Source organism: Tinamus guttatus, unplaced genomic scaffold (genome assembly GCF_059628265.1).
Source record: "Tinamus guttatus ecotype Peru unplaced genomic scaffold, ASM5962826v1 Tinamus_guttatus_pri_ptg000202l, whole genome shotgun sequence".
In the NCBI taxonomy this organism is placed as follows: Eukaryota; Metazoa; Chordata; class Aves; order Tinamiformes; family Tinamidae; genus Tinamus; species Tinamus guttatus.
In genome coordinates, this window is record NW_028288736.1 from 4306234 (window position 1) to 4378322 (window position 72089).

Genomic DNA, 72089 nt, shown 5'->3' on the forward strand with positions numbered 1-72089 from the left:
TAATTGACTATAAACCACTTTACAGGATTTTAGAGTTAAGATGATAAGGAGCAAATGTGAGTAGAATTGAAATTTATCAAGCGCTGCTCAAGTCAGCTTCCCTAAATTAATGGTACTGAATTGGTTCTCTGGTTTCTTTTGGGGATTTCTTTCATCTGACCTTCATTAGTAACTCCTGGAGCTTTTTTATTTTCTTTCTTATTTTTATGTCTAGCTGCTTCAGGAAAAATTCTCTGCCAAAATTATTCGCTTTCCAGAAATAAAACTTATTTTCATGACAGTTTAGTTCTTGATTAAGAGTACAAGTATTCATAGCAAGTTTATGAATGTACAACGCTGTCATGAATGGCATGTATATATGACACACTCTTGATACTGTTGGTCTTGCTAAAGAATGCTAAAAAATATCTTTTAAATCATCTTAATGCACGTCGTTACTTGCCTGCAGTTAGACACAAAAAATATGCTTTGAGAATAAATTCAAGATGTCATTAAAACAGAGATGTTTTCTCTAGGCAAATATTATCCCTGAAGCGATTGCAGTAAGATTTACTAATGACTGAAAATCTTGTCTGATTTCATGTCTGAAATTTTAACGGTTTGGTCATTTGGGGATATTAGCTGACTGTAGAAAGCATCATAGTTTAAACTATGTTCTGATATATAAGTGTGAATATAAGCTTGGCATGGTGACAGCATTTACTTAAGAATTCATGTATGGCTGGAATACTGTCTTTAAAATTTAAAAAAAAAATCTTAATGTTGAGTGTATAGAAACCTAGAAGGCAGATAGGGCCTGATTCTGTATGAAATAAAACTGCATCCCAAACTAATGAAGTTGTTTAAACTGAAGCTGCAGTTTTCTTTTGAAATGTCTTCTACCTGCTTTCCCTTCTCTCCTCTCTTGCAAAGTACCAAGTGTTTAAAAATTAAGCTGGGTTCAGTACACATTTGCCAGTCCCAAAGCACCTATTTTGAAGTTTTGACATGATTTGCAAACTAGGTGCTATGTTCAGGTTTTCACTTAACTCAAGCATATTTAGCAGCTGTACTTGAAAGGCATGAAGGAAAACACAAGTGTATTGAAGGCTACTGATCTAGAGAAGTGTCCAGGAAAAATATTTCTTGGCCTACTGGTAGAGAGAGCTGGGTAACACAGATTCATCTTCAAAAATTCTGTTTCATCCTATTGGATTATGAGGGGGGAAAAAAAAGACCCTGACTCTTCTTCGAACTGGTTTAGCATTGCTTTCTTGAAGGGTTCATCTTGATCCCTGCAAGAACCAGCCTGTAAAATGCGCCAGCATGTTGCATCTCAGACATCCTGCTGACTTTTCTATGCTTATCTAATCATACCAATATTGACATATGACTGCTTCTCCTTTATGCTAACCCTTGTTCTTTAGTTGCATACAATTCAGTGCAGATATGTTATTATAATCTGGGGTTGTAGCTTTTAGTCATGTACTACTGCCCTTCTGGGACCCACCTGTACACTTCAAACTCATCATTGGGTGAAACAAGTCACTACTAGACATGTTCATGTAAAACATGTATTCTCTTATGTTGGTGATTCTGAGACTTGAAGGTTGGTTTTGATACATTTTTAGAACAATTAGAAATTTAAATTCTGATATGCCTTTAAAGACCTAGGGAAAATAGCCGAATTATTTCAGGTAGAATTTTGTAAGTGTAAGAGTACATTTTGATAATGCTACAGTTCAAAATAAGGCTACCTTGAAAGAGAACTCCAAACTTTTAACCCCCTCTCCTCTTCTTTAAACAAAATGAGGTTTCTCTGATATGCATGTGTATTTTTTCTTGTTTTTAAACAAATATTCTTTTAAGTATTGCTAAAGACCTATATTTTTTTCCAGAAGGTAACTGTTCTAGCAAAGACCACTTGAGCCAGTGTAAGGCATCTTTCTTAACAGTAAATACTGTTTTCTTTCAAAAAAGATTATTTTTATCTCTGTATTCTGCACACTTATCTTGCATACCCTGAGTCACAGCTGCTGTAGGATGGCTCAGTTCTCTGAGGGCTATCTTGCTTCATACTATCCAAAGCTGTAGCCTAACAGCTACAGCATTTGCAAGAAAGAAGCCAACTGAAAAGTAGAGATGGGCCTACCTTGAAACTTCAGATGAGAAAAAATTTCAGATTAGAAACAGCTTCAAGTTTTGACCCTAGAAATATTATCTAAATAGTCTTGGCCCTACATAAACAAGGTGGGAGCAGATAGTGTATGTAGGCTGTTAGTGTTTTTTTTGTGTGTAGTTGTGTTTTCTAACAAGCAGCTTTGAACAGAAGATCCGTTCTTCTGCATATCTTCATTTTAAAAATAACTCTCATTTGTTGCTATTATGAGAGACCCTTAAGTGTTTCAGTGTACTGGTTCTTGGGGGAAAAAAATAGGGAGGATTTTCATCTGCATATGTTAGCATGTGTTTTTTTTTTTTTTTTAATACAGGCTTAAAATATGTAATTCTAAGTAGCAAATAGATAGCGTATCTCTTGCCATAAACAAGATATTCTACAGTTTCACAAAGATCTTGTGAACCAGCTAGTGGAGAGTTGTGGAACAGGTAATACTTTGTTGGATGAAACTTATTGCACAATGTTAATCTCTTACATGAGCTAAGTTTCCTAGGATAATAAACAATATGCAAACATTACTGACAGCGCAGCCTCAGAAAATGAGCAATTTAGAGCTGTTTCACCATAGCAATACCACCTCAAAAACTGGTTATAAATAGCGAATATAAATGCGTATTTTAGTTTGCAAGAGTGCAAAATTCAGGGCAGTCACATGCTTCCTAAGGTGGCAGTAATGAAAAAGTTATGAGCACCTGCCTCAATATACTATTAATCTATTGTTATATTTGATTGTGAAGCATTGGAGCTTAGTGTAGTGAGGCTGTGAATGTTGGAAAGGGAAAGTGCAAAAAGAAGAATGTTAGAGGTGTCACCCCAAAGTTTTTACATATCTAGATAGTTCCACTAAAATCCATAGCTAAGGATCTTTACATTCATAGATGATTCATTAAAGGATGTTGTCTTTTATTATCCCACTCGACCAATCTAACCAAGAATTGAAAGAAAAAGAACAGGAATGTTAATACACACATCTTTCCCTTGTATCTCACCTGCCAAACTACACAATGTGACTACTTTTTTATTTTCAAATAGTCCATTTCAATTGGACTGAATTAAAGCAAACAAAGGTTCTTCTAGCCTTAAGACCTGCAAATAACAAATAAGATTAGAAACCATGTTGGCTTTGATCTAGCTACAGCTTCCCTGCATTTTCGAAGACAAACCCACTTCAGAGAGGATTTGGCCCTTTAGGAGATTGGAAGAACTGATTACCTGTCTTGTTGCTCCCTACTGGTCACCATCTGGCATGCTGGCACTTGATAGTGATTTATATGTGACAGTCACGTTACACAGGTGTAAATAACAAAGCAGGGAGCAGAACAATAGTGAATCAGGACCATGAAGTACTGTTGGGAAATGTTTGGTTTACAGTGTACGAACAGGTTGTTATTTCAGTTTAAGAAAGAGAAATTGGCTTTGGCAGAGTGTGAACAAAAATCCGCCTTTCTGTTTGGATAGAATATACGCAATTCTGAAGTACTCCTTCACGTGCTAAATGTAGTTTGAAAAGTACCTGATCTCTCGGGGCTTATGTTAATATGCCATTCTGACCTTTTCTAGTAATGTTCAATTTTGAAATGTCTTCTATTATTATTTATTTATTTTCTTTTTTAAACTAACAGATTGTGAACGCATCGCTCCCTGAAGAAAAATGTTGGCCATTTCTTAAAAACAGAGCACGATTTTCATTCTGTAGTGGACTAGCAACTAGTAAAGAATTCTTAGTGGAATTATCTAGCAGTTCCTTGAAGTTGTCAGCATTATGCAGATGCTGAAAAGTCAAATTAATGAAAATATAGGACTGTTTAATTAAACTAATTTAAATAATCCTTTAAATTTCCATTACTGATAAAAAGAAACCTATGAAATAATTTTGCCGTTAATCCTATGGCCTTGCTTTATACAGCACTGGCAAAACTTTCTGATGCATCAGCAGCATGCTCTGGTTTACCTGTTTAAGCCACTTAGCAGTTGTTTGCCATTTATCTACTACTTACAAAGCAGTTTCCAAATACAAAAGACTCTTCAAATTTCAAAGTGCTTTCAATAATCACCTGTTAGTTCTTTTCTTAGAAACAGACACTGAAGAGGAAAGTACGGGAGGCCCTGATTCACCAATGTACAGTGTAGCCGCCTTCTGAAAGGGTACCTTGTGATTCCCTTGGTGGCCAAAAATGCCTCAAAAATGTGTCTGTAAAAACATCGCTGTAGTGGGCAGTATCAAGCAATTTGGAGACAGAACAAGAAATTTTGTAAGAGGTAGTTGCAGAGTGCTGTGGTAGCAGCAGACATTTCTCGTGAGCTGGAGCTTTTGGCATTTGGCCTGCGTCCTGAAGCAGGAGGGTTTCTTACCCTAAACCACTTGAGTGATAGACCTAGGACTATGCCTGTGCCCAAGTGCGAATTTCCTGGGGGTTGCTGGTTGCTAAAAAGGCTACTTATTGTTTAATGTGGATTACAGGTTCCTGAAAGAGCCGGTGGATGCAAAGCTGTGCCGGAGCCCGGCGAGGGAGGGGGCCCGCCCCGCTTGCCCATTACGCCCCCCGCGGAGGCGAGGGGAGGGGCCGGCCTGGGCGCCCTTCCCGCCCCGCGGAGCCCCAGGCGCGGGGCAGAGGTGGCGGCCGCGCGGAGGTGCTGCGCGGTGCTGCGCGCCCGGCGATCCTCGCCGCGTCCCGCGGGGCCGGAGATGCCGCCGCCCGCGGCGGCCGCCGCTTTCGCCGACGACGTGCTGCGCGTGTTCGGGGCCAACGAGAGCCTGTCAGGCGCGCAGCTCTCCGCGCTGCTGCGCCGGCTGGGCGCCGCGCCGGCGCTGGGCGCCGCGCTGCCACTGCCCGCCCTGCACCACAACCAGGTAGCGCGGCGGGAGCCGGGTTTGCCCGCGCGGAGAGGGCCGGGCTGGAGAGCGCGGCCAGGCGCGGAGGCGCCGGGGCGGGCGCGCAGCTGCCGTGCCTGAAGTGGGAGGCACGGAGAGAGCAAAGGTCCGCGCGGCTCTGGCCCGCGGTTCGGGCAAAGGTGCTAGTCCCGTGGGAGCCGTCTGCAGCGAGCCGGGGAGCGATCGGCAACCGTCATTGCGCGGCTCGCACCATCAGCCGCCCGGAGCGCTGCCCGGCCCCCAGCTCGGCACTGGGGTAAACAGCATCTGGGCGACCCCGAGCGCGTGTGGGCATCCGCTAGCTTTTCTGCACGGGAGTAACGAGCACAACTCGGAGACGTTTAACAAAACAAAATTGCCACGTGGTGGTGACCGCTTGATTATAGAGAGCTCTCCTTGTATAAAGAAACTTTTCCAGACATTTTAACATCTTCAAGATGAGCACGAATTGCATGCTCATAAATACACACATTACAAGCTGTTTAAAATGTTTACTGGTTGAATATTTGTGGAATAACTATCACTTTCCAGGAAAACACTCTGTTTAGTGACTTAATTAAAAAAACTGCAGACTTCATTTTAAAGTCTTCAATAACTTAATATTTATCTTCCAGCTTAGAATAGCATGAAACAGTAAAGGGAAATCTTGAGGCTGGTGGAGCTTTCTTTATATTAAGTCCATCGTGAAGATGAAGGGGAAAACAAGGATGCCTTCTTTTGATTATTGTTGATTTTTAACTCCTTAATATGCAGCAGAAGTATGCCACCTCTAGAGACCTTGGAAGGACTTCTGTACATTTGGGTCTTGGGTCTTTTTTTTTTTTTTTTTTTGTCTTTTTGAATCTGTAATGTAGACAAACTCTGGAAAGTCTGCAGCCTTCATTTGTCTTAGAGCATAATTCTGATGTCTTTACTTGGAGTTAATGCTACTAAGATCAACATAACATTCACTATAAGCATGTCAATATTTGCTAGTCAGTACTTCTATTCCACATTTCGCAAATTGAACACTGTTATACTGTTAAAACACACACGGTGTGTTGTTTTTTTTCTCTTCTTTTTTTCCTTAAAAAAATATAAACATTCCCAGCCACATGCGCTAAATGCAGGTTTGCAATGTTGAATATGGTTATGAAAAGCAGCTTTCTTTAAAAGGGTGTGGAAAGGACAGGAATCCTCAGTCATTTGGGTTTTAGCTCTGCAAAAACACGTAGCCCTCGTACACAGGCTTTGGCATAGGCTACAGGAAAAAAAAATGTGATGCCTCTTTTTTACTACTATGGATGCATGTTCCTTATAAGTCATTCGAGGTTTAACTGAAATGCTTAAATGTTTTTACAGATATGTTCTATTTATCCTTTTTGAAGACTATCTGAGGTACCAAACTGAAAAGTGTATTCTTCTTCACTGAGAAGTTTAATTGCTTAAAAATTGGTCTAATGATCTCTCAGTTAATACTGTTTAGGCGCTCACTAACTGCTCTTGGATATTGACCTCTCGTATATAGCATACCAGTGATTTTGGGCAAATGCTGTCTTCAAATGCATACTTGCATCAAAAATCTCAGGCATTTGCTTATGGTACATGTTATCACTTAAAACACTGTAGATCTTTGTGCATGTAAGTTGTAGTTCAGAGCATTTTCTGTTTGTGATAGAAGATATGAAACTTGCAGAGGCTAAAGTGGCCTAACCCAACTTGGAGTGTTGTAAGGCACTGGAGGCCTAAACTCTACCGATACTCTAGGAAGGAAAATAAATGCCTCTGGAGAGTGATTCAGGTCTTCCTCAGGTACACTGAATCATCCACATGCTTACTGTGTAAGTATCTGACTGTAGGAGGAGAGAAGGACTATCTTAGATTTTCAGTTGGTAGCTACTGTGTCTAGAGCTAGTGGGATGACTCCCGCCCTTTTTCCAACCAAGATAATACACTCCAGCTCTGTTAAAAGATACCTTGATTTCTCTTCCATGTTGATAACAGGTTGACTGGAAAGGGCAGAAGAAAAAGTGCTTTAATATGTGGGTGATAGTTTCTGAACATACACTTGGGTGAAATTTTGTAAGCAGTTATGTTAACTTACATAATAAGAGTGTCCATGAGCCTTCTTTGTTTCCAAAGACTTCAAAATTCATTTTGCATATATTTCATGCAGTTTGGAAAATTTTAACTATCTCCATTTTCTACTGTTTTTGCTGTCCTTTCCTTTTATTGTTTATTTTTATAATGTAATTTATCGCATTCTCCTTTTTTTTTTTGTATTTGAATTTCCATTATCCATTTTAATTATCATCTTAATATATAAACTAAGGCTTACTTACTTAAACTAATTACTTACTCACAGGAGTAAGTAATAACTAAGCAGAGTCAAATACCCTTCACTGTATTTTTTTCACATTTTACCACTAAATTCCTACATATTTTTTCCTACTATTAGGAATAAAAATAGACATTCCAGTTTAATAGTGGTGTGTTTACTCACTAAATGTTTTAACAAGATGTAAAGCCACAGAACTACATGTGACCTTATTCATTGCATTTGTTGAGGTATGCATATGCTATACATGTATATGCTAGAGGATAAAACTATTACGTTTAACAGTTTTTGTCAAACAATACTTGGAAGGTAAGTAGCATTAGAAATAAAGCTTGTAAGTGACACCTTTAGGCTTTGGAATAATCAATTGCTGCTAGTGTCATACTCTGATTTCTTTTTCTGACTTTTCTAAGAAAGCTATATACGTTGTTCTCTTGTATTATGTTCTCTTGTATTATTTCTTTAATATACTTTATTTTTAAACAAAATATTTGGACAAAATGCAATTAAAATCTATAAGAATATTGTGGGTCAGATATCCTTAGAGACTACTTTCCACCCAGTGATGAGTCAAAACTGTAACTGCTGGTTTGGACAGAACAGAACTAGAGTAGTACCCGCTTTGATTCTGCTTTCTGTAGCCTTTCCCTAACTCTAACTCTTGCTCCTTAAAAGAAGGGTAAAGGACTTGACAGAGTGCCAAAGGTATTGTCTCAATCTGAAACCATGCTGACAAGTTGCCTGACCAGTAAGAAGATAAATAGACTCTTGTGCTCTCTTTTATTCTTATTTCTAGAATATCTCTGCGAATGTCAGTGTTTATGAATAGCTTTCAGCTGCCAGCATCAACAGCTTGCACTTGTCAGCATGTGAGCAATATCGCCAATGTACATAAATGTGCTCAGGCAGCTGCATTTGGTTTGGGACTCTTTCTCCACCAGGAGGACTGTTATTGAAGGTTTCTGTGCGGGTGTCTCCCAGTTCTCACCTGTGCTGAGTCACCTTGTCAGCATTAGATGCTTTAGTTTGTTACTATTAAGTTTTGGAAGACCTCCTACTCACTTGCATCTATTCTGCTGTATCTAGTCTCAGTTTAAGTTAAAAACAGGATTCAGACAGGTATGCACTGCTTTGCTATTCTGTGTCCTACAGCTCTATTCAGCCTTTCTGTGGACTAGGTTAGTATTGAATCTGGTAACATCTAGACACTGCAGTGCTGCTAGGAGCAGCTTGTAGGACAAGGTCTTAACACTTCACATCTGGAGCACTACAGATAAACCAAAGGTGGAACAAATATAAGAATATGAAAGAAGATCAGAAAGAGGAATGAAACATTTACAGGACACAAAATGTATTTGTTTGGTATTTTAGCAGATTTTCTTGTTTTCCTGTCAGAAATATCTTTGTCTTGCTGTTGTCTGAACAATTACTCCATCATTTCTTTGAATGTGGTGAGATGAAGTATGCTTTTAATTTATAAACATGCACACATATATATAATGTGCATGTAAAGAGGTCAAAGAGTTGAGTATCACTTTATTTCACTTACCTTCTTAAAAATCTCATGCTAATCAATCATTTTTGGCAGTAACTCACCGGGAAGAAAGTGAACATCTGATTATGAGTAACCTAGTTCTTGTTTATTTTGTGTGTGTGTGTCTTAATCTGAGCGCTGTTTAACTGTAAATTCAGATGATTGAAGGCTCCCCACTTCCAGTCTTTTTATGAAATGACTTTTACACAATTCAGGGACATGATCAGTTACATCACATCTTTGCAAATGTGCATTAGCTGCCAGGGGAGACCCCTGTTAGAGGCAGTCCCTTCACCTGAGTGCTGTGACAAGGCTAACCAAATAGCAGGCATGATGGGAGATTTGTTGACCCAGGAGGTCCATCTCAGTCCCCTGCTCCATGAAGCTAAATGGCCTTTCTGCTGAGATCAGCTGTCTGCCCTGCAAAATAAACAGCTTATGTTTTTATAGCAGTGTGGTTGTCATAATATATTTATTGCCCAAAGATAAATATCGAGTTTTGCAGGGTGTGACACGGGTTGCTCCAATCCAAGGTTCCAATAGATTTAATCTTTTAATTAATCCTTTAATTGTGCAAATGAACCCATGCAAGCTTGTTTTAGCTCATGGAAGCATGTAGGAGTTACTGAGAAGATTAAATGACTGTCCCTGATCAAAATAATAGTAGGAATTAAATAAAATGCTGTTTCTTGTCCCCACATAAAAGAGCTTTTGTTCAATGGTATTTCTTGCCTATTTGTTTGCTTGTATCCAAAGTTACAACCCTCAAGTTTACTTAATACATACTGTGGCTCATTAATATTTTATATGCGTAATCTGGTCTTGTACTTATTACATAGTGTTCTCGCGTTTCAAAAAATTATCAAAATTTGCTAACTTGCATTTTCCCGTTACAAACCCACTAGATTATATAGGGTGTCATAATCACATTTTTGTGAAATATTAATCCTAATATAATAGCATAGAAGACCTGTGGAATCTGATAATAGCAGATTGAAAAGAGCAGAGAGTGACTATTCGTTTACATTTTGTTAAGGTTTCCAGTGCTCTACTCTTTACTCTGTTGGAACAACGCTGAGGTTTACTATAGGGAATGTTATATGTTAGCTTAAGGTCTTGTATAGGAGGGGACTGAGAACGTGTTTTTTTTTTTTTTTTTTTTTTTGCAGTCAGCTAGACAGAACAATTCTGTTTCTCCCCCATAAAGAGAACTATTCTCTTTTTGGTCACCATAGGATGTGAATAAGCGGGAAGCATTGGAGAAAAGCCTTAAGATTGTTAATGTGGAATATTTCATATAAAAATGTGAGATATATATGTACCTCCACATATAGTTTGTCTATTATCTTTTTGAATGACAATAACTAAGAACAACCAGTCCTGCCTTGGTGTGGCATGTATCTTTATCCTTGACTGTAAGTACCATTGTGTGAAAATGAAGATGCAAATTAAGAGTGTGTCTCTTTGGAGTGTGTAATGGTTTTACAAAGTAATGTTTGCAGTTAGCTGTTATTGCTATGAAGTTAATTAAAAACACTGGACGTAGGTAACATTCGGACCATTCTGGAACAACTAATTTGAGGAGATAAATATGAAGCAGAGGTGTAAAGTAAAGCAGTCACATGAATAAATAGTTACTGAATTTCCAATCATTTTCCTTCATACTTTGTCACTGAGATTTTGAATGTAACTACCCTCTTATAATTAATTATTTTGTGATTACATGTGACTTAATTGTGAAGCTGTTTTTCTAAATATATCATGAGGTTTGACTGGCCTCCTTTGTATGGTATAAGATTCTCAAACGTCAATTAAAACATGTTTTACTGATTTATGAACTTATCTTAAGATACTTTTGAATTCCTTTCACTTTGAATTCCTTTCACTTCGCATTATGCAAGCATGGTACTCTCAGGCCCACCATATAAACTGTGTGTGTGCTTCCTTGAAGTTACTGAGTTATTTAAAATAGGAGTTAACTGATATTAAGACTTTGGAGCTGGGGTTGTTTGTTTGTTTGTTTGTTGTTGGATTTCTTTGTATTGATGTATTAAGCTGACAAAATACATTTTTGTTCCAGTGTTTGACTGGTGAGGAAATATTTTCTCTGCATGGGATACCGAACAACAGCCTAATATCAAATTCAAGTTTCTCCACAATATGTCCTGCTGTTTTGCAACAGCTAATTTTTCACCCGTGTGATCATCAGGAAGACTTTGTGGATACATCTAAACCACAATCTTTTCAAGGTTAGTTAATATCATTTCATTAATATTTGGGCTAGAATGGGATTTCCTTGGATGAACTATGAGCATTTATCTACAGATAACAGAAATTCTTTTGTTTAGGATAGTAAACAAAAATTGTAAAGTGGGGGCTTAAAATTATTGGGGCTTTTCAGATGAATGGACTGTCTAATCATATATCCTGCTTTTTGACAATGATCTATTCGAAACACTTTAGAGAACAACAAAAGAACCCTCCAGTAGGATGTCATGGAATAATTTGACATTAGAAGGAAGAGTCTTTCTGACCTGGTTTGTCGGATAATGGTTTGTGCCTTGAGGCATAAAGACACTCACTAATAGCTGGTTAATAGAACAAAGGATGGAAGTAGGTAAGGGAAGTCTGTGCAAGTGGTTTGCAGAGAAAAATCAGCCTTAGCAGGATGTGCTTGCATCTGAGCATTTCAAACTAAAATTACCAGAGACTACATTAGAGTGGAATTATTTGCAGATGGTATTCAGGAAAACAAGGGAGACAGTGAACTGTTTTACTGAGGAAAATACGTTTCTTCCAAACTCCTGCCTTTGCCTTCATGTCATCTTCTATGCTTCACCATCTGCATGGAACAATTCTGTATGGCTAAGCAGCCTCTTTAACTTAACCTTCTTTTCTGCTGTTTTTCTCATGATTATTTCTGTATTTACTTTGCATAGAAATGTGTAGTAAAATCCCTTGCTGTGGATGTGCAATAGCCTGCCTGCTTGACTTTGTTTTTTAAATTAATTCATGGTTCCCAGGGACTGTTTCAAAACCCTTCCTCTTATCCTTTGTACTCTCAATGCCCCAAATTTCTGCTGATATCAAAAAAAGTTGTATATGAACGGGGTTCTGTATCAGACTGCTGATAGCGTTTATTGGGAGAGCTACAGCTGTGTTGTAATGCAATAACAAAATGATCAATACAATTTATTAAGAACTGAGGCTTCCTAAAACCTGGATATGGCTGTAAATTTCAATTATACTTGATCACTGTATCCAAGGCATCAATTTACCATGATTGTTTTTGGCTGCTTACAAAATGTGAGGACACAAATGGTCAAGAAGGCCAGAAGACCCAAACGTCTGCACAGAAGTGTAGGATCTGCCTTTTTTTTTTTATTATTAAGTAGGTGGTTCATGGAAAGTCTGACATATAGTTGACCTCTTAAGCTCTTTAGACCATCCCTCCTATTTTTTTTTTTAATCCTTCCAGCTCAGAAACAATGTCCAGTAGCCAGATAAGCAAGGCAGCCTTCTCCCTGCCCCTCCTTTGGTGCACAGTGGTGCACCATAGGGTAACCATAGGGTTTAAAATAAGAGTCTATGATATGTAGTGGGACCTAGTTTGAAGGGAAATCCACAGAAAGATCCTCTAATGGAGATATGCCTCTAGTGATCCTTCCTCACCCCTTCACAAACAAGTCTGTACTTTGGCAACATTGAGACCACCTGATTTCAATTATTGTCCCTATGATGCAAAATCATCTCTCCATGTTTCCAGTAGCTCTTATGTGAATTTTGTGCCCAGGGACTCCTGCACACTGAAGAATATCTTGACCTTGAAAATATGAATGATGAAGATATACAGAGCAAATCAATAGAGTAGGTTTTATAGAACAGCTACCTGCAATAATAATAAATAAATAAAATGTTGCAGAAGCAGAGTAAAAGTTAAAAGGCAGCATAGAACATGTCTATTTCCCTTGGTCTTGTAGATCTAATATCTAACCTTGCTGACCTTAGGGATATGCTCATGCCCTTTCCTTTCTTGCTTCTCTGAAAGAGAGCTTCTAAGGCCCAGTGATATTCCTTCTGTCCAAAGCAAACAGAAATGTTTTGACAACTGAAACTCCTCCTGAGCTTAGGATTATGCTCAAGAGGAGTCTGACTCAGGAAGGCCAGAGCAGTGGTTCTGTTCTGGTGGTTCTCTCAAGAAGGCCAAGAGCAGAGCATCTGGGAGATCTTCTTGTTGGGACCTCTTTTCTAGGGACAGAAAGAATAATAGTAGTTGGCTAAAGCTTTCTATGCCACCAGTCATTGTGGAAGAGGTTTGTTTGTCCTAAGACGATTACTCTGCTCTGATACATCAAGTCAGACTAACCACTCGAGAAGAATTTAATCTGGATGAGATCTGAGTAAATAAAACCATTTTTAAGAGAGTGGTGCATACATGACATAGTGCAGTATGTAATGGTGTAACTTTGGTACCATGAATATCTCATAGTTTTCTAACTTGTTTTGCAACTTACAATATTATTCTTGAAGTACTAGTTCCTGTAATTTTGTAATTATGGGATAACTTTTTTATTTATTCTTTTTCTTTGTTTATTCTTTGTAGTATGGAAGTCCAGATAACATTTCTAGATTTTCCATTCCTTTTGTCAGTGCATATTTATCTTAAACGGTGTATTTTAAGGTGTTGTTTTGTTTTGTGTTTTGTTTAACTAAAGTTTGATTTTAGGTAGGAAAACATTCTTTTTTTTTCATAATTCCATGAACTGTTAGTGAAAAAATCACAAGCATCCTGAAGTGGAGATTTTATTAAAATATTTGGTTTTGCTTGTTCATTCACAGTTTGGGGATTTGGGTTCCTGGCTGTGACTCTAATTAACCTGGCATCACTTCTGGGATTGATCTTAACTCCACTCCTAAAGAAGTCATATTTCCCCAAGATTCTAACCTACTTTGTGGGCTTGGCCATTGGTACTCTCTTTTCTAATGCCATTTTTCAGCTCATTCCAGAGGTAAGCATGAGAAATTATTATTTGTTTTTCATACTAATTTCTAAAGTGTTAGTTAGATGTATTCTGCAGTGCGGTTCTCAGTTTGGATGTAACAACCAGAGTTGCTGATAGCCTGCAGTGCAGTTGGCCCTCACTTTCCTTCTGGCTGGATGAGCTGAGTCATCGAGAACTGTATGTAGTTGTAACATGAAAAAGACTGAGAGTTATTCTGCCTCTAGGCAAGGAGAGATATGCTTTGGGTAAGATTCTAGTGGGCTTTAACGGGCAGTGGGTTAGACTTCCTTGTTTTGAAATTAATTAATAGCTTCTGCATGTAAAATTATACTATATTGAAAACATATTTGACACGGATTCAAAATTTAAAAATCTATGAGGGTCAGAACTTTTGATAATTTGGGGCCTATTGAAACTCTTGGGTGATAAGGATACAATCTGTATTTTAGAGTAGTGGGGAATTGTTTGTTTTTCCTTTAGGGTACTAAGATTGTTGACTAACATGCATTGTTTTTATCTTTGCTGATAGGCATTTGGGTTTGATCCCAAAGTAGATAACTACATTGAAAAAGCAGTTGCAGTGTTTGGCGGATTCTATATTCTCTTCTTTGTGGAAAGGATTCTTAAAGTGATATTGAAGATATATAATCAGGTAACAAAAGGTGTTACTAACTGTATGAGCCTCACCTTAAAGTAGCTATTATATTTTCTGAAATACTGGTAGCTTAATAAAATGGAGGGATTTTTCTTTGTTGTTGTATCTGAGGATTTCAGCTGTTCGGCTGAAAAAAATCAGTATGGAGAAGGGAAGCAATTTTCTTTTTCTTTTTTTTCTAAGGCACTTGCTAGCAGAACCAGGAATAGGATCCAGGTGTTGTGAGTGCAGTCTACTGTTGCTGATGTGATCTAGCTGTCTCAAGGACTAAGTCTTTATCCTTCTAGCTAAATATGTCAGGAAAAAGCAGAAAAGCAAAAAGTTGGAGAGAATGAAGTTTTGCTCCTCCTTAGGAGAAATCAGTGTGACACATACACTTTACAGACTGAATAAGATGGTGTAATTGGACTGTGCTGGCAATGCTTGAATCTCTCATTTGTCTCTGTGTTTCCCCCTGTGCTCTGGCACTCAAGCCTGCTTTACATCATGAATAACTAGAAAATGTTTGGTTAACTCATGGTCAGACTTTCAGTTAAAAGAATAAAAAAATATCCATATATATCTCTTTTAGTTAATCAGGATATAAGTTATGAAAATTTAGAGGTAAGTTAGGGAGTTAGATAAGCTTGGATTTCAGACTGTGTGGACTGTTTAAGCATTTACCAAGTGTGGAAAGCACATGAGTATGTCTGCTATGTCTACTTTTTTTTTCCCTTTATTTTCTTATGCACATTATCTTGCTTTTGTTTAATTAGCTGCCCATTTATGTTTTTTCCACTTAGACTGGTCACCATGACTTTGAAAATGGTGAACAGAATCGTCCTCAGGATAAGACTAGTCCACCCAAACCCCCAGCATCCATCAATGGCGTGATGTGTTATGCAAATTCAGCCGTCGTAGAGAGCAATGGAAATCTTGGTTTTGACAGCATTAGTGTGGTCTCAGCACAGGTATGAAAATAGTCGGCTTCTTTTTATTTATTGCTACTGATTATGTAAGTGTGCCCAAGGAGAGACTTAATGTCAATTTCTATTACTTTTGTTAGCTTTTGTAAACTTTTAGCTTGTAACTCATTTGAGCTGTGTGTGTGTGTGTGTGTGTGTGTTTTTTTTTTTTCCTGACAAAAGCTGATTTGCATAATCTTAACTCTTCTCTACAAAACTTTTAACAGAATTGCGTCCTGGTGTGTGGCTGAAAGACTTGCAGATGTACTGGATATAGCAATAGTAGCCTGATGAGATACCACGGGATAAAATAGGATAATACCAGTGTCTTTACTTCGTAAGGATGGGCCTTGCATTGGGGGAGGGGGGAGGGCAATATTTGTAAGGTAAATTTATTGTGATTCTGCCTTGTCTTGACATTAAGAATATGTTAGAGGCATTCATCTACTTCTGTGGAATCCATAATCTAATAAATTTCCTAACATAAACCTGGATTAGGAATGTCTTTGGACTTTACATAATTTACAAGAAGTTGAAATATTATCTAAAATAGATTACCAGCAAGAATTATTATACTTCAAAGCTAACCAGTTGCAGAGAGTAAGTAGCTTACAGAGGCTTCTCAGAATCATATTCCTAATTTCAAACCTACAGTTGTCTCTGCATTTTGAAAGATTGGATTAAAGAAGTAATTTTTAGAAGTAAATCTTTTCCTAAATTAATTGCAATGGTCATTACTTCAAAAATTCTCCAGACAAAGCAGTCCCAAATTCTGGACCTCAGATAATTTCTAGAGTTTATTCCATTTATGATCTATTCAACACCTAATTCTTAATAGCATATTTTTTCTTTTATAACTCAATTGTGAAGCTTCTTTGCCTGTATGAAGAGAATAATCACAGTTATTTATAAATCATATATTTCAACAAAAGCCACAGTCAAGGTCAGATTCTTCTTCGTCATACATATCCAATGCTCTGGAATTTCATTGGAGTTTTCCCTTTTGTAACTGGTACAAGAAAATAGCTCCTTTACTTACTTATGTGGATAAGTTAATTTATGCTTTACAGTTATCACAGAATTATAGAAATGCACAAGGTTCCCAAACAAAAACTATGCAGTGATAGGTATAAATATTAACACATATGTGCAAGTTATATTTCTGCACATTCTTATTTTTCAGTGTTTTCATTGTTACTTTAGGAATTTTCAGCCTAATAAAATCCTCTCATAACACTGTTTCTTTCACAGAGATGCTCGATATTTGGTGGGAGATTATTTTACCTTTGGTAACAAAGTTCTTACAGCACTAAACCACTACCACCACCAGCAGCTATCTGCTTTTTATGTGCAATAAAACTTGCTATTATGCCTTTTTAAAATACAGTGCCCTGAGTTTAATGCTGGTGCTTTATCAAAAAGTAGTTGTCATAGTTGTTTTTTATTGTTTCTATAAAGAACAAGGTTTGTTCTTGGTAGGTAATCATATGAATTATTCAAAATGAAAATCTGTGCATTGCCTCTAGCTTACTTTCCTTAGTGAAGCTTAAAGCATGCCCATGGTGATACTTTTAAGTGATACTAGGAAGTGATACTTTAATCAGTTCTTAGGCAGCTGGAAGGAGGGTTACCAGGTAACAGAACTTCAGCTCAAAAAGCTGGGGAAATAGATATAAGAGCTTGGCTGATTGTATTTGGGGTTTATCATAATGGTATTTCTTTTTTCATTCTAATAAATACATTTTCCGTGCCTTGATTTAAAACATTTCTTTCTTGAAATAAAATGAAGTTATCTCTGTGAATTGAGAGAGAGATGAGAAGTCATCTCAAACAGAATTAGCACAGGTAGAAATTACCTTTCACTCTCCACTGGAACCCCAAAACTGTTGTTACCTGTGTATTAGATGGGTTGTGAGAGTGAACCATCCAAAAACTGAAACATGAAAACATACATTACAATTGCAAAAAACCAATGTATCTAAGTCAGCAGGTATCTCTAAACTTTTGGATGCCATTTTGCTTTATAAAAGTATAATTTCAGCATTTTTAATTCTCAACAGGAGCTATAACTGTGCTTTATGGTGGTGACAGAACTGATCTATGAAGGTTTTATTAGCTGCTAGTTCCAGGTATAATGTTACATGGCTGATTCAGAAATCCCTGAGCTGAACTCTTGTCCTGTCCCAAGGCAGCTCCAGCACACATGAATATAGTATGTCAGATAAAAGCCTGGTTTGCAAAATGTCAGACCTTATTGCTGTGTAGTTAAAGATTTTGTAATCATTTACTATATATTTCCATTTGCTAAGCTCATAAAATTTAATTGATTTAGTTTTGCCATGCCAAATGTAAATGCTACCAGGCAATGTGAAATGTTCTTTTTTAATAATTAAGGAAAAATTATTGGAATAATATCCATGATCCTATCATAATCAAAGGAATTTATGTATCCATTTGCACAAAGGACTTCACTAGAAGAGAGGGAGAGGTGCTTAAACATGTGGATGTGCAGTCGCACAGATATATAAACTTATATTTCCCAGTTTTAAGCACTAGTTAATTCCTTATACGCAAAGCCAAATGCTATAATACTTACAATGTAGCTGCAGTATATGTGTGTATACAGAAATTAAAGAAATGATCAAAATGAATTCTCAGGATTTTTTTTTAAGGAGATTAGTTTGCACTCCCAACTAAAATGACGGTTCCTTCCTTCTATCTGCTTGAAGTTTTTTATTACTTCATGGCACCAGATGTATAAATTATTTCCACTACTGGGAGAAATTATTGAGAGGTCTGGTGTGCATGTACATTAAAGTTTTATAATAGCCTGTTGATTTTATGCTCTTGAGTCTTCAACTAACACAGTCAGAATTACCTACTGCAATTTCTATTAAACATTCACTTTGTAGAATGTGATTTGAATAGCTGACCTTGACAAGCACTGGCCAGAATTGGAAATAAAATTTATAATGCATCTAGGTGTGTGTCTAGAATCGTTTGTGGGTGGCTGTCACTGCAGTGTTTGAGTGTGTATCTGGGGGCATGAGGTACCAGCAGTAGCTGGTTGGTTGAGATCTTGTTTAGATAGGAAACATAGGTGTTGTCGGTCACTTGATCCAGACCCTTTCCACTATACAGGCTTAATAGAGCTGGCTGAGAAGGCTGTAGGGAGCTATATGGATCTTTGACATGCTCTGTAATCTGAGAGATTCAATCAGAGAGATGTTCAAACTGCCTATGATCTCAATGGTTTCCTGCGTCAACTGAAGGGGAATTGTTATGTGTAACTATGTGTTAACTTGACGAAACAAACACATTCGTTTTTGTTACCTGTGCCTTTCGCTTCTTGGATCAAGGATTTTGGTCTCTGTTAGTTGCTCTGTTTTATATGCTGCATTCATTTAAAGCCAAGGGAGTGCTCCTTGGCTTATTCCTAGTAGTTTAATGTTTTAGGTAATTGTCTGCTGTGTTATTTCTTCAGGAAGAAGAAAATCCAGGTGGCTTGTGTAAATGTCTCAAGGGGCGCCCCCTGTCAAAGATTGGAACCATTGCTTGGATGATAACTCTGAGTGATGCTGTGCATAATTTCATAGATGGTTTAGCTATTGGTGCTTCTTTCACTTTGTCCCTTTTTCAAGGACTTAGTACCTCCATAGCCATCTTATGTGAAGAGTTTCCTCATGAACTGGGTAAGGAGCTACATTCAGCATGTTAACTGTGAAAATAGCTGTTGCAGGTGTTTGTGGTTGCCAAAAGTTGGCATGAATTGTAAGAATGTTTATACAAATTAATGGAAAAATATTAATCAAAAACTTACTAAACACCAAAATGCACATCTAGCACAGGAAGTTTCTGAGGTGAATGGAAGAGCATGTGTTACCCTGTTTGTTGCTGTTGTTTTTTGTTTGTTTTTGACTTTACCTATTCTTAGTAACATCTTAGCATCATTGTGTATTATCTGCTTGTGTTAGAATATTTCAGTTAACTGAGTGTTGAGGGAAAATGCTCTTCGTTTGTTTGAATGAAGAAAAGTGGTTGTGGGTTGTAACTTGTATACAATCATATGTGTTTCTTGAGACATTCTTTGAAGTAAAAAAAAGTAATCAAAGTATCATCTGCTGTTTTTCCTTTTTTTAGGAGACTTTGTCATCTTGCTTAATGCAGGAATGAGTACTCGGCAAGCTCTGTTTTTCAACTTTCTGTCTGCGTGCTCCTGTTACATTGGAATGGCTTTTGGTATATTAGTAGGCAACAACTTTGCTCCTAACATCATCTTTGCTGTAGCTGGTGGAATGTTCCTGTACATCTCTCTGGCAGACATGGTGAGGAACAATTTCATTTTCAGCTGTAGGTTAGTTCTGCAAGAAAACAAAGGCTGCACTAGTAGTCTCTCCATTGGAATTTAGGAATTTGTTCCTTTCCTGTCAGTCTTCTACTGACTATTATTAGACGCAAAATTATCAATTATAACCCTAATGAAAGCCTTTGATTGCATGACTTGGGCAGGTCATATTAGTGTATTTTGAAGACATTTTGAAGGGAGACATGCTCAGTTTGACAGTTAAGAACTGTATACTGTTACCTAATAACTATTATACTACTTTGTATTATAGCCTGGGTGGTAATACAGAAGTAATCATCCATAATTCTTAAGTAATCTTTTTAGCATGAAATGAAAGCACACAAATAGTTTCCTTTACAACGAAACTGTTGCACTACCTTATTGCTAGTGCTTTTCAGTTATTTGCGCTCTTGTATTATGAATAGTAGTGCACTCAGAATACACAATGTGTAACACTCAGAGCATAAATTTAGAATGATTCCACTTAAAATGGTTGTTATTAAATCCTTTAAAATACATAACATTTTTTTTTCTTTGTATTCATTGTCCTGTGCTCTCTTTCTGTATCTCTGTCTCTGCCTCTCTTTTTATAGGATTTGGATTGTATCACTTCTCTGAAATTTCTCCCTCTGAAAATCTGAAATAGGTTATGCATTACTCTGTACAGAGATCTGTTTTTCTACTTTCTCTCATGATTTTAGCACACTCTGTACTGCCTGTCCAGAAGCAGGTAGGATTAACATTTCTGCTTTCCTTCTCTGCTTGGAGCCACAGGCACAGTCCAGCTTCTGGCAGTAAGAATGCTGCATGGTAAGGTTCTGAGCATGTGAGAATGTGTACGTTGAGGTGTGGAGCATAAATGAGCCTTGTTGTGTGGCATGAAGCTGATCTGGTTTGTTGTGCAAGAGGGTGATGGCATTCTGGGATGTCTTCTGAGAAAGTTTGGCCACTTCCGCACTAAACTTAGTCTGAGAATTGCATTGCTTTCAATAGCTGTTTTTGCCTTGTGAGATCAGATCCAGCTTCTGAGTCATGCTGCCTAAAGGTTTCTGAACCAACGCTGAAAATTTGCAGTCTCTGCTGTGTTCTGGTGATGTTACTCTCAGCACACCAGCAAGATAATTTAAAGCCTATTTGATTATGTTTGTCAACGTCAAATGCAGTTTTATACCCTTATCTGCAGAAAACATATCCTGGATCACCCTGTGATAATGGGTACCTTATCACCAGTGTTCATCTGTCACCCCTGCCTTTGTCTCTCTGAAGAAATATCTGTGCTTCAGCAGTTACAAGTAGATCATTCATTGCTACTGTGTTGCCCTTCAAGTGCATGTTGCTGAATGAAGATGGGATATATGTTACCATGAGTTTCACAGCAACCTTGTTATTTCTTCCTCACTTTACTGCTAATAGTTAGTCAACCAGACCTTCCCTTTGTAAAAGACTTCCTATTTCTGAAGCGTTTTCCTTGATTTCAGGTTCACTTTGTTTGTTTGCTGATAAAGCAGATGAATCCTAATCTTCCATATCCTTAAAGAGGATTTCTTTGTCAGTGAAGAAAACAACACAATATTGAGTGCAATATGGGCAACTGCTAGGAGTTAGATCCTAGAAGATTCCTGAAGTAAGAAAAGGGAAATTTGCATGAAAGCCAGCCAGGCAATATCACAACAGGAGAAATGAGCACTATTATTTCATTTTTCTGTCGTTTATGAAGTGGCTTTTCAGGGAAACTTGAGTGACCTAGTCCTGTGACTGCCTTTATCCTCCATTATATCTACACTTCAGTACAAAACAGCAGTATGCTTCAGTTCCTTATGCCCTTAACTTGTACATGTTGCCACAAGATGGCAATACTTACCTAAAAATACTGGTTTTGTTTTTTTTTTTTTCCTCTAGTTCCCAGAGATGAATGATATGCTGAGAGACAAAGTGACAGGAAGAAAGATGGATCTCACGTTCTTCCTTATACAGAATGCTGGTTTACTAACGGGATTTGCTGCTATCTTGATGATTACCTTGTATGCAGGAAATATTCAGCTGTAATAATGCAAGTGAAAATGAAATCAATACTGAAGACATCAAGTAAATTACAAATGGAAGACACTTGAAATCTATAAAGGGACGCTAATTTAATCTAGTCGGTTTTGAAACAATGACAAGTTTTCCCCCTACCCTTACAAATCAGGAAGATAATTTTTCCTTGGAACTTGCAGTCAATCCAAATAGTATGAGATGTCAACTTTTGTACTGTACCAAAGAATTGATTCACACACTTATATTTCTGCTTAAAATCATCAGATATGTGAACTGTGGTGGAGAAAAATTACCACTTGGCCAGTAGAATAATGCAATACATGCAACTGCTGTATGTGCATGTCATGCGAGGGAGACCAAATGAAAGCTGAGGTTTTCTAGGAATATACTTATTCAAAAAGAAGTAATGAAATCCATATTTTTTTTCTTTGTCTATTTTATTAAAAAAAAAAACTGTGATGAAAGCAACCATTTTCAAAACTGGTTAATTTTTGTGATTTCTCTTGCAGGGTTTGTCTGTATAACATCCGCTTCCCCCACAAAAAATTATCAAACTCTTTCAGAATAGGTACTAATGGAGCTAAGATTTATAATTGCTAATTAACACTGGAAGGAAAGATACCAGTTACTGCTTTTGATCTTCTTTTTCTTGATATGTGCACTAGGGGATTGTTGATTTACCTTCAGAACCACTTTTGTTTTTTAATTAGAAGGAACTTGTGTTAAATTTATGACAATTTACCTGCTCCATAATATTTTAGAAAGATTGAGTATTTAAAATTTTATAACTTTTTGTATTTTATGAAAAGTCTTGTTTTACTTTTAACTTCCATTGATATCCCTTTTAAAAATCAGTATTCCAGATTAAATTTTGAGAAGCTTTACTGTTTATGTTATATATCGGGTTTTAGATTAAAAAAAAAAAAAGTTAAAAAACTTGTTAAAGTCAGCATTCTAATAAACTATGTTGTAACTTGCATAATTTTCTGGTATGCAATTGGTTGAAAGTAAGTATTACAAAAATATGCAAACTTCTATCAGAATCTATTGCATCTTAAATTTCTAAAATCATGCTTATATGTATGAGTTCTTGTGAAATAAATAATTCAGCTATTCTGGTGTTCTGAGATGTATGTAAGGAAATTCATACAAATGTATTCAATTTCAGTGGCCCCTAAGCTTTGAAAGTAGTGTTACTATTTTCTTATCAAGTAACTATGTGTTCATTGATTCCAGACAGATTTTACAGTTTCTTGACCTATTTCTTACCAGTAGGAATAGGCAAATCTCTTTTTATTCACTATTACAATATGCTTTTTTATAAGTGACTTAAATAATGTCATGATAGATTAGATTCAAATAAAATATTAATATCTGATCTATAATGACATTAGAAAGGTAACTTTTAGGTGCTTGTTTATAAAAAGAAGGTTTTAAGGCAAACTGCACAGAAATTACTTACTTTTAAATTGTTATATGCATTAAAATGTATTTATGATAGCCTGTAATATTTGCTATATGGAAAAAAATTATTTATTAGTCAGCTAATGTTCTGAGTTTTTGTGGAGAAGACCTACCTGGTATTCCTTCCTTTAACCCTTTCTTTTGCTGATTCCTTGGATATAAACTGTTTGTACAGCTGACTGTTGTGTGTGACAAGAATGTATATATTATGTGTGACATGAACATTTTTTCACCCTTAAATCCAAGCATGTTGCAAGGGAAGCTTGATTTTTGTTATCTTCCTAAGGAAGAAAAACTGAAACAAGCAGATCATTGAAATAACCTACTCTAGGTCACAATGCAGACTAGAAATGAACCAAAGCCTGATTTTTCAGACTACTGCTTTAGTGTCAGAACCAAGTTGCTTTCTCTGGTAGCAGAATATTTAGCAGGTGAGAAAGCTGTTTGCTTTCTGTATGAGCTGGACTGTGTATAATCTTTGAATCTATTTCAATTTCAGAATGGTTAGCCATTTCCTAGGCTGTAACAGTGCATCCAGGGAGGAAGAAGCATGAGCAACAACTCAAAAAACTGCTGGTGTGTGGTAAATAAGAATGCAGTAAGTTGTTTCCTGAAAGTTTGGAAATTCGTTGAGGGAAAATTTTTATATCCTTTTCCACTTTAATTTCATCTGTAACTATTCATCTTACACACTGGCATCTCTTAAGCCCGCTTTCTAACAGATGTGGAAAAATCAATATATAAACTAATTCAGGTGGCCTTTTGTATAATTTTGTATTTATTATTTTCATAGTCAATTTATCTAACTTGGGAAAGTATTCTGTTTTAGAGATACTTAGATCACTGCCATAAACTTCTGTGTTTTTCATGATCTGGTTCATGATCCAGGATGCACTTCAATAAATTTCAGTGGAGTCAGTTGCAGGAAGAAAAAAAAAATCACCTATAAAAGGCCCTAAAAATGGAGGAAGAGTTGATTTTGGAGCAAACAGCATATAGAGGGGACATATATAACAGCACATATATGGACAAAGGATAAATCCTAAAGTGCTTCCGATTGTTTGAAGAAGGTATATACAGAAAAACAACCTAGTCTATAGGGAAACCTGTCAAAAGTGTGAGCTAAAGAATTCTTACAGAGCTGTCAAAATTGCAACTTAAACTCTTTGTGTGGCTTGTTTATTTTATTATTATTTTTTCAGTTAAGTACAAACTGCTTGGGTAGAAATTTAATTTTTAAAAGAGTAACTCATAACAAGAGATAGTTGCACTTTCTCTGTAACGGTTATGGGAGTTACTGTCACACCAGTTTCAGCTGTGTTTCAGTCTTTCAGCATAGTGATAGGTTTGATTAGGCACAGATGTGGTGAGGCTGTTTGCAAAAGGATTCCTCAATAGGAGTTGACTAAGTAAAAGGAAGAGAGAAAAGTTTTATCTAGTTTCATTTTCAAAATCAGAAATACATGTGAAATTCTGATTATCCTTTTGCAAACAATTAGCCTCTGTGGAATGGTAGGTTCCTGCAAATACTTTCTTGCATGCACATGCACCCAGTGAGTATTTTAGCTTTTAACTTTTATCCTGCTACACAGTAGCCCAAAGTTTCCAGGAATGCCACGGCTCTCTTATCAACTCTTACAATGCTTGACAAACAAGTTATCTCTGTAAGATTTTTTTTTTTTTTTTAAGAAGAAACTCCCCTTACCATATCTTGAAGTTCAACTTAAAAGGTACTAGTGTGACAAACTGACAAGCTTTGCTAAAGTGAAAACTGTAGAGAAAGCCTCATGTCTGTTAGTAGATACATCTGCCAAAGATAAGGTCCAATTGTATCATTATATGTCTAGGTTTTAATCCGAAATTCCTTTTTATTTGCATGTGTGTGCGCACACGCTCTGTCTCTCTTTAATAGTAACTTCAACAGTACTTAGAAAGAGATCGTAGTATCTTCTAAAAAAGTCCCCAATTTCTATACATTTTTTTCCATTTTAAAATTAAGTGCTAGAGAATTTAGGGTTTATGGGGAAAAGAGATACTCAGTGTCATAGGAACTGAACTGTAAGGGAGATGTAGTTTGAATTTATGGATGACGTGTGAATTCAGAAGATAATTTTCAATGATGTAATTCGATAATGTAACTACTGCTCTAGGTGAAAGCATTTCAAGGTAGAACCAAAGTTTGTTCTCTTTCAGAGAGATTTCAGTTAACTGATTCTATGAAAAATCAACTTTGATATGGATTATTACTTCAAGGTACAAGACTGAATGAAAAAGAGCGAACACAAAGCATGGGCAACTACAGCACCTACAGAGGTGTTCAGGTGTTTGTACCATGCTCAGAAAGCTGTTGTGTCTTGTGACCCTGTCATGAACAATCTTGGTTTTGTGCTTAACAAAAGAATTTGGGAGGATCATTGATGCAGATGAGTTAGGACACTCGTGGTGACACACCAGGCACCATGGTGCTCAGTATTCCACCTGCACTCTTTCTGCTTTCTGTAGAAGGAGGTTGGTAGCTCAATACATTTCCTGAAGGGGACTTTCAGCAAGAATATAAGGAGAATGTACCTAAAAACACAAATAGAAGTGAGGAGTTGGTAAAGATACCCCCAGGAAGTAGTTTTTCTATATAGAATTTCTACAAAGAAAGAATATAAAATTATTATTTTGTAATAGAAGTTGCTCGTACCAAAGCTACATAATATTCTTCTTGAAGAACTACTCCTTTAGACCAAGCTCCAGAATTTGGAAACTATATTCTCTAAACTTTTCATTCTTATTTTGTTTCTCTGAACCACAGACCAGGCTGTTTGTGATACGATTTCGTAAAAGGGGCTCTCTGTAAATACTATAGCTTGCAGGGTAGGGAAGTAAGTCCATAACTTGAAAAAACAATGAAACCCAACCCATCCTGAAATAGGCAAGAAGTGGAGGTAGGGGTAGAATACATTTTTTTTTGTCTTTACTTTTCTTAGCTACTTTTTAAGCCATTAGAGAAGATTAGTGGTATCCAAAAAGCTAATGTTATCTCCTTGCTTGCTTATCTTTTCAAAATTATGGGTTACAGTCCATCCATTGTCTTCTGTAACCTTAGTGCATATGCTGCTGTTATTGATGGCAACATGTTGGGAGCAACATGTCTATAAGTGAAGTTTAGCTCAAAGGGGGAAAAAATGTTTTTCTCCAGCAATAAAATCCAGACCTTACGTAAGTGGAAAAATGTAATGTTTGCAAATGGCTCTTGCCTGAGATCAGAGAGATACTGCCTTTCAGAAACTCTGAAGTCTGATTGCCTCAGTTCTGTTATCACTTGTTTTATTGTGGGTCTTCCCCTCATCACTCATAGCCAGTATTCCCTTATGGCAGTCACATACCATCTCAGTCTTATTTACTGCTTTTATCATCTTACCCAGTGCTGAGGAGGAGGAGCCAATCTTGATTTTGTTTGCTAAGACAATGCAGTCAGACTTAGGAAATTACAGAAATTAGCCATAGTATGTTTTTGGAGTTGCTCTCAGGAATGCCTGAGTTTTATATATATATTTTAAAAAACCCAACTAATAATAATAATTGCTACTAATCCCTTTCAATAACAGCTTTTGATTTTACCATATATTTTACTGTACTGAACAGTGGTAGTATAGACAGGCAAAGAGAAGCAGAAAATGTTTTTATTCAGTTGGAGAAAAAGCAGCCACCATCTCTGAATAGATTGGTTAGAAGAAATTATGCAAAGTGGCATTCTCCTACTGCTAAAAAGTGAGGAAAAACAATCTAATTAGAAGAAACATGAAACCAACTGATGTGAATCAAGTATATTTAGCTAGTTAGAAAAGATCAAATAGCTTTGATGTCACTGGCCTAAAAGATGAAGGAACAGCAACAAAGTCAGCTTTTTTAATTCGCTGGTGAAGGCTAATGGAGTTTGTCTCAGTAAATACAACAAAAGTACTGACTAGAGAAAGCTAAATTGTTTCCAGGTTGCTTCTGTAAATAAGACAAAAAGTTAATGCTACCTCCCTGGTACATATTTTTATTCTTGCAATGAATTGCAGGGAGCTGACATTATTGTGCTGAAAACCTTTTTTAGAGTGCCTCTTATGTTTGAGATAAGCATGCTTGTGTGCTGAGATTATGAAATTATCAGGTTTTCATTTACAAAAATTAATTGCCTTTAGTAAAGGTTGTCACAGAGCTTTTGCTGTCTCTTTTCCTCTAATTTTCTGTGTACTTCTTGCACTCTACAGTAAGCTCTTGATCGTTTTAATAAGCTATTAGCAAGATAACATAGATCCCCTTTTGGTTGTAAAAAATGTTGGTAGCAATTTGCAATAGGTGATTGTTCATTAGATGTGACTTATGGTGCAATTTGTTTGAAACTTCCTATTACAAACAGTAGACCTAGATGTAAAAAATAATTCTATTAATCATAATGTTCTCATATTAAAATAAATGGTATTTTGTGCCTACAGCAAAATTGTCCTCTGTTCATTAGAGTTTTATTAATTTTTCACCTCATGTATATTAGTGAAATCAAAGCTACAGATTCTTTGGGGTTGGTAAGTAATTATATAATGTTCCCTGACTATGTTTTTGTTTTTCAAAAGCTAGTCCATAGAAATTATTTCTCCCTTTTTGTACTTTTATCGCTCTTCCAGTTGGAGCTAAATTTGTGGTTGCTTGTCTTACCATAATGGAAAGTCCCTTAGCAGCTCAAAAGAAAGATATACAGTGATAACAACAAAAGAGCCTTGTTCATTGAAGTATTTTTAACAAAATTATTTTCTGATTCAGTGGGAACTTTGGGTTTGCAAGAGGCATAGAACTAATTTCTAAATACTGTATTTGCCATATTTCACCCTGAAAAATAAATCTGAAGATATCTTCTGTAAGATTGCTCTGTGAACTTAGAACCCATTCTGGAGCGATTTGCCTTGCACTGTGCATAAGTTCTTGCACGGTTTACTGGAAGGGTGTGTCCGTGCTGCATAGTGAAGAGTAGTGCTGAGATCTGCACTAGGTCAGGGAAACGGAGAAGTATGTACATGTAAGTAGTTCTGCCTGCCTTACCACCATGTCCTTTTCCTACATATATTGTCATGAAGCGAGAGCATCTCCTTATGTATTTGCATGGTAAGCATCAGACACAACATGTGCTCTCTTAAACATATATATCACTGAACTAAAAATTTGCTCTAATGTTGTATTCTGTCGTATCTGGAATAATAGCTGCCTGTAGGTTAATGTCGTCAGTCTTTAGTTCGATTGAGTGTACTCCCTTTTCTGTTTTCTTTCAGATTAGAATGTGTATGCAGCTATACATCGGTATAAAACTGTTCTGCCAAACAGTGAAAATAAGGCTGACATGAGGAGCTTCTGCTTTTTCACTGAGAGTGAAGCTCCTAACTTTTGAAAGGATAGAGATGGTCGCAGTAAAGCAGAATGTGCATTTCCTATTTACCTGAAAACTCAAACCTTCAATATTTTCAGCACCATAATGTAATACTGATTCAACATATGCTCTACGTCAACTTATGATTTACCAGCTCTTGAAGGCTTTTTAATCACTTACTGGATTGCTCACCACTTAGTTTGTCATATATCGGATGTGAGACACAGCAGAGATGCATACAAGCTAATATTCTCTTTCCTATCCTACTTAGCTGCACTGAGGAAAAAGCTCATACAGGAGCGTAACAGAGAGGTATCAATCTATTCATAAGGCAAGCATCAGCAGTGGAATTTAAGAGCATTTCTTAATAGACAGATGTGCATCCAGATGTATTTTGACTGCCTATTGAGCATGAGGCCCAGGTAAGTAACATCCTCCCTCCATCCCCCTTATCTTTTGTGTCTAGTGTGGTCTAGTTTCCATTGGATGGAGAGTGGCTTACCAGCAGGGATGTAGCCATAATTCTCTGATTTACGCAACTGGGGGACCGAAAACTGTGGCCTATTCTCCAGACCCTGGGAGGTTTTTTTTTTTTTTTTTTAATGTCCTGAGGTTTAGACAAAAACATATGTACCAAAGATAACTATAGATCAACAGTGGGAACTGTAACAGCATTTGGCTAGGAATTACTTGTGCAGCTGAAATATCTTTATTAATAGATTTTTTTTTTTTTTTTGCTGTGGCTTTGGGAAGGATCTGGCAAGTTCTCAGCATGTAGAGTTCATGGAATATGCTCTGTTTCAGAAACAATATCCTTTTGGATCGTCAAAGTGAAACCGTATCATAAATTGCAGTAATAGTTTGAAAGTACTGGTGTTGGTAGCAAATTTAGCCTATAACTAAATAATGAAACCCTTGAACCACATACCCTGCTTATCCCTAGCTATATCTACTGTGTCTCCTGAACAATTAGCTTAATAAGCTTAGCATCTGCATTAGCAGCTTGGAACAGGACACCTTTTTTTTTTTTTTTTTTTTTTTTTTTTTCCCTCCTTCCTGTTGCTGGTAGGTAATGAATTGCAGGGTGTGGGAAGTGCTGTTTCAGACTATACTAATTGAACTTCTCCATTCCCTCTGATGGGGGAAAAAAAGAAAAAGTATACAAAGCACCAGTGGCAGAAATACAAGTTGAGGCGATTCATGATCTGAGAGGCCACAAATGGTACTACAATTGCACCACAGTAACAATAATTATTGTAATTGCTATTATATACATAGACTTAATTCTACACTAAGTGCTGTAATTAACATTGTGGACACATTGTGATTTGTGGCTTGTGAAGTGAAAGATGATTCAAACAGAGATTTTTCGCTCGCATTGTGCCCAGTGACTTCCTTTTTGATTCTGGAAATGCTGTAGTGTTGTACTTTAAATAACAGCAATCAATTTCTTTTAAAAAACGCAGCCACAGACAGGAGCATATGGAAGGCACTCCCTCCTCAGGGCACTGTTCAGTATTTACTTGAAAGGGAAGTACTCCGAGGTCTGTTCAGCTAATTTTCTGAAGTCTAACTTTTCACTGCATAAAAAGGAGTCTCCAAACAGTGTAGCATCCAGGAATAGCAGGCTTAGGGCAGATCTTCTGAAGGACTTTTAACAGTGTAAGAGGGGGAGAAGATGGGATGTGAAAATGTAAAGGGGCTGGCACAGCATCTATTCCTGCTGTTGTGGAGGGAATTAAGGAGGAGATGCAATTTGTTGATCAAAAGCTGGAGATTCTTGGAGGATGAATCCTGTGGAAACTAAGTGAAGAGAAACCAGGGCTTGGGGCTAGCAGTGTTGTCGCTGGGAGTATAGAAGTACTTCTTAAGTAAGAAACAGCTGCCCTGATGAGGCCACATCTGGAGTATTGTGTCCAGTTCTGGGCTCCCCAGTACAAGAGGGATGTGGAGCTGCTGGAGAGAGTCCAGCGCAGGGCTACAAGGATGATCAGGGGCCTGGAACATCTGCCCTATGAGGAGAGGCTGAGGGAGCTGGGCCTGTTCAGCCTGGAGAAGAGAAGGCTGAGAGGGGACCTGATCAGTGTCTATAAGTACCTCAAAGGAGGCAGTGAGGAGGATGGTGCTGGCCTCTTTTCCCTGGTGGCCACCAACAGAACTAGAGGTAATGGCCACAAACTGAAGCACCAAAAGTTCCACAGGAACTTAAGGAAAAATTTCTTAACAGTGAGGGTGACAGAGCTCTGGAACAGGCTGCCCAGGGAGGTTGTGGAGTCTCCTTCTCTGGAGATCTTCAAAACCCACTTGGACACAGTCCTGTGCCACGTGCTCTAGGTGACCCTGCGTGTGCAGGGGAGTTGGACTAGATGACCTCGAGAGGTCCCTTCCAACCTTAAGCATTCTGTGATTCTGTGATCCTATGCGTGGTTTGGGGTCAGGTATCCTGAGAAAGCTGCGGGGATAACGTGATGGATGGATGATATCCTGTAGAAGAAAATTAGAAAAACTACTAATGTTTTATCCAGATGGAGAAAGGACCCATAGAAAAGGCGAGTGACTACAGATCTGCATGTGCTGCCTCTGGCAATGCCATGCAAGTTTGGAGTTCATACTACATAGAATTTGAAAGAATGTAGCATAAAATAGTCCCTTTATTGTGGGAACGATGGCGCTGGGGCACACAACAGGATTACTAAATCTGTTCGTTGGGGTGAGGTAATTAAATACATATGTGGTATGTGTTGTAGATGTGTAAGCTGTAGAAAATGTGAGCTAAACCCGGACAAAAGCTGCTGTTGCGGTGGGCTACAAGCACATGCCCTGCAGGGCCCCTGGCACAGGTGGTGTGCGTAAAGTCATGAGCTCTAGTAATTGGCTTCTCCCAGGTATATTCAGGTGACTAACAAGGTAGAGGGAGGCTTTTGCAGGACCAGGCTACAACCTGGTTTAAAGGATTTCAGTATCTAAAATTGATTAAGGTATGCACTAGACCAGTTAAAGAAGAACTTTTAAGGGTGTAGGTAGAAGAACAACTGGTTGTGCTGGGGTTTACTAGAGTTTATAGTTGCATCTGCCTCTGTACTTTCTGCTGGGGTCAGATATGAGAAGAAAAGAGACTTCACTAACTGGAGACTTGTAGGGGAGGGAGCACCTGCAGCCTGTATCCCATTAGGAGACTTTGGAGAGGAGGTTGAACTGCTTTGGACTTCTGTGCAGATTGGAACTGAAGAGGAGGCAAGAGCAGTGACGTTACTGGGAAGAGTGATCTGTGGAGGCTGAGGAGTCTCCTGCACTGTGGATTCTGTGAAGCTTTTTTCTGCTTTTCTGAACCTCAGAGAGTGATACCGTTGTTTCTGAAATGAAGTGCTGAAGTGCTAGCTGAGGGGAGCGTGAAGCAAAGAGACTGCAGCAGCAGGCTTCTTCAGGAGGAGGCACGTGAGTAGTGACCATAGTACAGAAATTTCATAAGGGAGTCCTTCAGCAAACTCGTTTGTTGTTCTGGCTTATCGAAAGATTTGGAAGGTAAAATTGGTGTAGAGTATAATCTGTGGATACTATAAAAGTAATGGAGGGGGAAGTAATTGTAGGGTACTTGTATTTGTGTAGGTCACATATTTAGCTGTGTTTCAAAGTACAGCTAAATATAACAGGGTGTGAGGGTGACAGAGCACTGGAATTGCCCAGAGAGGCTGTGGAGTCTCCTTCTCTGGAGATTTTCAAAACCTGCCCGGATGCTGCCCTGTGCCACATGCTCTAGGTGTCCCTGCTGGAGCAGGGGGCTGGACTAGATGATCTCTAGAGATCCCTTCCAACCTCAACCATTCTGTGAATGCAAGACCAGGTACCTAAGGAATAACCAAGGACTATGGCAAGTGGGCAGTGGGGAACATTGAAACTCGTAGCCATGTGTGGCTATGGTAAATGAACTTGGAGCAGATCCACAGGAATGTTCGAGCAAAGAATTACGTGAAAGTAGACACTATTCTTCTTGCTACTGCACATAGCATTAGCAAGACATAAATATCTATCAAAACGTAATAGCCTCAACAGTATAAGGCTGTCTATTAAAGGAGGGAGAGGAACCAAACCAGGAGCCCCCAAATCTATGCAAAAGCTGGGCAAGGGCGTTAAATAAAAAGTGGCCTTTTCTTTAAACTAAAACTTTAAATTGGAAGTAGAAATTGATATCTGAGGGCATACATACCTTAAGTTCAGCAAGAGTTGCATTCTCAGATTAACTAGCTCTGTCCTGTTAGTCCTGCTTGCGACATCTATGCTGGGGAGAGTTACTCAGCAGAAAGCAGCCTGTGTTCATGCAATGCAATATGCTCCCCACTTGAGCTGTCTCAGGAACTCCAGGTGAAATAGTGGAATGGATGTGCTCTATTACCTGGACTGATTAAAAGTCATATGCTTATAGCTTATAAATGCCTATCTCTGGCTGTTTGGACTTGTTATTTTTAAGGGAGCAAGAATTGTGATTGCTGAGAAGAGTTAATAAATTGGCTGTTTTTGTATGAGTTTTTGTGAATATGGCTATGCTGCTCTTTGCAGTTGGTGACCATGGATGATCATGGCAATTGGTCTGTGTCTTGTTGGCTAGCAGACAGAGGCAGGTGAAGTGTTCAGGTCTGACTTCAGCTACTGTTTTGCTTAAATTTACCTTTTCCTTTCACTTTTAATTTTCCTGCCCCTCTCAAATGGGAGTAATGCTTTGGCTTCTCTATCAGTTCAGAGCATTGCCACACGGTTAATGTTTGTAAAACACTTTGAAAGCTAATGGTCATCTTGGGTGAAGGCTGATTGCCACTCTGCTCTCACTACAGAGAGAAAAGTGCATCACTGTTAGCTTATCTCAGATTTGCTTAGCACCCCAGGCATGGTAGCACAGACACCTGTTTTCAGGGAGGCAATTTGTGACTCAGATAGTGGCAGTTGAGCTATTTGCTGTCTCTTCTTCAAAAGAAGCACAAATCCAGGAAAAGTGTTTTAAACCTTGGAGGTAAAACACTACTCCTACATTACTCCTTGGCAGGCAAGTTGCAAGTAAGCTTGGATTAAATCTATGATGTTGAATTCTTCTTAAATAGATTTGGGCATGAAAAAGCAATGTGCAATATGCTGCAAGCCACCAGGGAAGAGTATGTGGGTAAGAAAAGAAATTCTTATAAAGGATACTGAGTGCTCTCATAATTCTGCCCTTCTGCGTGGTCTGTTAGTGAGATTTAAGAGAAAAAGGTCGTGTTTTGTTGAAATTTGTAAATCTGACTTAATTTCTGCAACTCTCCTTAGCCTCTCAGTTATTTCACAGATGTGCAGCTGTTGTGCTGACAGAACCCAATGTTCATTACTTCAGTGAGTATTCCAGCTAAATTCTGGGTCTTCTGGCAGGAGAAGGACTTAGTGTGGCTGTCTGCTTCTACTGACGTCAATCTGTCTGACAAACTAACTGGAAGTATCTTTTCTAGTTCAGAATACTAAAATCCAAGATGATAGGGTGGCAACTATTTAGTCATATCTATTCAAGTGCTTAGCTAAGGCTGAATTTCTAAGCTCTTGATTCTTTCAAGTAAGGTAGGTAAGAAAACACAGGAACTATCTGAATATAAACAGTCAATTGCTGTAGACTTAACAGATTTAGTCAAGTTGGAAGGACATGCAGTCTGTGTAGTCCAGAGTTAATCTGATGCTATGGCCTATATCATGGTGAAAATGAATGACCTGGTATTTCTTTTCAGGATAAAGTACATGGCCCTACTGAATATAGTCAAGTTTAAAGTCTATCTTTACCACAAATTGCTTAAATTGAAGGTTAAGGTAACTGCTGTTGTATTTGTGTTTCTATATGTGAGTACATATATGGTATATCTTCTGTAGCAATTTCTTTTGGTTTCCTTGAGCACCTCCTATTCGCACAGTAGACAGGATTTTGGAGGCACCAGGTTGAAAGAGTATGGAGTGTGGAGGCTCAGAGCAGAGATGGCTTTAGCAGCTGGATTGCTGACTGTGCTGCTGTTGCTTAAGCTGGTTTTGGGTGTGCATGTGTGTTTGTGCATTCAAGAAATGCAAAATTGTCTTGCCGTGCCATAGCAAGTGGATGCAGCTGTCCTTTACCACAGAATAAACTGGAGATATAAAGATCAGCTATACTTGCCATCAATTTTGTATTTACATAAAAAAATTATATGGCAGCCCTCCACTTTTTTGCTTCCTTTTTTGTTTGTTTGTTTCTTTTTTTTTTAATTAGAAAAGTTGCCAACTTTTCTGAAACTTAGAAGATAAATGGAAGGAGAGAAAAGTGGAATAGGACAACCCTCTCTTTGAAGACTTATCAGGTGTAACTTTGCCTTTTAAACTGTTAATGTCACTTCTCTATTAGTAAATTTAACTAATTCTTCTTTGGTATTTATTGGTTCATTCCCTTTGTGTTCTTGGATAAAAGCATCCAAACCTTCTACTTAAAAAGGTGTGTTTTTTTCAAGTGACCGGTCCTATGGTAGTGTTCTGTTTAACCCAATAACGAGATGCTAGAAAAGAAAATCTAAGTTTTGCTTATGATGACAGACTAAGAAATACGAGCCTTGATATTCTTCTCTTTGTAAAGTGTATTTGATTCTATAAATGTGAAAATTCTCTGCTTATGAAAATATTTCCAGCTGACTAATATTTGAAATATAGTGCAATTCTGTGGATTTTTTCTTCTGGCAGTTGCTTGTTTAGTTATGGTTTCCAGTAAAGGTCAAGAGGAAAGTATCTGTTTTCAACTGTGGTTGAAGTCTTTCTGATTTTACTGATATAACAGTTGGATAAATTATTTTCTTAGCCTTGGACTTCTCCCTTTGCAGTTTTCTTCTCTTTGTCATGAACAAAGAGTAATGATTGTCTGTGCTACCAGTAGGCTGCTGCTTTTGTGATTTCTGCAGCATTTTCAATGCCTTTAGTGTTGTTGACAACTCAGCTTATGATTTAACTGGAGATTCACCACTGAAATACCTGGTTAATGTCTGCTTCTTTTGGTTTTCCATATGAGATATTTTAGAGAAAAGTAGTGCTGATTGTGCATGTGTGCATAGTAAATGAGTGGAGGAAAAGCAAGCTCCTTAGCTGGGTTGAACTGGCCTCGCTCCTTACGCTGTGTGAGGTTTTGTGCAGTGCTCTTATAAATATTGCCTGTTTTGGAAGAAGATAAAACCTTTTCAACTGCAACAGCCTCGACCTGTCATGCCAAGTGTGTGTTTCATTAGCTGAAAGCTTATATGAGTGTTATTTCTCAGCCTTGTGGGATTGCCACCTCCGTGGGGCTCTAACTTAAAGGCCAATTTCCTTCTTACCTTGTTATATTCAGTTTATTGTGACTCCCTCCCTCCTTTCCAAGGAAATATCATTAGAAGAAAAAATCATTATCTTCATCTTCTTATGCTCATGTAGAATGAATTTCCACTAAGATCTTGTTACCCTTTGGAAGTACCTGGATATTGATTTGTTAGCATAAGTTGTACCACCTTACAAAGCCTTGAGGAGGGAATTTGCTAGCAATTAAAACAGTGGCTAGATATGACAAGGGAAATTGCAGGTATTTGGTATGTGCATACTTGTATTGAGTGTTCCTATTTGGAAACAACCTTCCTCTCCATTATGGGAGAATTAACAGAGAGACAGGTGGTAACCACAGAATTGAAAGGTGCCTTAGGTTATTCTAAGGCACAAGCAAATCAGAGTTGTCATATGCTTATCACTGTCGATTATGTCACTTCTTGTCTCAGTACAGAGACACACTGCTGCAATAGAGTTCTTGGTCCACAAAATCTATGCTTATACAGGGTGTTTCCCTTGGAACATGATTTTAGGGTTGGATTGGTTGATGGGAAATGCATAGGGAAAATAGCAATGTTACAAGAGCTTTGCTGAAGAGGTCCTCTTCAAATGAGTGATGTAAGTTCCTATCTAGCTTGGTCATTTCTGTACTTTTCACAATGACAGATACTTCAAAAATATCTTCAAAAATAGGGAAAAGAAGCTTGAATTCTCTTGCAAAGCTGAAGCAGTTCTATTCCAATTATATGTGAGATCAGAGTCTGAGGCTGGAATGAAGTGTAATCCCTTTGAAGTGCTGAACAAATAGCACCAACCTTCATACATACTAAAACTGACAATGTCTGAATCTTACTGACATGCAAAAGTCACATTGTTAGCTAGTGAAGAAAAGGGAGTCTGGTGTTTTTGTATCTCTCCTGTCAACCTTTGCTCTTCCAACTCTGTCCTGCCGTGGCCTTGGCAGTTTTTCATATGGCATTTTGACGTTTTTATTCTTTACCTGTACCCAAATCATTCTGTGCATCCCTTAAGTGACTGAAGACAGCTCAGACAAGTAGAGGTACTACTACTCATGACTAATTACTACTGTGATCATTTGAAACTTTTGTACAGTTGTATTTTTCCTCTTTTCTTTTTCAAATCCTGAAAGTATACACTAAAAGAGAAAGAGATTTTAAAATACCAGGACTATGAAATATGTTGAAAAACAACAACTAGAAAAGCTTCTGTGATTGTTTGCATTCATGCACACAATATTTATTTTTGCCTGTAGAATGTACCTTGCTACTTTTTTATTTGTGGTGCAGATGTAGTAAATCTGCAATTAAGCTTTCTAGCAGGGCCATAGGATTGGTAATTGTTTTGTAAACATTCCTTGGAACAGAGTAAATGCAAACAGTAATCACAGGTTTAATGAGTATAATCTATCATAAAATACTTAACACTATGTGCAATTTTATCTTCTGGTTCATGCTTCAAGTATTCTAATGATATTAAAACAGTGTAGCAATTGCTGAGTACCTACCTAGACAGGAAGGAGAAAGACTTCTGAATAAATAAAGGGTATGTATTTGAATGATAAACAAGGCATATCAAAATTCATTTTGCTCTCATTGAGATTAATGGAAACTTTTTATTGATTGCAGGCACATGCACTTGTGCTACACTAAGGCCTGGTTTGTCTAAAACCATTTTGAACAAGTCACACCTAAGATGCAACATGACATATAAGGAAAGGTAGTTGAATCACGAGCTGTAAGCCCTAACGGCACCTCTGCTGAAATTCTTGTCTGTCTTTATCACCTCTTGTCTTAATCCCTTCAGACGGATCAACTGTGTACTTACCTTTCAAAAACTATATAGAATGCTCAGTTTCTGGTTTCATGTTAAACAAAGGAAGAGTTACCATACAGCTAATTATAGAGGCACAAGTTTTAAACTAGTGTTTATACTGAGCTGTAACTGTAGAAAGGGCTGAGTGTACCAGGACTCCAATCCTGTATGCCCCATATATTGGTCTGAACTTGCTAGCCTGAGCTCACTTCAGGTAGCCTGTTTCGTATTTAAAGGGCATTAATCAGGGGTTGTTACAGAGAGACAAATTTTGGAATAACTTGACTCACCAGAGAGTAGTGTGAGTGGATTCATTTTCATTATACTGAGGTAAATCTGCCTTTGAGAACTAATAATGATCCTGGAAGTAGTGACATTTCCAGTCGTGTATCTTTCAAACATTGAGGTGAGCTATTCCCTGCAAAACTACAGGTGAAGATGTTGTCAGCTTCAATTTACTATCAGCTACAGCCATGTAAGTTTACAGCTATTAAGACTGAATATTCTATGTACGTTCTCCTGCTCAGCGAATGAGAGCGCGCTTGCTTCTCACCTGCTGCTGGTAGGAGCTGGCACGCAGCCTCTGCTCCGGCGTGGCCGAAGGGCTGGGAATTAAATCGAAGAGCTTGGATCCTGGGCACCGAGGAGGGCTCTGCCTACATCTGTGCCAAGGTTTGCGATGGGTTGATGCCTTAAGGCCAGTACAACTTACTATGAAGGGAGTCATCTTAGAGACAGGATGTGTTTGTGTGTGTAGTGTGTGCATATATAACTATATGCATGTGCATGCACATGTGTATGTACATATATTTTTCTTTCTCAGTACCCTTTCTTCCCCTTTAAACAAACTGCTTTCATTTATCACCAAAATCTCCAACAAGTGAGATATGCTTACATACTACCTAATACAGGCATTCTCCAGATTGCTAGACATTGATTTTTTTACTGAATGAAACTTCGTGTCAATTACGTCTCTTATGTGGAGAAGTTGATGGATCTCCTAGTGTGATATTAGACTTACTTGATTTTTAAACTTACTATATTCATGATTGTTTCTGTGAGAAACAGTATATTGTGGAAGAAAATAAGAAAACTAGTTCCAATATGAAATTCATACTGAAATGGAGTTAAGCATCTAACGAATGTGCAAACTTGCATTTACACTTGCAGAAGAAGTCTGTGTTTTGACTGCAGTTATGCTGTGTATAATGTATGGATGCACATTTTGCAAATAAATGGTGCATTCTCTGTCTCATGTTGCGCTCAGTTTTGCAGAAGGTAGCTTATGTGAATATAGAGTAGCACCACTCTTCTCCTATATAAACTGTTTTAAGTAGGGACACTTATGCTCTGGAGCTACGATTCTTTGTCCAGGTGGTTCTGATCACATAGGAACACTTCCATACTGCAAATTACTATCTTCTGTATCAAATACTTCTATTGCTTACAGAATGGTGGTGTGAATTTATTCACTTGTGTAGGTCATGAAACAACCTTTAACAAGGGCTTGAAAGAAAAGCATCTCTCTGACAAGTTACTGCAGGAGAACTCTTTGAGCTATTTACTAAACCAGTTAGTGCTAGTGCACAGGATCTCTTGGCAAAAGTCTGTTGCATGATTTGCACAAAACCACTGGAACATAATAATAATAATAAAATCTATAGAGTGAATACAGGCATAAGATGGCTAACCTCCTGAAGTTACAGTCTTCATGGAGAAACACAACCATGCTCATCATAAAATGCAGACCGTAGTTATCCTTATGACTGGCATAACTTCTTTCTTACAAATTTTGGAAATTATATCTCCTGGAAAGAAAAGGAGAGTTACTGAACTGACTTCTGGAATATGGTAGAAGGGAAAAGAAGAGCAAAGCAAGGAAACAAAATACTTTTCTGAGATGCCTAAAGGATGGCTACATGAGGTAGGAATGGCAATGGACAGCCAACCCCCCCAGTATAGTCTTCATTACCAAACTCAATTCTTTTTTCTACCCTCATACGGCTATAAATTATTGTAAATATTTTCTATATCCATCCTATTCCAGATGTTATTCCCTTTTCTCAGAGTAAGCTGAACCACTGTTCTCTGTGTTACCTTATGCTACAAGCAAAAATATTGCATTCAGTAAAACAAGCTATAATCTATTTCCAAAGTAACCTTAAGGCAAAATAACCAAATCTGCTTGTGTTTTATGAGTAGAGAGCACTAATCTAACTATTCTCTCATGCTAATATTATTAAACTGTTTTTTTTTTTTTAAATTATTTACCACTTCTATGACAAAAGTTTTAAGAACTGTGCATGTGATGTTCCCTGTGTTTTGACCTGGACATGCGAGTGCAGGGGTAATTGCTTCGCCGCTCTCCTCTCTGCCATGGAAGTATTGGAAAATACCATTTCCCATGAGAGGAAAGAGGGAGAGGCTGAAGTGTCTCTGTGCTTGGTGACACTTGATTCTAGCTTGGTCCAAGCTACACTTAGGGATCATGGATCTGCTCAGGCGAAGCATGCCTGGTCTGAGTTGTGTTTCCAGCACACTGCTAGGGGTCAGACAGTCTTCTGAATAGTCCTTGAAGCTGTTTCAAGTGTATTCTCAAAGCCAAAAGCTGCAGGTCTGTGTCCCTAACAAAGCTTGTCTGTATGCCAAAATCCATAATTGCCACTGAAATTAAACCAAGTCCCCCAGCTGCTGCCCCTCATAGAACAAAAGCTCTACATTATCCACTGACTCACTGGTCTTATATAGCAGTAAAAACATACAAAAGCAGACAATATCTTGTTCCAGATTGCTTAAATGGGAATGAATATCTGAAGTGCAAGATGAGGGGAGAGTTAGAGCCTTTCATGTTTGCACTAGCTAATGAGTGACAGACCCCTTCAGAGTGAACATGTGGTTGGAATGTGTCTTCTAGGAGTGATGCTATTGTATTACAAGGTACAAATAATAAATAGTACCTTAGTTTAAATAAAAAAAGCAGGGACTGCGGATGTGCTAGGACTAATTTGTTTGCAAAAGCTCAATAAAAAGAACAAAAAGAAAAAGTAAAGCTTAGGGATCAATTAGTTAAATATTATGCATTTCCTTAAAATCATATAAACAGAATTGCATTATATAAACATGCATCATCCATCTCTTTTTACGTATACAGCAGCATTATAAAATTCCTTTTGTCAAGGAACACCAAAATGGGCATGAATCATGTTCCCCTTTGCTGAAACTTCTACACAAGTAGTTTAGCACTTCTGTATGCCAAGGAACGGATTATGTCTTCTGGAGTGCTTCCCTACTATGCTTAATTGCACTAATTGCACTAATGGCTACCCTATATATAATGGATTATTTAAAAGAACAGTTAAATGTCTGTGTTTGTGCAGTATCTCTTAATAAATGATTGTTTTTAAACTCCCCAAACTTAATAAAACTGTAATAGCTGTTGAGAGAGAAGGAAATGGCAGTTTTGTTGTAAAGAAGAGCTCTTTGGAGCTGTCTACCATTCTTGAAGTGCAAACACTAAAACATTTCCTTTCAGAGGAGGAAGAGAGATCTAGACGCACGTCAAAGCAAATAGTATCTGTCAAGCACAGTGACATTTTTACTCGCAGTAAGCATTCCTTTTCCAAATTGGTTGAACTCTGAGGGGGATATGGCATGAGTACAGCTTGCTGAGGACATACATTATTGGACAACAGAGAGGAATGACCTGAGTAACAGTATATTATCTAGTAAAGGAAAAAAGTCACTTTGGGAAAAGAAAAGAACCCTTATAGTTAAAAGATGCTCTTTGTAACTCTCTGTACAATTTCCTTGTTGCGATAATTTCTTGCTCGTTTGCTCCTGGGTTGTAACACAAAAAAAAAGATAGTAAAATAATCCTAATTTTAATATTTTTTTTCAACCAATAGTATATTCAGCGTGATTAGCGTGTAGCCTTACAAAATCTACGTTGGCTTAGATGGGATCTGCTTGTGTCTGCTAAGCCTTTTCTTTGGCTGCTTCTAAGTTGCTTTGATCTTGTTGAGAGGGTTAGTAGCCAATGTTTTATTCCAAAAAAAAAAAAAAAGAAAAATTGGGTGGGGAATGTTATGCACATCATAATCCTATGGGTGAATTTAGACAAGAGCTGGAATTCTTAACATCTAAGTGTTTTCCTGGATATGTCAGGTTCCACAATAAAAAGAGAGCAGGGCACAGCAGTGGGTAGAGATAAACAGCTCTTTTTTTCTGCTCATAGTTGAAGTTAGCATGCTAACCACCCCCTGCCAGGTGGGAGGATAAGCATAGGCTTAGGTTTGCTGCAAAGAATAGGCAGGAACATAGAGAACTGTGATGCTAATAAATATAGAGGGTTCATTATAGATGATTTTTCCCCAAATCTAGTGGCTAGCTCTTGTCCTGAGGCATCCATTTTATGAATATGTAAATCTTACTACTTACACATGTCAATATTCTTTTAAATTCCTGAGTTTTGGGCCTTAACAATAGTTTTAGCAACACCTTCAGTTACTAATTTATACATTTTTATTTTCCCTGGTTTTTAAACTTGCCTTTTATGATCTTTGAAGACCTCTTTGTTTTCTATTGTGAAGACGGGGTTAATAGACATATCAAGTGCTCCCTCTATAGCTTTACATATTTTGCTGTTATCCTTTTAAGTTTGACTTCTTTTAACAGTGGTGAGCTTTTTCTAGTACAGTTTTCCTATAGCACATTTTAAAGATGTGGAAAATAACAATGGATTTGAGGGTTGTATATGTGAAGGTGGTTAAAGCATCTTATTTAAAGAGAAAATAACTGATTTTTGTAAGTGACAATGTGTTTTCATCTTTATTCTCCATCAATTTTTTGCTGCAATCTAAGATTTTTATTGGTGCTTTGGCAACAGTTGCAGCTTCAGCAGAATCTGTTATTGAATTAATCCAAGTGTTGCTGAACTGAGTTTCTTCCAAGTAAGTTGTAAAATAGATATCTATATCTTGCGATGTAAGAGTTTGTCAAACTTCTGTTTGACTTCCAAGCATTAACTCCACCTTGTTGCCCTGTAACATCAGTCCTTCTGAAGCAATTGTTGCAATTCTTTTCTAGGCTGACTAAGTGAGATTCGCTTTATCAGTGCGTCACGCCCCAGTGGTGCTCGCAAGTTCTCTGGTGCTGGTAGGGGCTCTCGAATCAGCATTTGAGGGCTGCTCCGTGCGCCCTCGTTAGCCTGGGCCGTGTTTGTTATGTGTGGAATACCCCACTTAATGTTGTGGGCAGCTGCGCTCAGCTGCGGCTGCGCTGACCTGGCGGCCACGGCAGTGTCTGTGGAGGGCTGCGCTTTGCATTCTAGGCACGCGTTGCAAAGACGCTGCAAAACAGAGGTGTAACCCAGGAGCTATCCGCTGCAGCACGAATAGGAGAAGCTGAAGGTACGCTATGCTGCCAGTTCAGAAGTTTGCTGTTAGCAATTGCTTTTGCTCAAAAAGAGTTTGCCAAAATCTAAAAGCAATTTGAGTAAATGTATTAAAGCAGAAGTCAGATTCTAGATGAATGCTAAGAATGTGTCAGCTAAAATGTCATTTACAATTTATTCTTTCTTGCCCAGTGTTGGGACTGGCTTAGTGCAGTCTTTATCTGCTGAGCTGGGAGTTGGGCCTTCTCCTTTTTAATTTTTTTTTTTTTCAATTAGGTATTTTCTAGATTTTAGAGACTTTAAGACTGAGAGAACTACTTATATCATTGATTATGTTCTTTGCTCCCACGATGGAGCACGGAACTCTTTTAACATTTAAAACTTGAACAAACAAATGAACCCCCCGGAATCTATCCTGAGCCTAAATTCCCTGATACAATGATTAATATGGTCTTCAACTGCACAGTATTCTCTGATGAAGCAAGTCCCCACCAATTTTACTACAGTGTAGGTGGCTGAATGTGGAGGAGAGAAAGCAAAGGGTGTTCCTGACAATGTGATTAATTATAAAATAATTTGCTAGCACAGCTACTTATTTTGCTCTTAAAATTCACATTTTGCAATGCGCACAATGAGAAGCTGTTTCATTTAATGCAAGGTATTAATTTAAAGCTGGCCCTTTTCAGGTTGTGAGCATCTGTAAAAATGATCCCATTTACAGTGGCACTCTAGAGACTGCTGTGCCCTAGAGTAGCTTGTGAAATTCCAGTTTCAAAATTATGATCAATGTAGGTTAATGTAATGTTTCTTTGTCTGCTCAAAGAGATTAACAAGAGACCGTGTTGTTGGGGCGTGTTAATCATTGGCAGCAGTGATTTCAAAATAAATGGCTTTTAAGCCTAATTTATTTAACTGCCTTTAGTTAAATAGTATTTGAAGATACTCCACCCATTATTAGCTTTCCCTGCTGCTGCAAAGATGTAGCTTACGTTTGCTAGGCGCCTTTCACGGTGAAGAGGCCAGGAGGCTTGCAGTGGTTATGGATAACATGAATTCATCCTTCTCTGCAATGCAGCCAGCTGTAGAGTTGAAAGTCTCCTGCATCTCGGCAACAAGGAAGCAATTTAGTATAGAACAGCTGAAAAGGGAGCTTTTATCCCCTTGCTCAGGCTCTCTTGTATTTTTTGTCAAGGACAAGGTATCTGGCACATTCTGTAATACTGCTCTAAGTCTTACAAACACAAACTTTTATTTCTCCTTTGTACAGCGGCAAGAGCTAGGTGGCTCAGGATGGGAGCGTGTTGCCACTCTGGCCAAACTGCTCAGGTTGGGCAGCAGACAGGAACCTCCTTTGGGCTCCAAATCCACCACTAAGATCTTAGGGTGAATCTTTGACCTCCTTGTCGTCTGTGAGGGCTCTAGTCCCTGGGCCAAACCTTCCAGGCTGTTACATGCCTACACGTGCAGTGGGCTTCAAGCTGCTTCACAACCCCACAAAAACCCTGGCAGCAGCGCCTCTCTGGGGGCGCGAGAGAGGGAGCAGGGAGCGCTGGCGGCCGCGCTGGCGGCAGCCCAGCTGGGGACACGGGCAGCTGCCTTCTCACCGCAGCAGAGCGGGGTTACGCCACGTGCGGCCCAAGTCACAGCTAGAGCATCCCTCTGTTCCCATTACTTTTGAAATGACAGTAAATTTTGCAATGTAGTCCTACCAGGTAGTTGCCACCCTTGAAACTGGCATTTCTATTAGTGGCCTCTGTAATTTAGGAGCTTGGTTTCATGTATTCTGGGCTGAAAGCCTTTTCTTGCTCATTATTTTTTCATGCTTTGCATATCATGTTGCTATACAATGTTTTGTGTTCGCTGCTGTTTATCTAGCTGAGCTGTAATTCAGCCCCTCTGCAGCACTGAGACCTGATGATTCATAAGAAACCTATAGCTGCTCAGTATAAACCAAATAGATTAGAACGGCAGTTTCAATCTGTAGCAGCAACGCAGGCTGTTACAGTCTGGTTGCTGGAGAATTTACTGTAGTCTGTGTCACTGCAATCACTTTAGCACATTGGCTGATAAGAGATTGTGGGTTTTATCGTGAAGAGATGGTGAGCTGTCAAATAATGGAGATGAAGTAAGGAAATTATGTCATTCCTGCTATTATGTTCTATGTCTGTGTCTCACCGTTTCTTCCTTTTGCCTATCATATCTATTAAGTCATGCTGGTAACACCCAAGCTCATGAACTGGGTTTCTGAGAGCCTGAAACACTGCTTGCAGAGCTGATGTTGCATAGCTTGCTGCTGGATGAGACAGAATTATCTGCTTTTTTTTTTTTTTTTATGAAAAAAATATATAATTTTGCACCTTATCTTATACTTGGAAAGAAAAGAAATGCTGCTAGAAAAAAAAAAAGTAAGAAAAAGAGTGTCAGGACATGCCCTGATGTCATAGTTGTAACTGTGTCTGTAGCAGAAAACTGGCATGTCTTCTAAAACTTCATAGTACTGGATTTCTTCAGTAATGATCCCTGGCTTGGAACATGGGTTACTATCAGGGCCGTGGAATACATAGGGGAATGGGCAGGCCTTCCTCCGAAAAAGACGGGGTATTTTCTGAAGGAGAGAAAGAGCCAGATGAGTCTGTTGGGAGTGACCTAAGTGCTGGACAGTGTGGCACAAGCAGTGACTGGCTCTTGCCTGCGCCCGCTGCTGCGCTGCAGCACGTGTTGGTTCCCTCGCGGCCGGCAGCAGCCTTGGAGGCGCCTTGCCTGCCTCTTCCCGGGCTGCAGCTCTGCCGGGGTGAACAAGCACCAGGGAGAGATGGAGCTGCCTGTGTCGCAGCTGTGAGGGCTCTTTGCAGGGCTGAAAAGAAGCAGGCGTCTAATTCGCTCTGAATTCAGCTGCCTTCAGCGTCTTTGAAAACACCATTTTCCATGTTTGATGGTAACTGATGCAGCCTCTAGATCTAATACCAGAAAATACTTGCTCTTGCAAGTAGCCCTTGGGCTGTTTCAGCGGCTTTGCATCACTAAGCCTGAACACTGGCACGTTACATGCGAGCGTGATGTAAACCTGCATGGGTCCATGTTGCAGAGCCTTTCAGAGCCCGCTCTCCCCGCAGCTTCTCCTGCTTCTCCGTTCCAGCCTCACAAAAGCAGCTACTGTAACTCTGGATGCATGTGTGCAGCTGGGCTGTCAGCAAGGAACACGTGTGGGCGAGCGGCTGAGCGAGCATGAATGAATGATTGAAGAGAGGTAAGTGCAGCAAAGGCTGTGGGTGGAAAGAGAAGGCTTGAAATTGGCTCACCCACGAGCTTAATGTATTCTTTACAGGGATGTGTACAAGTGAGGAGGGAAGGGTCTTAACTCCCCCAGTGCTTTGAATGCAATTTGGTTTTGTCCTGGAGATGTTTTTGTTTCTGCGTTCTGTTTAGCAATGGAAAAAGTACCCTGGATGTAAATGTTCTTAAAAACATACTTGTATTTCGTGATTTTGTGATCTGCAGCTCCTCTGAGCATAGGGAATCTAGCCTGGCTTACTGCTCTGTGGAAACTGCTGGGCAATGAGAGCTTGGCTGTGTGAGATTGACCAAATGCTGACTGCAGAATTTTCTGGTGTGCTAAAAATTGCCGTGTTGAGCAAACAGAACAGGTCAGTGAAACAAAATAGGATTCATTTCATTATTCTGTTTGGTTTGATGGTATTTTGCATATTGTTTGTGGAAGAAAAAGGGAGTGTTTTCTACCACTGATGTGGTTTCTCTGAGCTATGTTGTTGCTTGGCTGCAGGTGGCTGTGCAGAGAAGCATCCCCTCGAAGCTGGCGTGCCTACAAAGGGCTTCCCATGCGGGAAAGCATCTCTCATGGCCTGCTGGGTGAGCGAGCGAGCTCAAGGGAAAAGCATGTGTGTGAGTATCTGCTTTTCTTCCTCAAGGCATTTGCTGGGCTAAGGTGGGTGGGAATCAAAGGGTGAAGGGGGGCGCAAAATGGCACAGCAATTAGCACAGATGCAGCAAGTGTTGGAGCAAGGTAGAAGAGAAACAAAACAGCCCCTACTGCAGGGTTCTTTGGGGCTAGGGCGCTTGTATGCTTTCCCATATGTGAGATGGTGCGTCGCTCACTCTAGACTTACTTAATCCCATTTAGGCTTCATTTTCATTTGTACTTATATGGTATCCTGTGGAAAAACAGTGCAGTATCTCAAATAATAATATCTTAAATAATAATAACTTTCAGTCAGTGACTGTGATGCTCGCCCTAACATTAGGAGTAATTGAAGCTCATGCGTGAAGTATTAGCTGATCTATGCAGAAGGTGGGAGCTGTGTCTTCCTACTGCTTGAACAGCAGAAATGTGTCCCTGCATTTTACTCCTAGAAACCCTGTTCCTGAACGAGGACCAGAGACAGCTCAGTGACTGCGCTGGGTGGGCTGGAAAGAAAGTTTCCCTGCATGAGTTTAAAGCCCGAGTCCCAACCAGAGACATGGAGCCATCTCGCCTCCTTTGGGGTGAGAGGCAAGCAGAAGGGAGGCGACTTTGGATCATCAGCGTTGGTTATTTTCCTTCTTTCATAAGAGTGCTACATCTGCTGTCCTTCCCAGAGCAAAATTAGCCAATGTTTAGCAGCACTGAGTTGTAGAAATGTTATTGTTTCCAAATAACTGTTGCTAGACATAAGGGCTTAAGCCTAGCTTTGGCTTCATTTATGTTCCTGCAAGGATTGTAGCTGCTTTAATAAACTCAAGACAGGACCCTTAGATTTTTTTCTTACTCGGCTGTTGCTGAGACACCACAAGTGCTTTTTGCAGGGCTGCACCGAGCGGTGCCCGAGCCGTGAGCTCCCGCAGCAAAGCAGGGGCGCTCCTTGAGCACCGAGGATTCCGCAGAACCGCTGCTGCGGGAGGCTGCTCCCGCCAGCTCGGGTTGGTAAATCTCTTCTGAGCTTCTTGTGAAGACGGAATTTTGCAGAATTTTGGAGCACTTACAGCAGGCCTCTCACTCAGCCGGGCTTTTAGGCTCTTGCGATTTACTTGGTGGCATATGCACTTCTAGCCTGTGCCTTGCTGATGCTTCTTGCTAGCAACGCACTTCTGCTTAGCCAAGCAGGGAGCTTCTTTATGTCAACATGTCTGCCTATAAACCTGTCTGAGGTCTAGCAGCACACCTTGGGGAAGCCAAAAATAGAGCACGAGTGCTGCACATGAGAGAGGTGGGGAATAGAAGCTCTTATATTTGCAGGGTGTAGAGTGGTTTTGCTTGTAACTTGCATGTAATTAGCGAGGCTGAGATTCCTGATTCTCTTTTTTTGAGGCGGGGAGGAAGCCTCTTTCTTTCCCTTTCCCATCCCTTTCTCACTCAGGCTGTGGCTGTCTGCCTTAGACTATGGCTGGGAGGATTCTGAGCACATACAAGTGTGTAGAACAGAAAAGCATTGTACTCACCTTGTTGCTAGCCATCATAGGATTTTATACCACAGAAATTGCTCTACCATGGATTACATAAAGCTTGTCAGATTTTGCACACTGACAAGGGTTGATCTAAGCTATAGGACATGTGACACACTGAAAAGACTCTTCTTTCTCCATTAAAACACTAGGAGTTAGAGCAGACATTAGACTATTAGTGTCAGATCTTTCCTCAGTTGAAGATCATAGTGAGAAAGGTAGGCAAAGCTGTGGTAATGCAAAACTATTTTTTTTTTCACTAAAGTGACACTACATGTCTTTCTCATTGATTTCTTGGATCCTTCTGAGATGCATCTGTGCTCTGTAGGAGAGCTGTACTGCTCTGAGAGTGGAAAAATAGCTGTCCCAGCTGAAAGGATTGAAAATACTGTTGCTTTTTCTTGCATCTACACCAGGGCTCAAGTGTAAAGTTGTTTTAATGACAGCTTTAGGCTGCTTTAAATATTTACTGTTATTGTGCTTCTATTGTATAACAGTGAGACAGTATTTGTCAAACACCGTGTGCACTTGCTGCCTGAAGGAATGACATAGGAAGGAGGAAGAAATTACACTGGCTGGGAGGGCTAGCCTGAGATTTGTCTGCATCTTTCATGGCTAAAGCTGGTTTTTGCACAGTCCCTTCTGAGCAGATAGTCCATGATGAAAAGTGAGAGGTGCCTCTGACTCTCCTCTTCTGCCTTCCCATTCATGGATTACAGCAGCCTTTTGCCTTCAGATCTCACTAATGTTGCCAAGGCATAGGACTGAACTCGACTTTTAGAATTCTCAGAACCTCTTTTTGTGATTTTGCTTTTGGTTACTCTGTAACAAGTTGGAGACTACAGAAAGGTGAAATGCTGACCCTACTGCACTGGGACACGCTTAGGCTCGGGAGTTATAGAGGTGCAAAAACAGTGAAGTTTCTCTGGGGGGGGCGATCCGAATCTGCTCTGGGCTGCAAGTTCTGAAGTGTAACACCATACGTGGGAAAGATGCAGAGTACATGAACTTACATGGCCAGAGCACTCCTTTCTTCCCTGAGACTTGCAGCTCTGGGGTTTGGATAGCTTCCACAACGAGAGTTTGACACCAGCACTGTTATGTTGGTACCCATTTTTTTCCCAGGAGAAAGATAACGTGTTCTTGATATTACCTTCTGCCCTTCCCATTTGTAGATTTTCAGGTCTCTCTGTTTCTCACCACTGACCTCAGCTCTTGCCATTTCTAGGTCCCTTCTTGCTGGGGCAAAGGAGCCTCTGGGGCAGCTGCCGCTCAATGGCAGCACAGCAAGTGCCTGGATCCTGCTCGAAGGCCTGTGAGGACTGACACTATAGAGCGCCCTTCATCTGCACCACTGCAGGAACAAACAGAAACATCAGCAAAGACACCAGGTACCAACATGAAGAATTTGTTTTAGATGCTCTGTATTCTCTCATCATTTTATGTTTTGGTTCTTTGGGAATGATTGCCAGGGGACACATTGACTAGCAGGTTTTATAGGAGTATACGTTTTTGCGGGAGGGAGCCTGTTAAGAGGAAGGATGTGTTAAAATAACAGCTTATATACACATTTAAATGTTCGGGTAATTCCCTCCCCCAGTTCCATATGGCCAGGAAAATCTAAAATACCACATCTTCTCTCATAAAGCCTGAGAGTCTCGTGTCCCTCAGTCTGCAGAAGCTGCATTTCCAGATCTGGAGTATGCTGCACATTGCAAAGCTGCTGCTATGGCTTAAGTAGTACAAGAGAAGCATTTGTCAGGAATACACTGTAATGGTACCACCAAGTGCAGTAGTCAGAGTATTTATAACTTTATAGCAATACATGTGGCGCTGCAGTATTTCTGCAGGAGTTTTTCTGACAAAAATGGCAGGTTTCTCCAAAGAACTGATTATTTCCTGAAAATTTTTCATCAGTCCATTGAAAATTGAACTTTAATCAGCCTAACCCTATATGTGGCTACCAAGTCTCAAAACTCCTAATTATTATAAAATCCTGATACTATCATTTTGGATTATTTCTGCTTGTAACAGCTCTTGGAACAATAATTTGCTAAAATTGGAGAAATATGACCTTCAAGGCTTATTAGATTGAGCACCACAGTCTCTCTTCCCCCTTCCCCTCCAGATTTTTGCGTCACATTAAAATGCGCTTACGGAGCAACATGTATTGATAATTAAGGGTTTCTGATTAAAAGGAGCTCTCACTGTTTCCTAACTAAAGTTGAGGTGCAAGTGCCTCATAAGTACCTGCAACGCACAGATTCAGACTACTGAGGGATTGACGGGAGGATTGACTGGGATGGTGGCAACTAACATAACGTGTAGCTAAAAAAAAAAGAAAAAAAAAGGAAACAAACAAACAAACAAAGTGATGTCTGTTCGTGATCTCATTTTTGGGCCAACAGCAAGTTCATCAACTTCTGAGGAACATTTTTACAAAGCTCAGACAATCAGAGTGGGGGAAATCTTTTCAGCCTACTACTTATTCTGAATGTTAAAATAGTCTCTTATACCCTCCCCCAGTTGCATATGCTTTTTTTTCTTTGCTTTTGAGAGGAGGCAGATTTTTTTTTATATCCTCCTGCATGGTGACATACTCACTGAAATTCCGGAGTATGTCACTGTGTGAATGCCAACTTTTATATCCCTTATGGAGGTTGCATAAATGCAGTAAAGACTTTTGTGTGGATATCATTTACTGTAGGCAACTTACTAAACAAAACACAATTTCCTTGTGAGCATAATTCTTGTAATCACTTTATTGCAGTAGCAGATAATTATTGCTGATTTGAATTTTTTTGATTTATGCAGTTTGACTTGTAAAAATTAACTTTACTTTGTATATAATCATTTCAACTAGTAATGCAGTAATATTATTATTCCAAGGAAAGACAAATTTACACACATAAATTTATACAAAGATGTCTTAAAATGAAAACAAAAAAGTTCTATGTGTCATAACTTCATAATTCCCTTATGATTTTCCATAATCTCTCTCTTGTGTGCATAATATCTACTTTTAACCAACTATGTCATTTCAATATCTCAACCAGTGGTACTTTCCTAAAGCATTATGGAAAAACTGAAATGAGTTTAAAAACAATTAGCTAAAGCACACAATATATATATGTCCTCAGCTGCCAACAGGAGAAAATAACTGGCATGGAAAGAATATAAAAATTCAGTGCTGACTTCACCAGAAATGTTATTAATTTGCTTTAGTGAGCCTGGTCTTCTTCCAGAGCTGGTCCAGGTAAGCGATTCCAAGTGAGGGACAGCGGGGCCGCGTTGTAGCCGGATGCCCTGGAGCCTGAGCTGGAGTCGAGCAGTGGCCTGGAGACGCCTGGTAAAGCCTGGAGGAAACCAATGCACTGCCGGCCGAGGGAATGCCCTGTAAGAACATAATGAAAAACACCCTTAACTGGAAAGGCGCTTAAGGTTTGCTTGGGGTAAGAGCAACACTACAGTGTTACTGTAGTTCTTAAAAAAGACAACAGAGCCAGGAGCACTTCTTATTCCTTCAGATCCACCCGCTGGGTACTAACGCCGCGTCTCCTTCTCCCTTCTGGGGAGATCATGTGTGCATGACCAGTTCAGCCAGAAGTTAGCACTGGAGCTGGAGGCTCAGCACTTGCAGACCCTGGATGTTGGCAAGAGATGCCTATTTTTCAAATGTTTTATCTGAATTCTTAGAAATAATGAAATGCTCAAAAAAGACATCTCTTGGGTTGGGTTTCAGAGATGGCAGTTTACAGGAGATTTTGGAATTTCACATTAAATTGCTTTCCAGTTGATGCCTGTAAATGACTAGTCCCCTTCCACCTCTGTAATATGGTATCTCTGTAAGGGGGCATGGGGGAGGAGGAACAAGGAAACAGGGGCTTTTTCTGCTACATCACAGCTGTGGCACGTGGCCCTCCCATAAAATCTGCTTTTAACTACTAGTATCTCTAAGACAATGGTAGTCAGGCCTCCACATTAACTTTAAGACAAGGAATGGCAAAAGCTATGCAGAGATCATATTTTGGAGGAAGAGGGGATTGTCCAATTTGACAGGAATAGCTCTCAAACAGAATTGGTGGAATTTGCTGCATAAATTGTATTTTGCAAGTTCTCCCCCATCTAATTCACTCTCTGTCACTCACATGATGATTTTTCCAAAAGTGACAGAGATCATCTATTCTAATCCCAGGGGTAATTCCCTCCCCTCCGATAAATGACTCATCTGGCTTTAGCAATCTGCAATTTGTAACCATCACTGCTATTACCGTTTCATCACAACAGCTTTCTCCAGCTACAGAGCTTTTGACATTCAAAGCTTTTTTACCCCTTTGGTGGGGGGGGGTGGGGGGCTGAGGGTAGGTGACTGAGTTCTGGAAAAAAAAAAAAAGCATTCTGTTAGCAGCCCTGAGAGGAGCTGAGCTGCATCCTGAATGAGGAGGTACAATTATTTTTATTTTGTTTTGTTTTTTTCTCTTTGAGAAGTTTGGGGCAGGGGATCAGAACAAGTGCTGTAGCGAGTAAGGACCAGGAACAGAGGTAGCTGTTCTACAGAAACCTAGTGCCACTAAGGGATGCTGAGAGACGCACAGCCTCAGCTCATGGCTGCGCCTATACCTCATGGCTGTTTGGCCCCTGCTGGTTTGGTGTGTGGCGCCAAGGTGTAAAGTTGGCCTAGTTCAAAGGAGGAAGCAAGTCTCGAGAGAAAAGATCAACTTCCAGTGAGGCCTCTGCTATAATTTCTACTGCAGATTTAATCTAGATCTAAATCCATATATAATAAAACTAATTTAGTATTTTCATTTCTTGTTTCCAGAGCTGCTTTCCTGTCAATCACATGTGGAGTCATTTTTGCAGCTACAGAATGAAATAATCTTGATGCTGAAGGCAAGGCCTTGCCTTAATGCGCTTAATGACTTCCATCAACTTCCCAAGAGTTGGAGGGAAAGCAGAGGAGAAAAGGAAAGCACAGGGTAAGAGCTAACACTTATGTCCACTGGCGGGGGGCAGCTGAAGGGCCATGGAAGGTTTCTTCTGCACTGTAGGTGAGCACTTACCCCCTCCACCCCAGATTTAACTGAGTATTTGCATCAGTAGCAGACTGAATCGTGCACAGTTCATGAGACAGCCACACTGAGGCCTCATTTAACCCCAGAAGAGACGCGCAATGGTTAGACAAGCAACTGCAGTGAGCTAACTGAAAACCAGCTAAAAGCTACTGTCACACAGAGAAAGAATTGTATGTTAAACTATGTCTTTAGTAAGGCGTAGAGCTGGGCCTTAACATGTAAGTTGATTAGAAAGGCAATATCTTATTGTTGGTTTTTAATAGGTTTCTGCATATGTTCCATTTCTGGGCAAGATGGCAGGGAGGAGCAAAACCAACCGTTCTCCCTCTGGTGTTCATTTCTTATCCAAACAAGAGAAAAAGAAGACCAGAAGGAACACCTTTTACGTGGCACAGCCCTGGCTGTGACCTGGGAAAGAGCAAGCAGCAGGAGCTGAAACATTTTTGTAGCAGGTATTAACTTCCTTGTCAGCTTGTCTCTAAGACAGATTTATTGTGCCTTTTTTTCTTGTTTCTCTGCCAGTCTCATTTTGTGTGTGCAGGTGCCTTCTTTATCCTTCCCTTTTCCTTCTGGCATATTACAATTCTCTATTTTTGCCCTGGTAGAAAGGGTGACAAAATACTACAGAAGCAGAACAACAGCACAGTCGTGCAACACACCTGGGCAATGACTCCAGGGAATGCAGTTCTCATGAGAAGCACCTACTTCCCCTCCATATAGAAGGGTGGCAGAGAGGAGCTCACCTCCTTTCAGTACAGTAACTGTATCATGGATCATTCAGAAGGCTGGAGAAGCAAATTGAGTGGCATTACAAAATAACCACTAACAAGACCTTTCTTACAGTTGTATTTAAAAATACGTTGTATAATTTTGTCATTCCATTTAGTTCCTTTCACAACTCCAGTAATACAAACTGCAAATGCTATTCGCATTTTAAAATATACATTTTAATTTTGAAAGTTTCAGGATACCTACAAGGACCTAAGCTCAGCTGACAGAAAGGAAACTGAAGAATAAAACCTAACTCTGCCTTTTGGAGCTGCTCAGTGCAGACACCAATGAACTGAGAAGTCCAGCACCTATGAAAGCCAAGGTATGGGAAATTTATTAATGACTTCAAGAAAAAGATTGAATGTGTACTACCAGAATGCAGAGTTCCTTCTTATGGGCTTTTAATGGTGATCACTGTGCTGAGAATAGGAAAGATTGTGGAACTTTGAATATTTTCAGAAGGATTCAAAATAAGAAATTTTCTAGGTGGTTATTTACTTTACCCCATGCCCAGAATGCCTGTGGAATAACTGCTGAAGTCCACAGCCTCTGCTGGTGAGCTAAGAGCTGTTCCTGCTAACCTTGTTCTCAGCACAGAGATTGAAAATGATATAAAAAAGACAATGGATGCTGTAGAACAGATTTATTTACTTCAATCTCCTAGCAGCAAGCTTAATGATTACATTTCACAGAAAGGTAGGCTTAAATAGTTTTAAAAATGGTATGAGAAATACAAGAGAGCACACAGGTAGTAAACAGTAATCAAAAAAAACCTACAAGCAATCTTGTTAAATGTCCAAAAGCAAAAAAGGTGACAGTCGCTAACAGAATCCTCAGCACATTCTGCTTTTCTTGCAGTCAGTACCATCACATGTAATATTTCTAGCACTTGAAGGACCAATGTGCAATCTCTGCTAATGCTTGCAGCTTGCATAAGCTTGTTTGTGATGGCTAATGGGAACCTTCTTCAACTGCACCCATAATCAGTTGAGTCCCAAACAGCTTGCAAACCTGCCCCTACAGCAGCAAGGACAGACTGAAACCTGACAGAAAGTAAGTTTTAATACAAACTGGAATGTTAGGTTAGGTGCCAGTTAGGTTTATCATTTGAAATCAGACCTCTGATCCCCTTGGGATCCACTTCTGGTCTACTATGAAGAGAATGCACTCTTAGCATTAGTTTCCATGACAGATAATGTCTCTGTGTGCATTTGTATACATGCTCTTACCTCTGTTAATTAAGCATCTGTTCCTTGTCTGCTGGGTTTCTGGTTGGAGACTAGAAAGAAATAGATGCAATTAATACATAGTCATGTATATATCAGTGACCAATTAGACCAGAAAGGAATGCTTTCCAAAGATGAATAGCTCACAGAATAGACACTTGGTGTGAGTCACTTCATACACATTTTCCTTCTAATGTGAATACAGCACATGTCCCCAAAAGCAGAGTCACAACAGGGCATCCACAACAGCGTTGCCTTAGAGAATGCATGAGGTGAATTTTGTATAAATGGAGCTCACTCTTAGCAGCATGTCAGTCCCTCTTAGAATATTTAGTTGTCTTTGAGTTCCTCAATCACCAGTTTGGCTGTAGGCTGGCCTCATGAAAGACTGATTTTGCAATAAATAGGAAGGAAACTTTTATATGTGTGTGTGTATGTGTGTGTGTTTCCTCTTGATTTTAATTTGCAGCCTGATGTGAAGCTACAGTATACTTAAGAAACTGCAATTTAGCTTAAATAGACTAAAAGATGTAGCATTAAAAGTGCAAGGACCACTGTCCTCAACAATAACAAATATGTGTTTTCAAGACTGACAGTCTTGATTGAAATGCACTGTATAGGTCATGGAAAAAAATGGCGTATAAAAAAGTTTATCTATGCTTAATAACTCTGCATTTCTTTACTCTGGCTAACTAGTTATTTATACCCAGAGGACCTCAAACTTTATCAGGGTCTGTGTTTGTTCTTCTTCCTACTGGCGTACCAGAGACAAGGCATATTGGTAAATAAAAAGTCTCAAAATTAATAGCTGTTTTTCAGTGTTCAGGGAAATCTCTACTTAGGTGCTACCTGCAGCAGCATCAAGTGATGAATAAGCAATCTGCTAGCAGCTTGGAATAAAAACAAGGGGCTGATGACGGCTGAGGACAGAAGCCAGCTATTTGGGACAGTGATCCTAATCAATAAACTGGCAGTCTGAGAAGTAGCTTAGTGCTCTTCTGAGTATATTTTGGATGGAGCTGAGGAAGAGATCTGGTCTTTGGCAGCTGGGAGAGCAGACTTAATTAAACTGAATCTGCTTTATTGTCATAGGCTTCTGCAGAGCTGGAGATCAAAATTTCGAAGATGGAATTCTGTTGAGGCTGCGTTTACTGCAGTGGATGACCTGGCTGGGAATCTTGCCTTGCAGGAGCAGGTCAGTATTAAACAGCCCACTGCAGGAGATGGTAAAGTTATGCTCCTTTTTTGCCTATGAAGGCCACTTTCTGAGTAGAAAGCAACCGGTCATAATAAACTTGCAAGTACCTATGGGTAGTCTAGTCATTTATGCAGTTGGCATCCCTAAGATGGGAGCGAGGCGCAGGTTCTGCAGAGACCAGCTGCAAGGGGGTCACCAACTGCCAGCAGAGCAAGCTGTCCTAGGCAGCTTCTGCAATCCTACACTGATTTTTAGACCATGGATGACTGAATCTGTGGGATGTGATACACAAGGTGCCATAACTAACTGCAATAGAACTCTGATTTTAAAAATGTTTAGTCCCATCTTCAGATGCAACTAAGTGAGATTCACATAGGGGCTCAAATATCTAAATATGTAGATTTTTTTTTTAAAGTGTTTAGATGTTATATGTATGGATGCATCTGAAAGTCCCCCTGTCCCTAAGACTCTAGGCAACCTGGCTATAGCCATTCTTAATACATTTCACCTAAGCTTCAGCCTCTAGTCGTGCTGGTGGCTGTGCACAAACCTGGTGTGTACAGATAAGAGCAGATGTACATTCTGTAGTAATGATACTCAGAGTGTCGTCTGTGTCTGTACTTTCGACAGTATTGCCTGGTCCTTTTTTATTTCTTCTTGAAATAGGTTTTTGTAAATACTTCAGCAATAACAGAACTTTCTTTTTGTCTCGGAGTGCAGATTTTTCTTTTTTGGTTATTCAGTCCTATATCGAACTGTTGCAAAATGAGATGCAAATTTCAAGATAGTATCAAGTGTTATAATGAAAGACTGAACCGAGTGCTACTCTCATTAATAACTTTCATTACATCTAACTTATCGGGAAACTAAAAATCATGTTCCTTACTCATTATAGCACATATTTTCTTTCCTCATTAAAATAAGAATGAAATTACTTTTCCAACAGGCTTCTGATGTGATCTCTTTGAATCCTAAGTGAAGACTTCAAAGAGGATCTCTGAAAATGGATTTACAAAACTGAGCTTCAGTTGTGAAACCTGGAAAGAGTGGCCTGTGTTCTTAAAGGTATGTCTGTTTCCAACCCAGTGAACAAATCTGAGAACTGTCAACATTCATACGTACCGCTTTATTAAATGGCATGTAGTATAACAGGTCTCTGAAATTAATGCTGTCTGGTCTGCTTTCCTTGTGAACTAGGGAAAGAAGAAAAAATGCAATTGTCTATTTACATCTGGATTTAGTACTGCTGTTGCCATTAGGGTGCCTCCATCCTCACGGAAAGTTTATCTTTTAAAAGTTCTTATTTTCAAAAATTGAAATCTTTGGTAACTAATGCACTCTTAGGTAGGAGAGGGGCCTCCAAATGAATCTTCTTCTTGTATTTCTATAGTGCAAAGCAGCTGATGTAAATGTACGCTGAGAGAGAAGGTAGCATAACGAGGGGCAGAGAGGCTAGGATCAGAAGGGAACATTGTGATCATTATCTGAGTTACTGGGGAATACGAGAGCCTGCCTGTTTCACAAAGCCTAAGGTCTCTCGTTGATATTACCTTTCTGTTGGCCTGGCTGGTATGACTCGTTAACTGAACTCTGGAGATAGAGGAGAGATGCAGAGCCAGGACTGATGCAGTCTTAGGAACAAAAATGACCCCGCCCCCAGCCAGATTCCAGCTTTCCAAGAATCACCCTCGTGTTGTGCTGAGCTCGGCCTTGCTCACAGCAAACCCATGCTCAGGAACACAGGCAGTGCGGGAGCTCAGCCGGTACCAGCTATGGAGCAGTGTAAGGCTCAGATATAAATAATCTGGCATCTCCCTCGAGGGAAGGACGTGGTGATGACAAATACATTTCTGCACAGGCCAGGCCATTGTCACAGGGGATTGGTGGGAGAGGCAAGGCTGAAGCACAAACTCACCAGCTACTAACACTCAGCTTCTGGGGAAGTGGTGATTTTGGTGATCCTGCCCATCAGAAGGGGCTGGGGAACCCACTGCTGCAGTAATTATTTCTGTCACTTTTTTTTTTTTTTTTTAACCTTACACAAGGGCACAAGATTGCTTTTTAAATACGTTTCAAAAAGAATATATGATTTCGTCCCTTCGTATTCAGCTTTGTTCCAAAAATACTGTAGTCTAAACTGTGTGCATTTGTATGCTAAGGAGAATCTTAAAGCCAAAACTTAAACCAGCTACCCTTACACCTATCAAATCCAGTTGAGAGGGACAGTATGCAGTGCGTGCTATTAGTGTTTAGGTTTTTATCTGGTAATTCAGTCACTGATTCAGCAAAAAGATATTTTAAAACATTTTCAGTAAAGAGATACTGACTGAATGCTAGAAGTCTACATAAATGCAGCAATAGTCTAATGGAATAATGAAAGCTATGCTGGGGATTATTCTTCTCTATTATGGTAAGGAAATAACTTAGTATCATCAATATAAATTTCTATTTTTAATTATCACCTAAGTCCAACATGAAAAAAGAAACGCTATATTTCACTTCCAAGAACTGTTATGTATTGATGTTTACAGAAACCTTACGTTCAAAGTGAAGACCATCTAATACAATGTTTTCATAATTACGAGAGAAAATGATTTGTATGAAATATAGGTGATTTTTACTGAAGAAGACATCCAATCCCAAAAGGGAAAAGACATCTTAAATGACCACTCGTACAGCTTTTATTAATGAATCACAATACTAAATTGCTGTAGCAGTGGAAAGTTTGTCAAGAATTTAGAAGTGCAAATTGGTAGCTGGTTTAAAAATATTGAATTAATAAATGTGATTGTTCTAAATAAATGATTTGTTCTAGTTATAGCAAAGCACCAGGAAACAGCGGCTACACGAAAGCTGAATCATCAGGAATTGGTAAATTTTCTGCCCCATTAACTCTCACTGAGCTCAACTTTTGGGATGAAATCTTGACCTTAAAGACCTGACTTTAAACACAAAACCCCTCTCTATTTCTCTCTCTCACTCTCAAAATGCTCATTACCAATCCAGTTCCTAATCCAAAACTCTGTTTAATACTGTGCAGCAGGCTGTTGCAGTATCTTTCTTTACAGTTCAAGTCTCCAATGATTTGAAAGGCAAAGTGTACCTTACCAGTCACATTTTCCTTTTCCAGTCTGTTTCCAACGTTGTTTTCTCTAAGGGAACGTACTTTTTCCTTTAAGTTAAAAAGCAAGCATAAAAGCAGCACAACTCAGTAATTAAGGCTTACTATAGAAATAATAAATGAATGAATACAAAAATACTGCATTTTTAAATTCTGAATACCAAGCTTCTGTATGCAGGAAAATAAAAGACAAATTTGTAATTTAAAAGATTTTAATTTCTTAAAGGGAATTAAAAAAAATCTCTATATTGCTTTATAAATGGATTCTAATTTTAGCATTTATATCTAAGAAGCCTTGTGGACTTTTTTCCAACAGTAAGTTATGTCCATTCTGGAACTGGACTACACAGGCACTTACGCTAGGACTGATTTCAGGCCTTTTGTTTTTGGGGATAGGATCACTGAGTCTTAGAGGGCTTCATTTTTCATTTTGTACAAGTGACTTTTACTCAAGCTTCCTGTGAAGACTAAATTACTGCTGTGATAGTATGACATTAAATTCATAACTGTGGAGTAGCAGTGAAAGACTTCTCTAGTTCAGAATATAAGTAATCCCTAGAAAGTGGCTTTTTCCCTTAAGCAGTAAATCCTTGTGTGAGCGTGGCACAGAGCAGGCGCCCGGCGCTCCGCACAGGCGGCCGCGCGCAGAGCAGTGCCGGCGCTGCCCCACTGCGCGCTCGGCGCGGCCACCGTCCTCGCGTGCCCTGGGCACCCTGCGCCTGAGCTCCTGCGCGTGCTGCCCCGCTGTGCGGCAACGCGAGCGCGCTCGCTAACCAGGAGCTGTGACACAGAGGGCATCGCACCCTCCCTGGGCAGCAGCGTCTGACAGCTCTCCTGTTCTGCAGGACCAGACACTAACCATGGCCTTCCTCTTTCTATTAGATGCACTCACAGCACAATACAAATATTTTTTATTTAATATATGATCTAATTTAAAATAAGGGCATGATCTCGGCCTTCAGTGATCACGTTGGAAGTAGTTATCAACCTGGTCTTTCTCCTCAGCCACATCTAGCTTTGACACACTTCTTTCAGTGAACTCAGTGTGGGGACTTCTGTAGGTCCAGGCTTTGTGCACCTTAATTCACTCTCTGTATTGCACAAAAGAGCTCAAGTGTGTTTCTGAGAACTGTGAATTTCGCTGCACAGGTTGAACTCTTTGAGATAGGCTTCGGTCATATACTAGTCAATATATATTAACAATGCAAATTTGAAGTAGTTTTGCTTCCATTAGCTGGTACTTTTCAACAAGCTGTTCAGTCTGCTCAGCTACGGCTTCACAGAAGAAGCACGGACTTAATCAGTTTAGAACAAAAGTCTTAGCAGACCAACATCTTTAAGCAGAGCTTTTAACCAAATGCACCAGCACCTGAAGTCTGGCAAAAACAAAAAAATCAGGAAGACTCTCAGATATTCAAATAGCACAGAGAGGTACCTAATTGGCTCCACAGCTGAAGCAGCAAGTTTGGGAGGAGCTAATGGGCACATAAATCATGGCATTCTGACTCAGGACATGTATTTGAGACCTCATACATATACAGGGGTCAAAATGAAGAGCGCGTTTTTGGAACTTCTGCTCGAGAGACAGTGAACATTTGGTCTCCCACCTGCTGAGTAGAGGGGAGTCGGCTTTTTTCATTCTGCCATTGTCTAAATCTTTCAAGTGCTTCATCCACAGAAATTGCCCCCTTTTTCACCTTTTCCTGCAATTGGATCAGATGATCTTGTTCAGGTGGGATGCTGTGTTGCAAAGTGCTGTAAGTCACCATGTCCGTGTAGCCTCTGGGTGCTGCTATGAAATGTGAACAGATGAAGGCAGGAAACATTAACTCTTTTCATTTATTTTTCTTTATGGTGCAAGTGCTTTGTTCAAAAAAAGTTACGCTGAGATTTTTATGAACCATTTTCAATTAAAATAGATGGTCTCTCACATGCATGGTTCTGTTTGTTTGTTCCCAACAGGAGCTATGCAACGAACCAGTGAGCTATCCACCAGCGCTCTCCGGCAGCTTCTTTAACATTTCATTAATTGCCATTCCCTGATCCATACATTTTCCAATTAGTGTCAGTTCACATAAAAACTTCTAAGGCTAAAGCTACAGTAGTGACATTTTAAAGGAACTCCTTGGCCTGTTAATGCACAAACTTCTACAATGCTGTTTTCCTTCCAGTTTTAAACAGCCAGGGTGCAATCTGGTTGGAAGCCATTACATAGCTTCCCATTAATTTATTTTTTTCCACCTATGATCATTAGTTACATCGCAGTGACAAGAACCTGTTATTAGAACCCATTTCTCTTGCAAGTTACAATGCTGGTGTATTGTAACTGAAGGAAAGGGACAGGGGTTCAGCACAACTTGGTGCTAAGAAGTGCAGCACCATACAGCTCCAGCAACCACGAAACAGGACCTTCCCAGCCCTTGTATAAGGAGCAAGAGTACACAAAGTACCGGGGGGCTGTACCCAAGCCTTGGAGCCATAGTTATTGGTTGGGTTGGTTTCCCTGCTTGGTTATGCACAGGGAGGGTGTCTTAAGCAAGGAAAGATTGTGCAAAGGGGAACATCTTCAGCATATGAAATGCTGAAGACACTAGACATGAATCTCATCCCCTTTGCATCTCAGCTCATCATTTATGTCTTGACAGCAAGGAACTAATGCTTTACATCTGACATAATTATTTGGAGAGAAGATTGGTTTATGAAAAATTGCTTTTTTTATACCAGCAAAAGGATAGTGAGGCTTACTCGGACTCTTAGGAACTATCATACCTCAGACTCTTAGGAACAGAACTATTTTATGTTAGTGCTCTCTCTCTCTCTCCCCCTCCCTCTAAAAATGTACATATACATTTTGTAGAGGTTTATTAGCAACACTCCATTATTACAGTAAACTCTAGAAGGCCCTAATTCTTTTCCTAAATGACTTATCATTAATGCAAAACAATGTCAGCAACACCAGAGGTTGCAGTGGCTCAGTATAGGACTAACCAGGCAATTGCATGCTGCTTTGTGCACTTTAATCCTCATCTGCTACTTGTTAAAGTGATACTGTTTCTATTGCGATTTATTTTTAGGAGCCCATTAATGGAATTTACAGTAGCAACTTTTTGACACGTTCTGAAACTCACATGACAGTTGGCCTGCCATCTTTTTCTTTTATCTGATCTCTTAATGCTGCCATAGCATTATGGATATTAACCACATACATACAGAAAAACAGATTCTAAATTAATGAAGAATTCCAGCAAAGCTCTACTAGTTGTACTGAGGAGCATCAAAGTAGCTAAAAGAGCCAGATGAAATTCTGTACCTTGCTTCCTGGCATTGCAATACAGCTTATCTTGGTCACTGGGTGATCTAGTGGCCTTTTGTTGAAACACTACAACGGAAGTAAGAAGAGAAGGCAGTTGGTGAAAATGACAGTAAAAATGTCACACATTCTGCAGGAAGGAAGGAGTTTCTTGAAAACAGACTAGAAGAAAGTTCTTATTCTAGCTTAGGAGCACTTCTCAGACCACTGATCAGTCTAATGTTGATTACCTGAAAAAACGTGCTGTTGTGCAGAATGGCGGCATCACTGATGTGACAGACACAACGACAAAAAGGTTTGAGGAAAATCTTACCATACTAACACGTTACTTGTTTAGAAAAAAAAAAAAACAGCTACACCTCTGAACTCTTCACCCGACGCAGATACCTACAGTACCCACTATCTTATTTTATGGGGGGTAAGGACTTAACTGTGCAGTAACACCAGCTGAGAATAATGATAATTACCTGAATCACATGAACGCTATTCAAATAAGAGTCTGTGCATATTTTTACTTAGATAATTGGGGTACCAAGAGCAGAAACCCCGAGCACTTGTTGGCCTAGGTGGTGCCCCTGCCCTGCGTCTCTGTTGCTGGATGCAGCCCAGCACCGAAGCGCTGCGCGCAGAGGGCTGCAGGCAGCGTGCGCACACCCCAGCCCGCAGCACCTGCCCCCGGTCTGCCATGCCTGCTGATGCAGCATCGGCCCTCCCAAGAGTCATTCTGACTTCAGCTCGCAGTGAAGTAGCCTCATTGACATGACTGCAATGCAGCAAAAGTGCCAGTTTAATGGAGCAAACACTTGTTTTGAGACCAAGGCGCAGCGGAACGTAGCTGTGCTTGAGCCTCAGGGCAGTGGAGAACCGCGTCTTGCTCATGCAGAGCAGAGAGACCTGGCGGACTCTGGTTTCCTCCTGGCCACCCTGCTAAGGCAGCCTGAGATGATGCACCGTGTATATCAGGGAAACGTGTGGAGGGGAGGTTCAAGACGGCGCTGACATTTAAACCCTCTGTAATGGCCACAGACTGCTACTAAATGTGCTCGCATTATTCTCATCTGTACTTGGAATAGCATCCCCCCTTTTAAAGTGACCAGGGCACAGAGGGCATGCATGCAGCCCAAACTCTACTGCATGAGAGGAGAAGCTGGAAGAAGGCTACACTCAACCGTGTCCCTGCTTGGAAAGTGCTTAAATTGATAGGTTTTGAATTTTTGCTGAGTTTTGCAATGTTGGAGTAATCAGAAATGGAATTACTCTTCCAGTTGTTCAAAGTAGAATTATTAAAACCACTTTAAATGCTGCATCTTGCTGAAATGATTTCAGTTGGCAGCAAGTATTCACTGTGGGTGAAATAAATGAAAACAAATTATGCCCGTTCCTGGACCGCCTGGAATGACGCACGCGCACACGGCAGTACAGCTGCCACAGGCTTAAAGAAGGCTCGAGGAATTTACCTCCTCATTTCCACAATCGAATTATGGATATACCGCTAGAATGGCAGACTTGGGCCATTCTGTACAGAGATATATTCTGGTCCTTCTTAAATATGGAAGAGAAAGCAAAAGTTGCCCCAGCAGAGCAATATTAATATAGTACTTCTTTTTTAAAATTTTGAAGTACCTTGGCCTTGTGCCACAGAAGGTTGTGTATTGCCACAGCCTCTCTGCTGTAGATAATCTGATTGAAAAGTTGCAGCACTTCTATTTCACTTTAATTTAACAGCTACCTTCAGCAATATCTGCAGAATCAAAAAGAGCCCTTTAAAAACTGTAGTCACGTTGTGACTGATTAAAGTACCTGTGCATACTTATAGGTCGAAATCCACAATTTAAAAGCAGATACATAATTTTTATCCATGATGTATATACTTTCTTTCTGAATTTCTTAGAATTAACTGAGGTTGAGAGAATTAATAAGCAATTCTACTTCATTTCCCTGCTACAGGGCAGAGATGAAGTTTTCTGCATGCCCTAAATGCATTTTTATTTCTTAGATGGTGAGCTTGCTTTTTAGGCACATAATATAACCTCAGTATTTCTTCAGTAACGCAAGAACTACAGCACCATATTCCAGTAGCTCGAAAACACAAAGCAACATTTAAAAAGTATGGCAAAACACAAATTTTGTGGCAAGCATGCAGAAGCTTAGGAAAATCCCTGATGGGAGACTTGAAAAGTAAGAGGAGGATCCTAGGTCCTCTGAAATGCCTTTATCTCCATCAGACTTGTTACAGATACTGTTTCAAGTAGTCTGCACGTGCAAGTAAATAAGGTATGATACTTGAAATGTGGTTAATATTTTCATGATTATCACTACATATATGAGGACTAAAAACGCAATATCTAAGTTAAGAGGAACATTCTATACATTTCATGCAACTACAAGAAAGAGCAAAGAGTAGCCAGTGTCTGGAGAGAAAATTTGCAGATTTTAACAAGGGTTGCTGGCTGATGATGCTCAGGAACCCAATTTTCAGAATTAGTTGGGTTCTGACAGAAAGCCGTAATGGTGAGCAGTTATAGGTGGACTATGAGGTATCAAAAATTGCTTAGTGGTAAGGCAGTAATAAGCACAATTAAAAAAAACATGCAATCAAAAGATGGAAAATTCCACATTTTGAGGGATGCCAACTCATACCAGTTAAGAGGCGTTGGTCAATTAAGATATGGTTTCTAATTTAGTTTTTACTTTAGCTGCCTGAACTATGAAGGATGTTTCCTGATTTCTTGTATTAGCAATATTACTTCTAAAAATCAAATAACTGTTTGGCACTATACGCTAGAGATTCAAATAAATCTAGATTGATGAACCTATCTTCTGGAAAGAATATTCTGCTAATCACAGCATCAGCATAATACCAGCTAGTCTGCACTTCCAGCAGAGGAGGACTAGGGAAGAGAGGCAATAAAACCATTGATAAATATCACTCATTTGAATTCACTTTGCTTAGGGAAATTCTAGACGCGCTTAGTCATTGACTTCACTGAGTTGCGTCCCAAACAAAAAATCGTTTTATTTAGGAAGCACTGAAAATGAAAATCTGGTGGACCACGCTCTTTATAAGAAGCACAGGACTACGTGATGATGCAAATTAATTAATGAACTAGGATTTTGCTTATTAACACATCTACACTCAGCTGCAAGTTGGAGCCAGTGTGCAAGCTGCTGCCCTGCTCTGAGGAGGCTTCTGCTCCATTCCACAAAATTAACAGTCATTATTAGAGGAGGACTGAAAAAGGACAGCTGGACGTAGGGATAACGGGACGAGCAGTGAGAGGCTCCTATCTTTGACCAGGCTGTTTCTTTTTCAATATTCATTTCAAAACTTAAAGTGAGCAGACATAGTACCTAGGCAAACAAATTTTGCAGGTCCTTTTCCTGGTAGAGATTAGCTTGCAAATTAGATGTAGCACAGCAAAGGCTGACAAATACCCAGAGAATACTAAGGCAGAAACACAGAAGAGTGATGCTTATTATTCAGGAGACAAGAACTCTGCAGATATTGTGTTTGCATCTTTTTAGATCTTGTTTTTCTTTTGCTAGTTGTTTACTAACACATAGGCCACCGCCAGCAAGGTGACAGCACTGCAATACTAACCAATAAGTTTTGCATCAGATAGCCAAAGACTGTTCTTAAAATTATGCAAAATATTTCACCAGGATGTGCAAAGGCACCGTTGCTCTCAGAAGGGAAGGGGAAAGGACCAGCCTGACTTAACTGTGCTGGGGTGAGACGACCAGTTGGAGCTACAGCGTCACACTTGCTCCTAACAACTTCCCCAGCCCGCTGACAGCATCTACCTGCCATAGCCATGTAGCTAGGTAGTTGAGACTGAGAAACTCAGTTTTCTCAGATCAAAAGTAAAATGACTTTAAAAAGAATCACAAGGCAATGACAATGTGAAAACATTAAACCAAAAATAAAAGCAGACACATCAGCGATTCTCCCTGTTTGCAGTCAGATTCTGAGCATCAGATTCTGGGCTCAAGCTGTCAGAGCCGCAGCGCGATGGCTCAAGAGGGCAAGGGCTCTTCCCTGGGGGCCAGGGCTATCCTGCTGCCCTGGGCAAGACCCACAACGCAATCCCTGGATGCCACACTCCTGGAGGAGTCAGGAGGCTGCCAAGTGGGATGCACGTGTAGGGGGTCGGGGTAACCTGCCTTCAAGCTGTGGGGCAAGGTGCTCGCCATGCTGCGTGTGATGAAGGGAGCTCCCCACGCTCACTCCTGGCAAAAGGGTAACACAAGGAACAGGGAGCTGCCAGGCCTCTAGCAATATACGGGACGCTGTTTGTTCCTGTGTGTAGTCTGCACATCCCCCACAGCCCCACTCCTCTTCAGCAGCGGGAAACAAAAAACAACTGTACCTGTTTTTACCAGAAATGCACTACCTAGAACAGCTGGCTTTTCAGCCAGGCTGTACCTCCAAAGTATTTTCCTTTGCTGCCCCTTATTCAGCATGTATTTTAATCTATGCAAGTTAAAGCAGTAAAAAAATCTGAGTGAATCAGCAGAGCAAATGAGCCCTGTACAGCACCTCCCAAGCAGCCGAACAGTGCTTCCTATCCTTTCCTTCACAGAGAAACCTCCTGAGCCTGGGGATCCATCATGGCATCCATCTGCAGCGCAGTACTCCACACTCACCATAGAAAGGTAAGGAAAAATTCCTTCAATGGGACATAAATATTGTGCAGTTTGCATGGGCTCCAAGGCTTCCCTTTGTGAACTCCTGTTTTCGATCATTTAAGCAAGTTGCATAATAAGAATTTCTAACTTGGGATGCGAGGGCTGTTGTTTCCAATATTCGGCCTGTTAAGTTTCCATTGCACTAGCAATCCTGGGCTCCATTATGTTGCTGGGTTTTATTTTTTATTGTATTTGCATTTAAATTCTCTATGCTGCACATAAAAAAATCTGCCTCCCTAAAAGTACCCACTGGCTGCTCCTTTTGCTGCATATCCCGTGACTTTGATGAGCAACAGGTATGCAAGTTGTTCTCTTCTGCACTAGTGACTGGTAACCCTGGTGCGAGTCTCCCAGACAGCTATCTTAATATAATAAAATGTTTCCAGTGCACAGAGGAGAAACACATTGCTTCAGGGACTTATGAGGGGTCACTAAAGGGACAAAGGCTACAGCATGTGAAGCAAAGTAGTAAATGGCTCTTCCAGACTTTCTCTAGAGACACATGAAGCAAGTAAAGCTTTACTTACGCTGCTGTAGGACACGTGTCTGTGTTACAGGGAACCCCCTTGTACAGGTGGGCTCCGGTCAGGGGAAAAGGATGGAGGCAGAGCAGCAATGCAATCCGTCAGCCCCAGGGCTGGCCGGCAGAAACAACGAGGAGGCACTACAGGAACCCTTGCACCTGCTTGGAGAGTATGCTGGGGACTTTGGTTCCTAGCCCAATCAGTCTGTATCAACAGGGAGCATTAAAATTTCACTGTAAAATGCAAACAAAACACCTCATACATTTATTTAACAGTTGTTTTGGCAGAACACAATAAAAAAAAACACTGAAAAAACTACAAAAGAATACTAAGCACTTCAGGAACGGAAAGGGAGCACACAGGGTGCACACCATCTGGACCATAAGCTACCTGGCACCAATTTGAAACTCAGTCGCTTGCTGAGCCTTTCTCACATAAGGCAGAATTCCTGCAATGCTCTAAATAAAACAGCAGACATGTTCACTGTATGCTGAAGATTCTGTATCTTTAGTGGCATCCAGTAGAGCACCCTCACAAACTCCACCACTTTTGCCTCAAGCAGAAGACAGGCTGTTGTGGCTTCATTGACTTCAGTGTGTACTGAAAGTGGCTACAGGAATTGGATCAACTGTGTGGAACCAGTTGAGAGGAAACAAATTCAGAAGACGGCCCCAAGAAGCAATCCAGGAAGTAGGCAGGCATTTCCACCATACTACGCTTACTGCGTTTTGGCTGATAAATGAGCCCAGATATTTCCCTCACTTCTGTGGGCACGGATAGGGCAACAAGAAATGCTCTCCTTGTACCTCAGCACAGCACTACTACAACAGCCCCTACGAGTGGAGAACAAGCTCATTCTTTCTGTGAACTCCCAAAGCACATGGGGATCTAGCCATGAGTGACAGTGTTTGACGAAGAGGCGCACAAAGGACAGGCGACTCAAACAGCATATTCTGCATCACGTTGCTGAAAGAACACACTCACAGCTGTCCAACATTCAGTCATATGGTCATAATTCTTACAAAATTAAACTAAAAAAGTGATTCTTAAATGGAAAATGAAAATTAGCATTAGTGAGAGAGGTTTTCCATGCATAAAGGTGAAAATAGGTTGACTGAATCAACCACTTGGTTGGTTTGAAAGTTACTGAACAAATAACTATCTTTTAAGGAAATACTGTTCAACAAATAGAATGCAGACACCCCTCCTCTACCAGTAAATATTTGCAAAGAAGCACCACTAACCTTGTACTATGTAGGGAGTGTTCTCCTCTCTGCACGGCCAGCACACAGGGCGAGGGGTGGGAGCCGGAGGCCTGTTCACAATGAACGACCTGCACTCTGCCCTCCTCTCCTCCTCAGCCAGGATCATATCGTACACGCACTCGTCCAGCCTCGCAGAACTGTACGGGTCTTCCTCCTCCTCTTCCTCACACGTATCTTGGTCTCCTCCGTGGCATGTTGCTAAGTCTCTGTCACCACGATCTCTTTCACTTCTGTCTTCCACCAATTTCCTCTCTGAAAAGGAAAGGTATTACTATACAGGTTAAGAAAGGACAGAAATTACTGTTCTAGATTTTTCTTGTGTAAGTTGGAGTCCTAATTTCACTGAAGTGCTCTGATTTTCAGAAGTTCTGAAGGCCACAGAGAGGATTTTCCAAAGGAACACTTCAATTTCAGGGCCTCTTCATGATTTCACCTCAAATTATCAAAACTGCATGGTTATGTACTCACCCCCAAATAAATGACCTTATTTAAGAGCAATACTGGATATTCCCCTATTTGCTCCTGCCGGACATTCAAGCAAATTAAGTGGCACTTGTGCCCTTGACATTTTGGAAAGGGACCACGACTTAGGAATTGAAACCTATTTTTAGAAAACATTGGGTTTTATCTTTCCAACATCTTCAGTGTCCCATTTTTGCGGGTTTGACCAAGATGTACTCCATGAAAAGATAGAAAAAAATATATATCAAAAAAACCCCTTAAGCCCCTTACAATGTATTAGAAATTTATGACCTCTTGTAACCTATACTACGAACATCCAAACCCCCACAGCCAAATAACTTGAGTCACTGCTTCTTCTGTACTCCCTCTATCTCAAACACGGCATAGTCCAATCTGTTTACGGGTTTAAAGCGCTTAATGATCTTTCTAAGTGCAATACAATGTAATTTATAAATGACATACCTTACTAGTATGTATTCTGGCTAAGATATAAAATGTTTCAAAAAAAAAAAACACATGTGATGAAGCCATCTGCCTTATCTAATATGAAAAATATTTTGCTTCTGTGACATTCTAAGTTTTCTTTATAGGATTTTTCTTTTCTTTTAACTCCCCCAGGGGGCACTGTCATGCCACTGCCAAAAGGAAGATGCTTCAAGAGGGCTGAACTCTGCCTTGCCTCTTAGGTATTCCACAGCAACATCCTCACTAAGTGGCTGACTAAAAATATGTAGCAATGACTCATTACAGCTCGGCTTTGAAAAGCAACTATCATCCCAATTTAGAGAATTCCTGATATTTTCTCCCCACCACTAGGGCTGAAATGATGAACTAAAGTGAACGCTTCAGGAAAAGCAGAGCCTCTCTCAAATGAACCATTCAAACAGCAGCTTTTTCAGATGAGCTCTGCACTACCCTTGCACTCAGCACAAAATCCAGCAAAGCAGAGGAACCTTCTCTGCTGGTATCCATGTACAGATGTACAGACATTTCTACCAAGCCTATACTAATAAATCCTGTATGCAAACCCTGCCCCCCTCATTTACGCATTTAAATATTAACCTTTGAGTATTTCATGGGAAATAAACCCAGTTTTTATTTTCAGATCATTCTTCCTTTCTTTTAGAAACTACTTGTAACCAGCTTGTAGCCCGAAGCAGGCTATAGGGCTAGAAAGCTCTTTCTGGGTACTTACGTGAATGCCAGAAGTGCTTGGAGATGGTTAATTTAGGCCTCTGATAGGTTATGCCACATTTAAAAACAGTAATAAGCAGTTAATAAAAATAACAGTTTGGAGTAAACTCACAAGTGATTTGTGCGTACTTATCAAGTGTCCATATCCAGTGTCAATCACATTTTTTTTTCCCTTGACTATTTAAGACTGGTATTTAGCTTGAAATCTTTCTTATAAAAGGGTTCTGAAGTGAACCCTTCCAAAACAGATGCCACCAGTATTTTAGTCTTTTCATGCTTGAATCAAACTACAATGTTTAATTTTACATTTCATTACACAGCATTTCATTAAAGATCATGATTTCTCCCCCTCCTCAATGTACAGCACAATATAGTGTCATATTTATAACCACAACTTTGATTAAGCCTAGTAAAATACTCTTATTTCTCCCACAGTCACCTTCTATTAATTCTACCAGTGAAATTCCAAACTGTATTCAAAACCATATTTCTCATCTTTAAATGGCAGCTAGTTAAAGTTAACTTGACAAAAATACACACTCAATATTTTAAAATCTCTGT

The 72089-nt window shown here is 39.6% G+C and overlaps 2 protein-coding genes across 2 annotated transcripts in view; one reads left to right on the forward strand and one right to left on the reverse strand.

Moving 5' to 3' along the window:
* Positions 1-4332: 4332 nt before the first annotated feature.
* On the forward strand, positions 4333-22095 carry SLC39A8 (solute carrier family 39 member 8). Its single transcript, XM_088524036.1, has 9 exons — positions 4333-4410; positions 4620-5009; positions 10962-11130; positions 13721-13890; positions 14414-14536; positions 15322-15489; positions 18968-19175; positions 19624-19808; positions 21728-22095. Exons 1-9 carry the CDS (start codon positions 4333-4335, stop codon positions 21872-21874), a joined length of 1638 nt encoding a protein of 545 aa, XP_088380162.1. The 3' UTR covers positions 21875-22095.
* Positions 22096-61628: 39533 nt separating this feature from the next.
* The window catches only part of LOC148594785 (B-cell scaffold protein with ankyrin repeats-like), a 17107-nt gene continuing 6646 nt past the window's right edge, over positions 61629-72089 (reverse strand). The window contains exons 5-7 of the mRNA XM_088524037.1: positions 69852-70124; positions 63395-63463; positions 61629-61876 (exon numbers count right to left, since the gene is read on the reverse strand). Coding sequence (XP_088380163.1) covers positions 61629-61876; positions 63395-63463; positions 69852-70124 — 590 coding nt within the window. The remainder of the gene's footprint in view (positions 61877-63394; positions 63464-69851; positions 70125-72089) is intronic.

Bases quoted from the DNA above. Each gene is read 5' to 3' on its own strand.
- SLC39A8 (XM_088524036.1), top strand. From the start codon at position 4,333: ATGCCTCAAAAATGTGTCTGTAAAAACATCGCTGTAGTGGGCAGTATC. The intron at 5,010-10,961 runs GTAGCGCGGCGG...TTTTTGTTCCAG, and splicing joins CCGCCCTGCACCACAACCAG to TGTTTGACTGGTGAGGAAAT. The intron at 15,490-18,967 runs GTATGAAAATAG...TTATTTCTTCAG, and splicing joins TTAGTGTGGTCTCAGCACAG to GAAGAAGAAAATCCAGGTGG.